The following is a 72,089-nucleotide window of genomic DNA, read 5'->3' as shown; positions in this document are numbered from 1 at the left end:
GGAAAATGTTTTGTGGACTAATGAAACTAAGGTTGAATTGTTTGGGAAGAACATGCAGCAATACGTATGGCATAAAACGTGTGCACTGCATACCAACATGAAAACATTCTCACAGCATTGAAGAATGGTGAAGAGAGTATCATGATTTTGGGGTGCTTTGCTGCTTTGGGGCCTGGACCACTTGCCATCATCAAGGGAAATATGAATTCCCAAGTTTATCAAGATATCCTACAGGATAATGTCAGGGTGGCTTTGCAGCAGCTGAATCTCAGTAGAAGTTGGGTGATGCAGCAGGACAATGACCCTTAACATTGAAGTAAATCGAGTACAGAATGGCTTCAAAAAAAGAAAATCCACTTTTTGGAGTGGCCCAGTCAGAGCCCAGACCTTAACCCAATTGAGAAGCTGTGGAATGCCCTAAAGAGAGTCATTCACACCAGACGTCCAAAGCATATGGCTGAGCCGAAGCCGTTCTGTAAGGAAAAATGGTCCAAAATTCCTACTGAATGTTGTGCAGGTCTAATCCGCAGCTACGGGAAATGCATGATTGAGGTTATTACTGCCAAAGGAGCATCGACCAGTTATGAAATCCAAGGGTTCACTTACCTTTTCCACAGCACTGAGAATGTTTAAAGGGATGCATTCATTAAAGACATTACATTTTATAATTGTTTGTGTGTTGTTAGCTTAAGCACATTGTATTTGTCTATACTTGTGACTTTGGTGAAGATGAGATCACATTTTATGACCAATTAATGCAGAAAACCAGCTAATTCCATAGGGTTCACATACTTGTTCTTGCAACTGTATGTGTATGTTTAACGTACGAATACCTATGCAAATGAACGATATCAAACTGGTTTAACGAACATGTGCATTTGTATTTGGATATTGTGGACAACAGTAGGTGGCTTTTTTTACCGCATGTGGTGACAGACAGCAGAGCTAGCTGGAACAGAATCTAATTGCTGTGTCTGAGACACGCATTGATACAGAAACCATGTCGAGTGTAGCCAACCATGTCCCATTTCAACATAGCATGTAAGAGGAATCAATCAGCCAGGAGCAATGCCATTACACACGTGCAGAAGGGCACTTGTGTGCAGGCGCCTCAGATCTACCTCCCAGCAGATGGAACGACTGTTAGTTTACTTTATTTTAACCTCACGTGTCCTAATTGCTTTTTGCATTTCAGATTCAGAATCTCATTCCCATACCCATCTGTCTTCCATTAAACTGAGAGAGAGAGAGAGAGAGAGAGAGAGAGAGAAAGAAAAAGAGAGAGAAAGAAAGAGAAAGAGAGATACCCAGCTAAGGGGAAGGGTGGAGAACATTTATTGTATCTTGTATTCACTTTATGCACCAGAGAAACTAGCGCGCATCCATCTTGAACATTTTGTCTCTGAACTTCCGGTCTAGCGGTTGCTATATTGCCATCTATGGTATTGATGTCAAAGTAAAATGAGCTAGCGAAGTGGATTACAAGATATAGAGTTGTCAAAAGTCATCATGGGTATTTTATTCTTTATTCTTTAACTTCATTCATAAATACACAAGATCCTACCTTCACATTGTGGATGGACTGATATGCCTCTCTGCTCATGAAACTCAAATAGACAACACAAAGTCATTAAAAATATCTCTGTACGACACCTCTGACCATCTTCTTGTGTCATTTACCCATCGTGTTATAGTTAAGGTGAGCAGAGTGTTTAACCAGGATGAGGGAAGGGGTGCTACTATACAGTATTTATATACACACATACATGTAAAAGTGTATGTTTTATTTTATACTCCATTTACAAAAAATTGTATCACATTTAAGCCTCTTAAAAATGTAGGGTGACAAATTAATTTTAAAAAGTACAATTGTAATTTTCTTTGTAACATTATGAACTTGTGTAATAATATGAGCTGTCAGTGTTGGAAATTTCATGTCAACAACACATTAGCATACATTATAACAAGTTGTAACATAAAGAAATAAGCAGAATTGCACATATAACAATTAAACGCTTGCTTCATGAACAAGTTCAGTGTGTCATAGCTGTCTGAATGACAGAAAAAACACCTCACTAGCATTTTCACATAGTAAAGGGGTGATGTAGACTCACACTATCAACTCTTGGTGGAAAATACTTTCTGTGCTCCCACACGTAATCCATTTTGATCAATTCTTCTCAGTAGCTTCAATACAAAAGAAGTTAGAAGACAAAATTCGGAAGAGTGGAGTGCGGAAAAGGGAATAAGTTGAATATTGTATAGCTAATCAATGCGCATCTGTATAAGTCTAAGTTTTTTTTAGAGTTTCACGTCTATAGAGTGTTTTGCAACATTATCTAAAAAAATCACGTAACCATACCTACATTTGTTAAAAAAAAAAAAAAGAAAATGTACGTGGCTCGTTGTACTTATTGCTGCACTTTGCTGGTGTAATGAACACTAGAGGTGCTGCAACGACTTTTATTCACTTTTACACAAACCACGAGTAAAAAAACAGATTATCCTTTCATTAACATTTACTTTTTGCCCTGACATCACAACACTACTATAGCGCAATACATTTTAACATTTGTATTACATAACCAACTACAAGCCAATTCACAAGCTTATTTGTGTGCGATCAAATTGTGCGGTAGCTCACATGATAGATAGCTGCACTTGCAATGCAAAAGTGAAAAGTCGACACGTGAGTGGAAAAGGTCATCAAAGCACCATAAAATAAAGTAAATGCTTTAGCAATTGCGTTTTACATGACACGTTTGCTTTTTATGACACTGAAGGTTAGGCTTAAGGTTTAGGGTAGGGAGGTTGATTTTGATGAGTTACAGCTCGAAAGAGCATTAACCTTCAAAACCTCATCTGTTTTTCATCTCACATTTGCTTGTCATGATACTGTCGGTTAAGTTTAGGTGTAGGGTTAGGTTTTGTTTTGTCGATTTAAAACTCAATTACCACTACCCTTTAAAAACTCATCTGTTTGGGAGAAAAATTCTCTCTCTTTAAGTGTCACATAGTGAATATTTAACTTCAAAACTGCCATAATATGTGTTAGACACCACAAAATATAATTTAGCAAAAATGTTGCCACAGTGACACAATTTTCATGAGATCTGGCTGGCATTTTGAGGCTTTATGTAACATACAGTACATGAGTAGGCTACTCCACAGCAATCCACACCTAAGATGCACTTAAAAACTTAAACAAATCTTAAAATTTACATAAAACAAACTCACAGCTTCACACACGTGCAGTACCTTTCCAAATCAAAGACAGTATGCAAGGGCCTACACATACACACTTTGGTCAAATTGCAGCATTCTGCAATCAGATGACAGCTGAAATGTATAACTGACCCGTGTCCCAGGCAACTGATTTCCTATCTGTGCTAGTTTTAATGTTTCTTGTATAACTCTGCGGTCTCTTTCTTCTCACATAATAAAATAATTTCAAGTTAACTCAAGATCTCATGTCCATTTACTGGTGAGAAGCCATGTAATAGGCATAATAAATGTACACTCAGGTGGTCATTATTGCAAAATAAATTCTTGTATCACCCTGAATGGGTTTATTCAGTGATAATGGTTAGCAACCTGTACATTATCCCTTACATAGGCAATACCCCTCCCTAATAATGAACTTCAAAGCAATACAGTATCATGTTGGCCACAAAATCAAGCAGAACCACTTTCAATAATAAAAAATAAAAAAACTCTGTAAAACTAATCTCCCATACTTATAAATAAAACAGTCACACACACACACATACACGCGTATTCTGTACCCTATACACCCAGTCTGAACCAAAAGCCCTGACACAGTGCCTATAGTGTACCCACACAGCTTAGAGTTAATACATCTCTTAGATTTCATCTCACTGCCCCAAATAAACACATACAACTCCTGAATTCTGCACTTTAAACAAGCATCTACTGCAACTGACCCCTCTCACACATATGCCACCTTAAACACATCTATACACTGTGCTGTAGTGACATTGTCATACGCCCCTATATTCACTCCAAAAGGAAGAATCCCCTACCTTCACTCTTGTGCAGTCCCGATTCAACAGTCGGTCATGCACGCCTCCTCTCTCAGAGTTCCTTTTCACACCTGAAGAGCGTCACTTTCCTCCTCTGTCCTTGTATAAACAAAGCAAGGTGTCAACATGACCCAGGAAGGTTAGAGGAAGCCTCTGTCTTTCTTGTCGTCTCTCTGTCGTGGTGTAAGTGACTATCCTGACCTCAGATAGGAATCCTCTGTTGCAGCAGTATCAGCAGCAGTCGACCGGCTCACCAGCTCAATGAGGGTGACTAGAGGACTACTGCAGAAACAGCAGCATCAGGCTCTCTAACACACACACACACACACACACACACACACACACACACACACACACACACACACTACTCCTGCCTTCACTCCACTCTACCTTATTCTGCCGAATAGCAGCACCCCTCATCTTTTTTTTTTTTTTCCTAATGGACCCTTTTCACCTTTCCGGGTTTGAAACGTGGAAGTTAACTATAGCAGGTTAAATGTCTATAGTTCCCATTTGTTCCAAAAGCTAAACAAATAATATCCACTATTACTTTTCAATGACTTTTCAAAAGTAATTTGTTTTTTACTGTCATTCCCTCAGCAGCCATTTTTGAAACCCCATTGCAGTTTGATTAGTTTTTTTTTTTTTTTTTTTTTTACCATTGCCAGGCTAACATGACACTGCATTTATATAATTGTACGCGGAATAACTTAAACACTGAAATACAAACATTTTTTGCTAGATTTATGCTGCTAAATAAAGGCGGACAAGTGAACATTTCAAAATCTGTGTAAAAGGGTCCCCTGTTTACAGCGATTTCTCCATTTAGTCTCATCCATTCTGACTTGTTTCAGTAGTATCCCTGATGAATGGGGTTTCCTCCTCCTGGGTTTTTCAGAAATGTAGCTTGTCTGTAATATATTAATTCACTACGAGACAAACACATATCAAAAACATCAACGCCTACTTTTACACCAACGCACCCTTGGCCACGCCCACTGGTGCATCAGTTCGTAAACAGAGAGAGAAGTACAAACAAGGCCTACTGTGGCCTCACTATTCCTGAACACCAAAGGGGACACATCTGGACTATTTTCAATTATTTTTGTATATAAACATGCACAGACAGATGTCTTTGCCGCTTTTAAAAGATGCAGTGTCAAGTTACAACTCTTAAGAGGAAAATCCTATCTCTGTCATTCAGCTGCTGCCTCTTGCTGTTTTAAGTACAAACGCATCACGGACACGTTCTTTCGCTTATCTGCCCTATTTTTAATTGTTGGTGTATAAAAACATGTGCTGGATGGATGTCTTTGACTGTTTTAGATGTGTTTCCGGCAATGTGCATTTCAGTGCAGGATGATACTGGAAATTGGATACGTGCTTTGGACTATGTATGTGCATCATTTGGATGTGTCTTCAGCATATTTCAGCGTGGATTGTATGTTTTTTTCACCTTATATCATTGTGGATGGCTTGTGAACCAGCCATAAAACGATTCAAGCTTTGCAAAGGAACTGTTACTGAAGGAGGGGGCAGTTAAAAACACTTGGACCTGATGCAAAACAGTAAGTAAACAGTTACACTCACGAATATTTCAAATGTGATAATGTCTACACCGCGCGTCGATACAAACTTTTTAAAGTGTTTATTTGTGTTGTTGGCAGTAATAGCGCCAGTGTGTGCAGCACAAAATAGAACGGGACATCTGTTTATTGTCGCAACAGACACTTCCATGGTAGACAGCATCATTGATTATAATGAGTTCTATTGCTTTTGACGTGGCGTGACTCTCACGTCTGGTGTAGACAGGGTGTGAGTGTTAAAAGTTGTGCTTGAGATGAACAGTTTAATATATTCAGATGCATTGTGTTGGATGTGCATTATGTGTAAACCCTGCAATGTTGTTTTATAATGTTGTGGAGCTTGTTCATTCTCTTCAGATTTCAGATCTCTTCAGATTAGTTCACCCAAAAATGAAAATTCTCTCATTATTCACTTAACCTGATGTAGAGGCCTGCACTCCCGCAGGACCCGACGCAACAGAGTGCGGCGCTGGACAAGTTTTGCTTGGTGAGTGCGGGGGCGGGTAGTAAGACACTCATTTGTGTGCGGGTTGCGAGAGAATAAAATTATTCGTGGGACTCCTGCAAAATAGAAATATCTAAAAATAAATGAATTGTTATTCATCTATTGCACAAGAGCACCAACAACAACTAAAAAAAGGATTTACAAGCTCATTCGTAACTCTTTCTGGCACGCTCCATATTTAAGACATTGGAGACAGAAATTTTAATGTAAGTACATCATATTTAAAGACACCTAAAATAAAGTCAGACCTTACTTAATATAAACCTTATTTTAATCTTCAAAATGCAACATGTTTAATATAAACACATACATTTATGTAATCTTGATGTACTACAAATAAGCTCACAAATACTTTCCAATTCTTTTTCAATTATTATTTAATTTTAAAAGAAATATACAAAACAGCATCTGGGACTTCACATATACTGGACTTAACTAAGTTGCTTTTGTCAATGTTAGCACATTGCAGATGACAAGACCTATAGTTATATTTAACTGAGAATAATATTGATAATATCAGCTATCATCCTATGTTAAAAGAGCTACTTTAACAGAAGACATTAAAAAATACAATACATATAACTTAATTAATTCACGAAGTTAGCTGTAGTTTTATATCTTTGCAGTTGGTAGGCTACTGTCTTCAGCCTAAATAACTGCTATGGACTAAACCTGAGTAGTCTACCTGGGTCAGATAAACATTCAGGTGTGGACTGCAGCTGCCTCAAGCCTGAGTAAGTTTTTACTGATGCTTCATCCTCTTTTTCAGCTGATGATGGCTGTGGTGTTTGTGTTTGCTTTTTAAAAAACTGTCCCATGCTAACCCATGCATACCTTTACCTGCAGGATTTTGTGGGCAGGAGCGGTACAAAACGTGAAAGTTGGGGGCAGGGGCAGGAGCGGGAGAAGGTAAGATAAGATATATTTTTTGAGGGATCAGGTGGGAGCGGGACAGAATACCCTCTACTCTGAAGCCATCCCAAATGTGTGTGACTGTCTTTCTTCAGCAGAACACAAATGAAGATTTTTAGAAGACGATAGAGCTCTGTCAGGTCCTTATAATTAAAGTACGTGGGTGCCAGCACTCTGACGATCCAAAAGTCACATTTAGCAGATGTAACAAATCAGAAATAAATTGAATACATTTCAGGTAAAAGTCGTTTACACAGACCTTTTATAGGCATAAATGCATCCAATAATTGATTCTAACAACAGCATGCCTATATATTAAATACAAATTCAAAACAAACAAAAAACTCAAGAATTAACGGCACTGGCTGATTGAAGTTTTACAAATTCATATTTCAATTTGAGTTGGACATGATGAAAGTCATAATTTGCACATCAGTAAGAATAAATCTGTAACCGCTCTTACAGATGTCCTGTTTAAGTGTTTTTGATTCATTAAAAAGAGCTAGCTCATAAAGATAATTTGTTCGGGAACCGCACTACACTGGTCACGCTTTATGTTTTTAATTCACTAAAAAGAACCAGCTCATAGGAGTCATTTGTTTAGAAATCAGACTACACTGATCAGTTTTGCGCTGTAGATTCAGTAAAAAGGTAGCGCATTGGGAGCCGTTTACAGAACCGAAAGTCATGAAAATCACACGGTTCCAGTATAATTTATTTTTTTTACTGGTTCTGAATAAGGCTATGTCCACATGAATCCGGATACATTTCAAAAGGGTGTTTTCGTAACGATCTCTATCCACATTGTTGTTTTCAAGTGTTGCCTAATAGTTGCTTGTCCACACTAAAACTTATGAAAACTGTTAATTCTCCTTACTGCGCATCCGAAAAATTGCTGTTCCATGTATGGTCTAAAATGCAATTGTCCTCGTGTTCCGTCACCAGACAGAAATTCCGAGTAAACTTTCCGTCACCTTTGAAGGAATGCAATGTTAAGGTTGATCAAAGTAATATTCATCTTTAACAATGCTATCAAAGTGAATGGCAGGCACAACAGTCAGGAGTCTGGATTGGACTCGTTGACAACAACAACACCACTACAACATCGACCACCATCTTGATTGTTTTGGGTTGAAATTATCACATGTCTGTGACTGTGCGTCACCTGACAACAAACACGTCATCATTTTCAAATATCTTCGTTTTTCCTGTCCACACTACAATGCATGAACGGCGTTTTTAAATGTATCCAGAGAGCGTTTTCAAAAACGTTGTCTCAGTGTGGAAGGAAGGCCAAAACGTAGAGAAAAATATGTGTTTTTAAACTAAAACGTATTAGTGTGGACGTGACCTAAGGATCCCAACCCTAAGTGATCTGCCCCTTGCTACAACTGGATACTGTAATGGAAAATCTACTACCCAATAGTAGTACTACAAATACTTCGCAACCTGCAGCAATTAATTTCAAGGATAAAGCTGAAATAAGTTATCCTACATTTGCCAATACAGTATGCATTTAGCTTCAATTAATTGTTTTTAAATATATAACAGCAGTACTTCAATCTTGTGTATGTGTGTGACAAGGTCTCTGACTTTGTCGAGTTCTTTAGAAATTAGGAAGCAGCAGCTGGTTGAACACTCCAAAAGACCAAAGTCTTTTTTTATTTCTCACACTTTTCAGTGTCTCACATAAACTCAAATACTGCTTTTCAGCAACAAACTGATCACACACATAAACACACTGCAGCATGCAACTCTCTCTCTCCTTCCGGCGGCCTGGATTGCCCTTTTTATCCCTCTCCACTCTCACTGCAAACACAAAACAGCTGTTAGAGGTAATTTTTCACAGGTGTCAATCCTTACCGTTCTGTCTCTCCCAGTCTCAATCTCTGAGTCACTCGGCCACACCCCCATCACCACAACATGATATTTTCTCTCAAACTGTCTCATGTTACATGATTGACAGGTCTTAAAACAGCCCCCCTTGACTCAAATCAGCACAGAAAAAAGTATGCGCACACATTTAATTAAAGCAAAATTATCTTGAACTCCAACAGCTCACACAACATGTTTATTTTTAGCATCAGGAATAACACTTTCTGCAATAAATGTATTATACAATAGATTAGGTGCAAAAATAGAGGCTTGTGAACACATTGATCGGGGATAGGGTGCTTTGAGGTGAATGCTAGCACAAAATTGTAAGTGCTGTACTATGAACTAATTTTGTTAGATTAAACTGTTTATTCAAACCAAAGAGCAGGAGGCAAGTGGTGGCAGAGTGCAAAATTAGCAGTAAGCTCATCAACACGTGAAGGAATCTGTGAATAAATGACTTTAAGCAAGCAAGCGAGCAAAGGCAAAATGTTTGGTTTCGGACGACAGATTTTCCCACTCTGAGTTGAAGTTAATTAGACCTATCGAGCTGGAACATTAGCCTGATTAAACGATTGCTGATTTAGGGACATTTAACCAAGGCAAGTAAGAGAGGCATGCATCTGCATCCTGCCAAAACAAATCGCTCAAGCGCCACAATGTCCGGTGCTTCATTAGCAGAGTATGATGAGCACGTTCAACTTGAGATTGTGGGGAGGGGTGCAGGCTGGCTGCTCACGTACGCCCAGGCTCAGAGGTAATTACATTTCCATTCAGAGTGCGCTTTCACAGATTCCATTTCGCTTATCAAATATGTCCAAAGCTGATCACAGATTAGATTTGGATTCATAAAATCTCATTAATTACAGAAGGCAAGTCGAATGCTGGGGTAATTGAAAATGGCTTCGTAAGGTGCGTATATGTGTGTGACCGTGTACATCATATAATTGAGGAATGGGAGACCAGCAACACACAAATGTCTTGTGGTCTTGTTTTTGTTTCCCAACTTTGTTTACCTGGACCAGTTACTAGGGTTAAGTAAAGTAGCAAAACTATTACTGTAGCTTCATATTTCAGTAGCATGACAGTAACTGTTTTTAAAACAAAGTAGCTTTTCCAGTAACAAGCAACTTTTTCCAACAAGTAGCTGTTAAATATTACCAAATGCTTCATTGCTGTTTTCAGTATCACATTGTTGGTGCACACAGCTTCACTGCCGAGCAAGCTGAGCCTTGTGTTGTAATCTCACTAGGGCAACTACTGCAGTAAACTCAAGTGGCCTGATCCCCCTTTACGTCTTGAGATACCGGCGTTTTGTTCTATTATTTAACGCAAGAACATGTTTAGTCTGAACAGCACCTAACACAGCTATCTTTAGAATCATTGAGGACCATTTTATCTCTACAAACTGTGAAATCCTTAGCATACATATTCCGCTTGATTGAAGTTTAATGTAGTTTGTCATGACATACTCCTTCCCGGACTCTCTGCTATTTATATTACTGCCACAGCTCTCTGCTGCTTTACTTCCTGCATCGCTGACAGACAATTTATCATCTCTCCAGAAACACAAATCCTCCAGTGCTCCCCTCACTCAAGGTGTCCCCCTGCATTAGACCTCTCCTTTTCATAATCAACATGCATCCCCTCGGTCAAATCATTTGTCATCACATCAGCCGTTATGCTGATGATATGCAAATGTACATTACCCAAAAGTCTAAATCCAACTCAGATTGAGCTTGATGGAGTTTTTGTCAACACTCCTGTTCAGAAATTTGGTTTCACATTTGACCCATTTATTACTTTTGAAGAGCAAATTATCTCTTCTTAAAGCATTCTTCGATATAGCAACATTGTGAATCTTTGTGTTCCTGTAGCTCAACTGGTAGAGCAATTGTCAAGATGCCAATGCCAATGTCTGCCGAATGCATAAATGTAAATAAAATCTGACAAAACAATTAAAACCTCAGAGAATGTGTGAATTTCCATTTACAGCTGATCAGCTTAGAAATAAAGTGGTGAAAATAAAGAATGACTAAGTTCAGCCATGAAACGCTGAATCGCACAGGCTGATAGGTTCTTTGAACTTATCTGTTAGCCAGTCAGCTCACTCAAATGTGGTATCTCAAGCCAATTGGCTCACATGATGTAAGATGATAGGTCCTTTGATGTGTAAACGGATAGCCAATCAACTTGCATACTGTCATTGCTAACATTTAATTTTGCTCAGTTTGCAAGTCATTTTCATTGCAGTGCACTGCAAGAGTTTTCTATTAAAATGCTATTTGCTCAGGTGGTTGCTGGGGCTTTTCTTCTAACAGCTTGCACGGTAAGCTCTGTTTTGGCCATGACACATAGCAGCACATCTTTATCAAGGTAAGCCATAGCCAAATCAGGCACTGACAAACGTCGCTATCTTAGGTAATTAGTTTAAATAAATCCACACATAGCTAGGCTAACTCACTAGTTATTAAGCTCTGGGCTTTTCATGTCCAGGTACACGTTATGAGTCATGTCACTAGCCGTTTAAACATTTTGGACAAGCAGGCTCAGGCACACATAGAGATTTAGTTAATTATCCTTATGGCATTCGGCCAAGCAGGCCAAGACAAACCTAGTTTTTAAAATCCACTTATTATATGGTAAAACAGTTGTTTAGTCTTTCCTTAATGTGATGGGCACAGACATAAAGGGTAAAAGAGTCTAAAATGAGTAAAATCCCAGATGAGGGTTTACTGAGTAACCAAAATCCCAATAATAACAAGAGATTATTTTGGATTTGGGGCATAACAAGCCCAAATACACCAGGGACTCTTATTTTGAAACACACAAGAAACACAAAACATGCACCCTTACAATCATCTACAATGTATAAGAATAGAAATACTATAAAGTAAACATTGTCATTTGGGCTAATAAATACTGTACTGTTTGGAGCAGCATTTCAGCCCACTCATCTCATGGTGCTTCAAGAGAAACAGTGTTCAATGCCAGAACACTGAGTAACAATGGTATCAAGATGGCGCCACGGATGGCAGCCTCAGTATAGAGCTCTCCAATTCTTTTGTTGTTTTTGTTTGCTTGTCTTGTGTTTAGTAATTTTTTTCCAATCAGTTTTAGCAGGGTTGAACTGCTGAACATACGGCAGCACATACCAGATAATCTTTTCCCGGTTTTTGACTATTGAGACATTTTCCTGGACATTTTAGTTGGAGGCGAAGCTGTGTTGTTCAAACGCGCTATGAGACGCAAATGAGAGAAGTGAGCCGGCGCACTGGTCAAGCTCCGTCAGCGTGGCCTTCGAAAAGCGCTGCAGAGTATTTATCTAGTGAATCTCCGCTTTCTTCCTAACAAAATGGACAAACTACATCTCATCTGTACAAACAAGGACTTTTCAAACTCTGCTGCCTTGTGCTTCACAGAAACCTGGCAAAGTGAAGTCATGCTGTTCAGCGTGTTACATCTGCCGGGCTTCCAGCTGTTCAGAGCGGATTGCACTGCGGAGTTAACAGGAAAAACAAGAGGCAGTGGAACATGCTTTTACATCAATGAAAGTTGGAGTACAGATATAACAACATTAAAGAAGATGTGCTGTCCTAATTTGGAAGTGCTCTTTATCAACTGTAAGCCTTTCTACTTGCCACGGGAGCTTTCCTCATTTATTCTGGTGAGTGTTTATATTCCTCCACAAGTGTGTGTGAGTGCAGCACTGCAACAGCTGGCTGATCAGATCATAGACACGGAACAACAATACCCAGACTCACTTATTATTATTCTCTGTGATTTTAACTAAGCCAACCTCACCCGTGAACTGCCAAAATACAGACAGCACATTACATACCCCACCAGAGACAGAAATATACTGGATCACTGCTACGCAACATTAAAGGATGCATTTTGCTCTGTCCCTAGAGCAGCTTTGGGACTCTCTGATCACTGTCTGGTTCATCTTCTTCCAACCTACAGGCAGAAAATTAAATCAGCTAAAGCTGTAGTAAGGACTGTAAAGTGATGGACCAATGAAGCAGAGTTGGAACTAAAAGCCTGCTTTGACTGCACTGATTGGAGTGTGTTTGAAGCTGCAGACACCAATCCAGATGAGCCCACAGATATTGTGACATACTATATCAGTTTCTGTGAGGATATGTGCATTCCTACAAGGACTTATTTAACGTTCAACAATGACAAACCATGGTTTACAGCAAAACTCAGGCAGCTTTGTCAGGCCAAAGAGGATGCTTACAGAAGTGAGGATAAAATATTGTACAATCAGGCCAGAAACACACTGACAAGAGATTAGAGTGGCTAAAACAAGTTTTCAGCTAATGGCCCTGCATCAGTGCGGAGAGGCCTGAAAGACATTACTAACTACAATACACCATCCCTAACACTATAGGGAATCAACAACTGGCTGACGACCTGAATGTGTTTTGCAGTAGATTTGAAAAACCCAGTCTCACACCCCATACCCGCTCTGACCTTCACCTCACACAAACATCAACACCTCCTGCAACCATCCTCCTCCCCCCTCCTGCTACTCAACCTGCACTTAAGATCTGTGAAGATGATGTGTGCCGGGTTCTCCAGAAATAAGAGACAGGGAAAGCAAAGGGCCCAGATGGTGTTTCACCCACTTGTCTAAAATCCTGTGCTGACCAGCTTGCCCCCATCTTCATACAGATCTTCAACAGATCACTGTAACAGTGTGAAGTTCCCTGCTGCTTCAAACATTCCACCATCATCCCTGTCCCAAAAAAACCCAAATCACAGGACTTAATGACTACAGACCCATGGCTCTTGTGTCTGTGGTCATGAAGTCATTTGAGAGACTGGTGTTGGCCCACCTGAAGGACATCACTGGACCCTTTCTGGATCCCCTTCAATTTACTTATCATGCAAACAGGTCTGTGGATGATACAGTCCACATGGGATTGCATCATATACTGCAACATCTGGACAGACCAGGGACACATGCAAGGATCCTTTTTGTGGACTTCAGTTCGGCATTCAACACCATCATCCCAGCTATTTTCCGGACTAAATGAAACCAAATCTCTATTCTCACCTCTATCTGTCAGTAGATCACCAGCTTTCTGACAGATAGGCAGCAGTAAGTGAGACTGGGGAAATTCACTTCCAGCACCTGTAAGATGAGCACTGGTGCCCCCCTGGGATGTGTGCTCTTCCCACTACTCTTCTCCCTGTACACAAATGAATGCACCGCCAAGGACCCCTCTGTCAAGCTCCTGAAGTTTGCAGACAACACTACTGTCATCGGCCTCATCCAGGATGACGATGAGTCTGCATACAGAAGGGAGGTTAAACAGATGGCTGTCAGGTGCAGTCAAAACAACCTGGAGCTGAACACGCTCAAAACAGTGGAGATGATAGTGACTTTAGGAGGAACACCCCAACATTGACCCTGCTCACCATTCTGAACAGCACTGTGGCAGCAGTGGAGTCATTCAGGTTCCTGGGCTCTACCATCTTACAGGGCCTGAAGTGGGAGACCCACATTGACTCCATTGTGAAAAAGGTTGTACTTCCTTCGCCAGTTGAGGAAGTTCAACCTGCCACAGGAGCTGCTGATACAGTTCTACTCAGCAGTTATTGAGTCTGTCCTCTGCACTTCAATAACTGTCTGGTTTGGTTCAGCTACGAAATGGGACATCAGAAGACTACTTATATTTTCTATTTGCTTTTTATTTTTATTCTATTTTGTTGTTGTATTGTTGCATTGTTTGTGCACTGGAAGCTTCTGTCACCAAGACAAATTCCTTGTATGTGTAAGCATACTTAGCAATAAAGCTCATTCTGATTCTGATCAAAAGTAGATTATCATTCATCAATAGCAGCTCAACAGTGGTCACTTGTTAATTGTCCGGTATTCCAGTATTATAAAATACTTTTTTCCTTTTCTCTAGTGATACTGTCATTAATAATCAACATCAACTCAGCAATCAATAAAGGTTAAATAAATAAATGTTGAATAAATTCTGTGCTTCATGTGTCTTTTTATATATTTGGTATTAATAATCGTGATTAACTATACATGTCCACTGGCGCATGGTGAGCGAAACTGAGCAGTTGTTTTCAATTCATATCTATGGGAGTCGAGCGCCATGCTCACGAGGGGGATTGTGGGATCGACAGTGTTGTGAGTGGCTGAGGGCATCGAAAATGTTGAGAAATGCACCACTTTATGCATTTACTTTGGTACAGACGCGAAGAGACAGGGACAGACCGAAAGGGAGGACCTTGTACTGGTATGCTCATCCCTCGAAGGCAAACCAAAGAAAGGGTCTGTGTCGAGCAAGGATCAATACGTGAAAATACGCGTCCTTCAGGTCGATGGCCATGAACCAATCCTGATGTCGTACAGACATCAGAATGCGGTTCTGCGTCAAAATCTTGAAAGAAAGGCTCCGTTCAAGGCACACAGATCCAGGATTGGGCGTAACCCCCCCCCCAGCCAGAACGGTGGCGACCTCCGCCCGAAGGACCGAGGCATCCTCGCCTCGCACAGTGGTGGAGAGGACACCACTGAACCTGGGCAGCCATCTGGCAAACTGGATCACGTAGCCAAGCCAGATCATCCTGATGAGCCATCGTGACTGGCTGGAAAGTGCTAACCAGGCTTCCAGCCTTTGCGCTAACGGCACTAGGGGGACGATTGGATTTATCACACCCGGGGTGGGTGGTTCGCAGCAGAGCAGATGCCCCACCAGGAGGATCGTCCAGGGGAGGCGTGCTGCTCCGCAAGCCCGCAATGGTGACCGGTGGCTGGGGCGGGCGAGCGGCCCCAAGAACCACCATACTTACCTGTTTGCGAGGGCCAGAGGGGCTGAGCATTGGAGAATGATCCAGGGAATGAGGAAACTGCTCTTTTATTGACAACTGGGTGTCGGAGCCCAGAAGGCATCCGGCGATGTTGGGATATCCACCTCTTGGGGAGGCCCTGGCGAGAGGCAGACAGGGTGCGGGACTTCAGAGGCCTATAGGTGGCCGAGCCACGCCATGGCAGGATGTGTTTGATGACCTCCGTCTGCTTCTTCACCGTCAAGAACTGGTGGGCGAAATCCTTGACAGTGTCACCAAAGAAAGATGGGTGCATCGAGAAAGTGGACTTTCACGGAGTCATGCAAATCCGCAAGGCTGAGCCACAGGTGCTGCTCTTGGACCACCAAGGTGGACATCGTCCGGCCCAGGGAGCGCGACTTTCATCGCCCGTAGAGCAAGGTCGGTCGTGGTACGCAGTTCCTGCATAAGCCCTGGGTCGGTCCTACCCTTGTGCAGATCTTTGAGCGCCTTGGCCTGGTGGACCTGCAGAATGGCCATGGCGTGCATGGCGGAAGCAGCCTGACCCACGGCATTGTAAGCCTTCGCCACAAGTGATGCAGAAAACTTACGCCTCGGAAGGGAGCCTTGGTCGGTTCCTCCAGGTGGCTGCGCCCTGCGGGCATGAATGCACCAGAATGGTGCGCTCTACCTGGGGAAGCTCAACATATCCCCTAGCTGCTCCACCGTCGAAGGCAGTTAGGGTGGACAAGCCGGCGAATCATGTACGGGCAGAGAAAGTTGCCTTCCACGACTTCGCGAGCTCCTCGTGCACTTCCGGGAAGAAGGGCACTGGGGCGGGGCATGGCCGTGAGTCACGCTCTGAGCCCAGAAACCAATCATCTAGCCGCGAACGCTCAGGGCAGAGCGGAGGGTTCCACTCCAGCCCGATGTTCGCAGTAGCCCGGGCAAGCACAGCTGCCAACTCAACGTATGCCTCTACAAGAACGGGAGCTCAGAAGATTCGTCCGCTTCTAAAAGCAGAAGCCCACCCTCTGATGCTGCAACCGATAACTCATCCTCATCGTGAGCCCCAAATGAGATATTAAATCCACTCTGAGGCGGGCCGCTGCACTCTACCCGGCAGAATGAGCGTGCTGGGGGCTGGGAGGTCCGCGGGTATTGAGCCAGCGGAAACGCTCCAATATCCACATCCAGATCGCCCACGGCGCTCGCCGACGCAGCCGCCTGAGTTTCAACACAGGACGGACCGGGTCGGGAAGCAGCCGCAGTGGCTCTCTGCTTCACAAAGAAGGAAGAGAGCCTTGACCGCAACGTTCTTATGGGCATGTTCTCACAGTGAGAACATGACCCCTCCACGAAAGCTGCCTCGGTGTGCTGGTGACCTAAGCACTCGAGACAGATCTCATGGCCATCCGGTGGGGAGAGATAACAGTCGCACCCAATAGCACAAAGGTGAAAAGACATCTTTAAAAAGACGCCAATCGTTTGTGCGAGCTCTTTTGGAGAAAATATACTCTTTTGGAATATACTCTTTAAACACCTGTGGACTCAGCCGCCAAAGCACCCAGGGGAAGCACAACACTCGACCGTGCGAGCTGATATACACCGTAAACTCCAGCAGCAAGGAATAAGGTGACGGGACGAACACACACACACATGCGCTTGGCTCCGAAGAACAAGTCTGAATGAATGGTGCATGCCATCTACTTTTATACCCGTATGTCCGGGGCGGAGAGTGGCATGCAAATTCCACTTGCCAATTTTCATTGGCCTTTTCTGAATAAAGCAAAGGTGATTGGGGCTCTCAAGAGTGAACCCCTAGTGTCACTACATCGACACAACTTCGAATGAGTGACAGACAGGGAACATATATTATACTATTGCTCGTGTATGGAAAACAATGATAGACAAAACACGCTCGCTTGAAAATAGCAAACACGCCCCAAAGCGTGTTGTGAGTGTCATTAAGCGGATTTTTCCACACCAGTGGACACGGTCCATTAGTTGGTGTCCAAGAGTGATGGAGACTTGGCCCCCCTACAATCCTCTGTTTGTAAATATTTACCAAATTAAGCTTTGTATAGCCTTTATATTCACCAGATAAAGAGTTTTGGCCACAAAGGAGGAAATAAAAAAAATCTATATATCATCGCTGACCAATGAAAATCTCCTTTGGCAATTTTGACTTTTTACCATTGACGGAATGCGCCGAATGACCTCTTCCTACTGTTTGAATTGTGCATCGAAATGACCAATAAAAAGATGTTTAATCAGGCTATCTGTTTAACTCCACTGGCCTTGAGAAGTCTCCATCAAAACTGCATACAGTATGTCCCACCCTTATGTTTTGAAGAGCGTCAACTATAGTGTCTGCTGATCTATAACATCACCATCAAGGTAAAGTGTTTCCTCTTGTTTTTTGAAAACAGTGTTAAAATATGTACCACTATGAAAGGAGTCAAAAAGCATAGATTTGTGTAAATAACACTATTGTTTTTTAGTTTGAAGTGTAGTGAAGAGATTGCTTTCATCACGCTGGCTCTGTGATTTCCCTGACAACAAAACCATTCATGGACGCACAATGTCAGGTGGCTTTAAAAAGTAGACTATACCAGCCACATGCGGTTGCCAGATTACCATTTTAGCAAAATCGCAAATGAAAGCAAACTCTGAAAAAGCATTAGAAACCGAACTGTCTTCTCAACAACTGGACTAGAAACCCTAGTCATTAAACTGGTTTGGATCTAAAATAGTAAGTGAAAGCTCAGATTATATCCAAAAATAAATTCTCCAGCAATTGATAACCTACCAACTGAGTTCTAGCTCAAAACCAACAAAAACATGTAGTTGATCAGTATTCACCAGTAATTACCTATGTAAATACACAGTAACATGAACACTGTAAAATAAAGTGTGACCAACTTTACATTAGTGTTCATATTTCATTGTAATTAGAATTTCTGAGTAATACTAATTAATAACATTGTACTTATTTTGTATCGCTGCTTGTAATTACACATTGCAGTTGCTAAAGCTATTGTAATTAATTATGTAACATGATCATTGACCCTGTAATGTAACCACATATTTCATACTGTATAGCATTTGTGTTCCTACTGAGTACTATAGCCATTTGTTTATGTATAATATGGGATAGAGGGTCTGTGTTTATGTGTGTATAGGTCAGTAGCACACATTTTTAGGAATGAGCCTGTCATGGCAATGCGGCTGAGGGTTTTTGGAGGTTAAACGGAGTCAGCCATTTCTGCTGATGAGGGGCAAACTGAATGCCTGCAGCTTCCCTCAAACACAGAACATGGGTAAAAGAAAAAGAGAGTAGAACAAATACTTGCCTTTTACTAGGAGCTACAGGCAATGTTTTGCTCAGCAAATGTAATTGCATTTGCTGGAGAATTCAGCTCTAGAATCACAATGATTCTGACGATATCTCACACAAATGTGGAATGGTTACACTCAAAACTGATCTCAAAATGCATCTTTATTGCAGCTCTTACTGTACAATATACCGGAACATCAACATGTTCACGCAAGCATTCATATGAAAAGTGTGATTCTAGCACGTTCGCTTGTGCTACATTGTCCGTACGTCGGACTTATGAATCTAAAATGCTGAAATTTAAAAGTTCAAAGAATGAATAGGTTTATTGTATTATTTTTTTTTTAGAATTATTACAGTAGGCCTAAATACAAAATTAACAATTGTTACTTCAAGGATCTATTTCTACTTGATCCCTTTAAAAAAAGTACTTTTTTAGTGTAATCTAATTTTTCAGGTAAATTAAGGCTAATCAGATTAAATTAAACGTTTGAATGAAACAAAACCAGTTAATTTAGATGTTAACACATGAAGAACATTTTTAGGTAGACTACCTCACAAAACATATTTACAGTACATGTTTAACACCATCACATTTATTTAACACAGTTTCACTTTTATTTCATATTTTTTGAGCTTTAGTGATAATAAAATTCAGCTAAACAAATAGTGCAAATTGTTTTATACTTTTATTAGGGGTGTAACGATCCATTGATCTGGATTGATGCATCGATTAAATAACCAACGATGCGATGTAATTGATGCAACGTGTAAACAGTGATGTATATTTTTTTAAAGATGCACGTTTATTTTTACATTCTCATGCCAGCCATGTCCATATGCATTTCCGTCAAACGATGCAGCAACCTTATGATTTACATTTCGCTTTATAAGCACTAAATATGCTTCTCATGTGGGACACGGAGGGGCGTGGAGTAATTGAAGCCTGAAGTTGTGCTGTGCTCTATCTGTGATTGCCCGTCAACAGGGCTGCGAGCTCCGGTGATAGGATAGCGCAGAGCCGATCACATGTGCGATTAAATGGGGCTTCCTTCGATATCGTGGCACATTTGAATTCTACATGAGTATTTTCTATTTTAAAGTACTATGGAGCAATTCAACCTTGTCAAACAGGTAAAGAGCCGCGATATTCTAAACAGCGCTGATGAGTGAAAAAGAAACACCTGCCCTGCACCAGCATCAATTACAAGACTTTTCACATCTTCACATCAACACCCTTACTAACATTTATCACAGTAAACTGTAACAGAATTTTTCAGTACAACTGTCGAAGTTGTAGCCAAGTAAAAAACATGGACAGCACATACTCTCCTATGTAAGTATGTAACTATGTTGGATCAAAAGATCTGTTTGACTGTTGTAAAGATTACAAATTGTCACTGTAGTGTTAACCTCATTCCACAAGGCAATGAGCTGATATCAAACTATTGCATGTGTGACTTTGTTTTGTTTTTTAACTGTTTAAGCTCTGACCCTACACACTGACATCAAGGGTTGATAATTCAACTTGGAGACAAGGGCCGAGAAGGGCTTCAAGCAGGGAGTTGTGGAAGGCAAGGTTATGACATGGCGTGGAACCAACTCAGACTTAACCGGGACATGGTGTGGAGCAGACTCAGACTTGACTGGAACATAGCATGGAGCAGACTCAAACTTGACTGGAACATGACATGGAACACACTCAGACTTGACTGGAACATAGCGTGAAGCAGAATCAGACTTGACTGGAACATGGAGTGGAGCAGGCTGAGGCATTGCTGTGACATGGCATGGAGCAGGCTGGTGGGTGGCTGTGACATGGCATGGAGCAGACTCAGACGTGGCTGTGACATGGCATGGAGCAGACTCAGACGTGGCTGTGACATGGCATGGAGCAGACTCAGACGTGGCTGTGACATGGTGTGGAGCAGACTCAGACGTGGCTGTGACACGGTGTAGAGCAGATTCAGACGTGGCTGTGACATGGCGTGGAGCAGACTCAGACCTGACTGTGACATGGCGTGGAGTAGACTCAGACCTGGCTGTGACATGGCGTGAGGAGGACTCAGGCGTGGAAGGCTCGGAAGCCGGGATTGGGACAGAGAGAGGAGGATCCTCAGAAGCGAGAATTTCCTGGGTTAACCTCATGTACTCTCTCCAAGTGTGGTCTCCCGCAAATCCCTCCACCGGTGAGCTAATAGTCCAATCCAGTAGATCGACTTAAGATGAGAGTCCACAAATCCCAAGAAGTTGGCAATGGCGTTGAAACAAAGGGAGTATTCCCTTATGGGCAAATCCTCCTGGCTCAACTGGACGAACATTGCCGCTAGATCCATTTGTGTGGTCAGTTGTTCTGTAACATATGAAAGGAAGTCACGAGAGCTAGATCTAGGTGCGGCAAAACAGTTCTTTAATAAAATAAACAAATACAGAGTAATGGTGAAAACACAGGAACAAAGTAAACAACCACAATGGGAGAACACAGGAGCAAAGGAAACAACCACGATGGGAACAGGTATACACAGGAGGTCAAAACACATAACAACTGACAAGGAATGAGTAAACAACAGGGCATTAAATACAAAAAGACTAATGAGTTAATGAAACAGGCGAGGGCAATCAAGGACAACTGGCAGTGATGAGGACAGGGAATTATGGGAAATGTAGTCCGGGAGGAACAGATGACAGGGGAGAAACACACAGGCAAACAACAGTGAATCATGACAGTCATGTACTTGGTGTCATTTTCTGGTGGCCATATGTTATTACAGTGATTGATCACTTGACACTTTGCCCAAATATGGAAGACTATCACCACTGGTTGGAGCAAAGTTGCTTGTATTATATTCTTTGAGAGCTTTCCAACAAAATATGACACATGGCTATTTGATCAGTTTGATGTTTTTTACAATAATTATTGTACAGTGTATGTACGATTACAATAATATGTACAGTGGAATTTTTTTTATAAATTCAAATCAATCAAATCAAATCAAATCACTTTATTGTCACACAGCCATATACACAAGTGCAATGGTGTGTGAAATTCTTGGGTGCAGTTCCGATCAACATAGCAGTCGTGACAGTGATGAGACATATACCAATTTACAATAACATCAAATTAACACAACACAATTTAAACATCTGTTATACATAATTAAACTCAACTTAAAACATCAAATTAACACAACACAATTTAAACATCTGTTATACATAATTACACTCAACTTAAAACATCAAATTAACACAACACAATTTAAACATCTGTTATACATAATTACACAACTTAAAACATCAAATTAACACAACACAATTTAAACATCTGTTATACACATAATTACACTCAACAATATACAAATAATAACATACACTGTACAGTATACAATATGCTGTTTTTTTTTTTTTTTTTTTTTTTACTATATAGATACTATATAGATTCACATTATTCAATAAAAATTAAAATATATATAAAAAAAAGTATATATATATATATATATATATATATATATATATATATATATATATATATATATATATATAGAATGTACAGTATTGTACTGTATTGACATTCAGGCTGTCGGTTGATAGTCAGTTGTTAAGAGAGACATAATATAATAACAGTAATATAATTTATGACAGTCCGGTGTGAGATAAAAGAGTAATAAAGTGCAGTGCTGATGTATTTGATTGTGAGAGATCAAGAGTTCAAAGTCTGATTGCTTGGGGGAAGAAGCTATCATGGAGTCGGCTGGTGCGGGTCCTGATGCTGCGATACCGCCTACCTGATGGTAGCAGTGAGAACAGCCCATGGCTCGGGTGGCTGGATTCTCTGATGATCCCCGCCTTGTATATATTTCCTGGAGGGAGGGAAGCTCACCTCCGATGATGTGTCTGGCAGTTCGCACCACCCTTTGCAGTGCTTTGCGGTTGTGGGCGGTGCTATTGCCGTACCAGGCGGAGATACAGCCAGTTAGGATGCTCTCCACAGTGCAGGTGTAGAACCGTGTGAGGATGTGGCGGTTCATTCCAAACTTCCTCAGCCGTCTCAGGAAGAAGAGGCGCTGATGAGCCTTCTTCACAACGACTTCAGTGTGGACGGACCATGTGAGTTCCTCAGTGATGTGGACACCCAGGAACTTGAAGCTGCTGACTCTCTCCACTGGTGCTCCATTGATGGTGATTGGACTGTGTTCTCTGTCTTTTCTTCTGAAGTCCACCACAAGCTCCTTTGTCTTACTGACGTTGAGGGAGAGGTTGTGCTCCTGACACCAGTGTGTCAGAGTGTGCACCTCCTCTCTGTAGGCTGTTTCATCATTGTCAGTGATCAGACCTACCACCGTCGTGTCATCAGCAAACTTAATGATGGCATTGGAGTTATGTGTTGCCACACAGTCATGTGTGTACAGGGAATACAGTAGTGGGCTGAGAACACAGCCCTGCGGGGCTCCAGTGTTGAGGGTCAGTGATGAGGAGATGTTGCTGCCTATTCTAACCACCTGGCGTCTGCTTGACAGGAAGTCCAGGATCCAGCTGCACAGCGAGCTGTTTAAGCCCAGAGCCCGGAGTTTCTCATCTAGCTTGGAGGGCACTATGGTGTTAAATGCTGAGCTGTAGTCTACAAACAACATTCTCACATAAGTGTTCTTTTTTTCCAGGTGGGAGAGAGCAGTGTGTATTGTAGATGCAATGGCATCATCAGTGGAACGGTTGTTGCGGTAAGCAAACTGCAGCGGGTCAAGATTGAGTGGTAATACAGAGCAGATGTAATCTCTGATTAGTCTCTCAAAACATTTGCTGATGATGGGGGTCAGAGCAACAGGACGCCAGTCATTTAAACAAGTTATTTTCGATTGTTTTGGAACAGGCACAATGGTGGATGTTTTAAAGCATGTGGGGACTACAGACAAAGAGAGGGAAAGGTTCAAAATGTCCGTAAAAACACCAGCCAGCTGGTTCGCACACGCTCTGATGACGCGGCCCGGAATGCCGTCTGGACCCGCGGCTTTGCGGATATTCACCCGTCAGAAGGATCGGGTTACATCCGCTACAGAGACGGAGAGTGAACTAACCTCTGTAGCTTCGGCCGTGAGCGCTCTCTCCGCGAGGGCGGTGTTATTTCCCTCGAAACGAGCATAAAAAGTATTTAGCTCATCCGGTAGGGAGGCAGCGGTGTTCATGGCGGAGTTTTTATTCCCTTTAAAGTCCGTGATGATGTTAATTCCCTGCCACATGCTTCTAGAGTTGGTGGTGTTAAACTGTCCTTCAATCTTGCTCCTGTACTGGCGTTTTGCTGTTTTGATAGTTTTTCGGAGGGCATAACTGGCTTGTTTATGCTCCTCCGCGTTCCCGGAATTAAAAGCGGAGGTCCGCACATTAAGTGCCGCGTGAACATCGCTATTGATCCACGGCTTCTGATTCGGATAGATTCGCACAGTTCTGGTCGGAATCACTTCCTCTACGCACGTTCTGATGAAACACATTACACTATCAGCGTAAAGCTCGATGTCGTCATCAGAGGCTGACCGGAACATCTCCCAGTCCGTGCGATCAAAACAGTCTTGTAGCGTAGAGTCTGATTGGTCCGACCAGCACTGGATCGTTCTGAGGGTGGGTGCTTCCTGTTTCAATTTCTGCCTGTAAGCGGGCAGAAGCAGAATGGAAGAGTGGTCCGATTTGCCAAATGGTGGGCGGGGGAGGGATTTGTAGCCATCCCGGAACGGAGAGTAGCAATGGTCCAAAACCCGGTCCCCTCGTGTGTTGAAACTAATGTGCTGGTGATATTTTGGTGCAACTGATTTTAAACTGGCTTTATTAAAGCCCCCGGTCATAATGAACGCGGCCTCAGGGTGCGCGGTTTCCTGCTCACTTATACTCCCATACAGTTCCTTGAGTGCCCGGTCTGTGTCGGCTTGTGGTGGGATGTACACAGCAGTGATAATGACCGCTGTGAATTCCCTCGGTAGCCAGAATGGTCGACACAGAAGCATAAGAAATTCCAGATCAGGAGAACAGAAAGACTTGATGGAATGTACGTTCCTCTGATCACACCAGGATTTGTTGATCATAAAACATACACCACCTCCTCTAGTTTTACCTGAGAGGTCTTTCGCTCTGTCCGCTCGGAGCATGGAGAACCCCGCGGGTTCAATGGCTGAGTCTGGAATCTCTGCAGACATCCAAGTTTCCGTAAGGCAGATAATGCAGCAGTCCCTCGTCTCTCGTTGGAAAGAGATCCGCGCTTTCAGCTCGCAGAGCTTGTTATCCAGAGACTGAACATTTGCCAGTAGAATAGTGGGTAGCGGGGGTCGATTTGCGCAGCGTCTTACTCTGATGAGAATGCCGGCTCTGTTTCCCCTTTTCCTCTTGCGTTTCCGCGGCCGTGCTGCCCAGACAAAGGGCTCCGCTTGCGTGTTTGTAAACAGCGGGTCGGCATTGAGGAATGTGAAGTCCGGTTTACGGTGTGAGATCGCTGAACCAATGTCCAAAAGTGTTTGTCTGTCATAGACAATAAGGCAGACAACATCCAAGACAAAAAACATAAGAATTGTAAACAAAACAAACAAACCATTGCTATGTTGTGTCGGAGCTCGCAACACTCGCAACGCAGCAGCCATACTCAGCGCCATCTTGAGTCCGTCATTGAGTTCTAAATTATCAAAATGGAACATTTCTGATTTGTCTGCAAATTTCAAAACACTTGTTCAGTTTTGGTCATAATGCCTACATGCATTGTAAAGTGCAAGACTGTAGTTATTAATATTTTGCTAATTCTTTTTTTTTTTCTCGGCGGCCTGCCGGTGGGAAAATGTAGAAAATGTTACCAAACAATTTGGGCAAATGATCTTAAAAAAGGGTGACTTTAGCTGAAAGGTGAGTAGTTTGCCTCCCTGAATGATAAATTGGAGTCCTGCTATGGGATTGTGTGGAATTGTCTTAAACTTGTTCACCTACAGCAATGTCTTCGGAAAGGTCTCGGAAATTCCTGTTCCCTTCTGTCGGTCAAAGAATTTGTAATGATTTGTACAGTACATCTCTAACGATGTACATATGTAAATGCATTTATGTTTTAGATGTTGTTGATATTGTATGTTTCAGTGGCTATTCATATAAACAAAAACATACATGTTCTAAGGTTTAGAGGGTTTTTAGTTTTTTTTTGTCAGGCAAAATCTTGCACGAATGTAAGCAACCCTTATACTATTAATTTCAATTCCTCTGAGGCGTGAAAGTACATCACAAATACACATAAAAAAAATATATACACACACATCCCCGCATGCATACAGCGTGTACACACAGACAACTCATCTGTGGAGGTTAAAGGGTCACCACGGCTCCCCTTCCAAAGATGGATGGGCTTTTCAAAGATGAGACTCACCATCCTTCATCTCTCTCTTCCTTCCATCCCTCTCTCTTTCCTCAGCCATCCCTCCATCCAAAAGGTAAATCAATATACATTACACTACTCTATAATGCTGGTCTGTTCCCCTCTCTCTGGCAGAAGACACATAAATTAGACTGTAGGCCAGAAAGTGGAGAGGTGGGGGGAGAAGCAGCTAATCAGAGAATGAGACATAGAGAGATCAGCCTGGAGGAGAGACCAACTATGTTCATAACAAATATAGACCACCTGCATCCATAACCATTACACACAAACAGCTGGAGCGAATATGACAATATCAAATTGCCTGTCTGATATATAGTGTAGACACCTGAATATTGAGCAGAACACAGTCTGGTTGGTGCTCTACAGTATATACATTACTGCAGCATCACACAACCTGTCTGTCTACTGTAAAATACATGTTACTGCAGCAACACACAGCCTGTCTATCTTCCACAATACACACATTACAATAGCAGTACATAACCGATTTGTCTTCTGTACAAAACATATGTTACTATAGCAACATACAGCATGTCTGTCTGCTGTACAACATATACTGAGTATGTTATTGCAAAATTCGGTTTGTCTTTTGTACAACACATATGTAACTGCAGCAGTACACAATCTGTCTGCCTGCAGTATGATGCATCAGCAATAAGCACACTATCTGTCAGCCATACAATACAGTACATACACTATATTGCCAAAAGTATTCGCTCATCTGCCTTTAGACGCATATGAACTTAAGCGACATCCCATTCTTAATCCATAGGGTTTAATATGACGTCGGCCCACCCTTTGCAGCTATAACAGCTTCAACTCTTCTGGGAAGGCTTTCCACAAGGTTTAGGAGTGTGTTTATGGGAATTTTTGACCATTCTTCCAGAAGCGCATTTGTGAGGTCAGACACTGATGTTGGACGAGAAGGCCTGGCTCACAGTCTTCGCTCTAATTCATCCCAAAGGTGCTCTATCGGGTTGAGGTCAGGACTCTGTGCAGGCCAGTCAAGTTCTTCCACACCAAACTCATCCATGTCTTTATGGACCTTGCTTTGTGCACTGGTGCGCAGTCATGTTGGAACAGGAAGGGGCCATCCCCAAACTGTTCCCACAAAGTTTAGAGCATGGAATTGTCCAAAATCTCTTGGTATGCTGAAGCATTCAGAGTTCCTTTCACTGGAACTAAGGGGCCAAGCCCAGCTCCTGAAAAACAACCCCACACCATAATCCCTCCTCCACCAAACTTCACAGTTGGCACAATGCAGTCAGACAAGTACCGTTCTCCTGGCAACCGCCAAACCCAGACTCGTCCATCAGATTGCCAGATGGAGAAGCGTGATTCGTCACTCCAGAGAACGCGTCTCCACTGCTCTAGAGTCCAGTGGCAGCGTGCTTTACACCACTGCATCCGACGCACTTGGTGATGTATGGCTTGGATGCAGCTGCTCGGCCATGGAAACCCATTCCATGAAGCTCTCTATGCACTGTTCTTGAGCTAATCTGAAGGCCACATGAACTTTGGAGGTCTGTAGCGATTGACTCTGCAGAAAGTTGGCGACCTCTGCGCACTATGCGCCTCAGCATCCGCTGACCCCGCTCTGTCATTTTACGTGGCCTACCACTTCGTGGCTGAGTTGCTGTCATTCCCAATCGCTTCCACTTTGTTATAATACCACTGACAGTTGACTGTGGAATATTTAGTAGCGAGGAAATTTCACGACTGGACTTGTTGCACAGGTGGCATCCTATCACAGTACCACGCTGGAATTCACTGAGCTCCTGAGAGCGGCCCATTCTTTCACAAATGTTTGTAGAAGCAGTCTGCATGCCTAGGTGCTTCATTTTATACACCTGTGGCCATGGAAGTGATTGGAACACTGAATTCAATTATTTGGATGGGTGAGCGAATACTTTTGGTAATATAGTGTATATAAATAAGGAAGTACACAGCCTGTCTTTCTGCATCACAATACACTTGTTCAAGTTGTACTGTAAATATATCAAGATTATAGATGTAGTCTGTGGTTTTGCTCATACTCTGCAAAAAGAATTTCCCCCCATTTCAAGCAAAAAAATAAACAAATCATCAGCTATGCCAACGGAACTGCAAAATAATTAATTTTCAAACAGGTTTACCAAACACTCCCACAATCTCCCACTGGTCGGACAAACCAAAACAATGTCATGAGTATTCGTAGGTATTTTTACGTAAATTTGGTTCTAGCACACATACATTTATTAACGATTTCATTGGTACAGAAACTTACAATACTGAAGTATTGGCAGCATATAAAACGTAAATCATTTTACATATTAACAACTTTAAAGTAGGGCTGTTGATTTAACACGTTATTTTAGTGTGATTACTTATATAAAAAAATTTACGCAATTAGCCTAATCATGCCCAGGGATGCATACGTAAATTCCATAATAAAGGTACAGATTTTCCTACCACATGAGCAATTCAAGCTTGAAAACATCTTTTTTTACGAGCCGCGTCAACAAACCTCACAAGCAGCGCAGCCACAGAATGAGAACCGCTCACTGAGGAAGCACAACAGAATACAGGAAGCTTGAGACACAATATTCAAAGCTCCCACTACTTTTAACTTGACAAAGCACCTAAAAATGCTGCGTTTATGATGCTGAATACCAGTGAGACGCTCCAAACATGTCTGTCTGAGGCACAGACTTGTACATAGAGCGACAATTAAAAATAGTGTAGACGGAACGCAAGAATGCATACTGAGAACTGGAAACATCAACGAACTCAAGGCAAAACTGATTGATGTACTGTAGGCTTGTTCAATGATATGAGAATAAATTAAACAATTTATTGATTTCTTAAGCCACTTTTTGTGTCATCTAATCAATGCTTTATTCATCTGCCACAATAAAGCCATTTATTTAAAACTGAATTTCAATCCATATTATTTATTTTAGGCCCTACGTATTATATAAATATTTGAATTGTTATGCATTTATATGAATTACCTTCATTTGGGGGCCTTTCACAACAAATAATGATGCATGTGATTAATTTTAAATAATTTGATTAATTAATTGGCATGTTATGTAATTAATTCAATTAAAAAAATGTAGCGATTGACAATCCTAATTTAAAGACATACAAATGTTTATAAATTCTTATTAAATCCATAAATATTTGAGTCATGGAATTAATCAGTTGATTTTATTGCATTTTTATGGTTCAATGCCATCACATCTATTTAATGTATTTGACACATTTACCTAAATTATAATGGCTTAATTTTGTTCTGTGTAATTTCTGGTGCCGTATTCAACTCATATTTTGAGTGATGTATCTATTTAATGCAATTCTGTATGACGACTGGTGATCAAAGGAAGATTTTCAGCCATTAAAAACATAAATTCCCCACTCTACCTCACATAAAGCTCTTGTATGCCATCAGAGAGCACTTCAATGTAGCACATCTTCATTTGGCCTGCTTTTGTTCCTACTGCTTTTTGCTCATTTTTCATTTTTGGGAAAAAAATTATATGCTTGGGTTATATATATATATATATATATATATATATATATATATATATATATATATATATATATATATATATACAGGTGCATCTCAATAAATTAGAATGTCGTGGAAAAGTTCATTTATTTCAGTAATTCAACTCAAATTGTGAAACTCGTGTATTAAACAAATTCAATGCACACAGACTGAAGTAGTTTAAGTCTTTGGTTCTTTTAATTGTGATGATTTTAGCTCACATTTAACAAAAACCCACCAATTCACTATCTCAAAAAATTAGAATATGGTGACATGCCAATCAGCTAATCAACTCAAAACACCTGCAAAGGTTTCCTGAGCCTTCAAAATGGTCTCTCAGGTTGGTTCACTAGGCTACACAATCATGGGGAAGACTGCTGATCTGACAGTTGTCCAGAAGACAATCATTGACACCCTTCACAAGGAGGGTAAGCCACAAACATTCATTGCCAAAGAAGCTGGCTGTTCACAGAGTGCTGTATCCAAGCATGTTAACAGAAAGTTGAGTGGAAGGAAAAAGTGTGGAAGAAAAAGATGCACAACCAACCGAGAGAACCGCAGCCTTATGATTGTCAAGCAAAATCGATTCAAGAATTTGGGTGAACTTCACAAGGAATGGACTGAGGCTGGGGTCAAGGCATCAAGAGCCACCACACACAGACATGTCAAGGAATTTGGCTACAGTTGTCGTATTCCTCTTGTTAAGCCACTCCTGAACCACAGACAACGTCAGAGGCGTCTTACCTGGGCTAAGGAGAAGAAGAACTGGACTGTTGCCCAGTGTTCCAAAGTCCTCTTTTCAGATGAGAGCAAGTTTTGTATTTCATTTGGAAACCAAGGTCCTCGAGTCTGGAGGAAGGGTGGAGAAGCTCATAGCCCAAGTTGCTTGAAGTCCAGTGTTAAGTTTCCACAGTCAGTGATGATTTGGGGTGCAATGTCATCTGCTGGTGTAGGTCCATTGTGTTTTTTGAAAACCAAAGTCACTGCACCTGTTTACCAAGAAATTTTGGAGCACTTCATGCTTCCTTCTGCTGACCAGCTTTTTAAAGATGCTGATTTCATTTTCCAGCAGGATTTGGCACCTGCCCACACTGCCAAAAGCACCAAAAGTTGGTTAAATGACCATGGTGTTGGTGTGCTTGACTGGCCAGTAAACTCACCAGACCTGAACCCCATTGAGAATCTATGGGGTATTGTCAAGAGGAAAATGAGAAACAAGAGACCAAAAAATGCAGATGAGCTGAAGGCCACTGTCAAAGAATCCTGGGCTTCCATACCACCTCAGCAGTGCCACAAACTGATCACCTCCGTGCCACGCCGAATTGAGGCAGTAATTAAAGCAAAAGGAGCCCCTACCAAGTATTGAGTACAAATACAGTAAATGAACATACTTTCCAGAAGGCCAACAATTCACTAAAAATGTTTTTTTTATTGGTCTTATGATGTATTCTAATTTTTTGAGATAGTGAATTGGTGGGTTTTTGTTAAATGTGAGCTAAAATCATCACAGTTAAAAGAACCAAAGACTTAAACTACTTCAGTCTGTGTGCATTGAATTTGTTTAATACACGAGTTTCACAATTTGAGTTGAATTACTGAAATAAATGAACTTTTCCACGACATTCTAATTTATTGAGATGCACCTGTGTATATATATATATATATATATATTAAGACATGGTTAGGTTAGGGGAAGGGATAGATTATCGGCTCAAATATACAGTATATGTACAGTTTATACAGCATATATATATATATATACACACACACACACACACACACACACACACACACACATACACACACACACACACACACACACACACATATATATATATATATATATATATATAGAATACACGCTGTAAAATGTAATTTGTAACGTATTTCGTTAAATTACTCAAGGTCAGTAATGTATTCTAAATACTTTGGATTACTTCTTCAATTCTGGTAGATTTTTTCACTTGTTTTGACTATAAAAACTCTGCCAGTACAGTAAGACAAAATACACATGTTAAAAATACATTCTCAAATTGATCTTATTTTAAGGATTTTTAGATATTTTTACAGGAAAACAATACAAAAATTATTATCAAGAATACGATTTTTGCCCTAATATCAAAGGTCTACGTGAATTTTCTTAATAAAAAAATATGATCGTGCCTGGTAACATGTGCATGCAAATTGCTAGAAATAGCATTTTAGCTTAGCATAAATCTGACAATTTACACAAGGTTTATTTCTATTTCTTGTGCTCCAAACTTACTTCAAACTTACTTCTCTGACTGCTCCTATGAATGTAACACTTTATAAGAAAGTGTTTCACCGCTGTTCAAATGCACTTTGGATCACATCATTTAAATGTATTGTGACGTAATGTGTGATGGGTGGTTGAATTTGTGCAGGGGATTTCCATTTCCCAGGATGCTCAGCATAGGGCTGGAATGTGGTAAAGTAAGCAGTTAAGTGTTAAATAAGATGTGTTTAGGAAGAAATTCAGTAAATAGGGATATCTTTTATGTTCTGTTATGCTGGAGTTGAAAAAAGGTGTTTTTATTTCAGCAGGGGGGGGGGGGGGCTAGCTTGTTGAATGGTAACATTTTTCTTTGAGTTGTGTAAAACAAAGTGCTGTTCTTGAATCAGAAAACATGCAGCGCTCAGTCTCCTCTTCATTTCTACATCCTCCTGCACGCTATGCTACAGTATAAGTGTTTTCCATCTGAAAGGATTAAAAATTAAATGAAACAAATGACAATAAAATGCAAAGTAAACTTTTCAGTAATCATAATACTTTTAGAATTGAACTGTATTCTAAACACCAATGATTAAAATTTTAACTGTAGTGGAATACGGTTACTTATATTTTGTATTTTAAATACATATTCCCATTACTTGTATTTTGCTACTCCCCAACCCTGTATATATACACACACACAAACACACACAGATATATATATAAATTAGTATATGGTAAGTAAAATTATTGTCACTGTACATTTAACTGCCTGTTACGTTTTTGAGAAGTGGTTTGATTTAGGGGTAGGGGTTGGGTTAAGAAATCAAAAATTTACAAATATATTTATAAAACAAAGGATTCGTAAATATTTGTATGTGTCCAAAGCTGTAAATGTGTAAAAACATTTACGTTTTATATGCTGTCAATACATCCATATTGTACAGTACATTTCAGCATCTATACAAAGGTACAAAAATGTAAGTGTGAATGTTACATACGAATTCCTGTGAATAATAATGAGATCAGGAAGCAAAAACGTCATGGTTACTGGTGTAACCTCCGTTCCCTGATGGAGGGAACGAGACGTTGGTGTCGATGTAGTGACACTAGGGGTCACTCTTGGGAGCCCGAGACACCTCTGGTCTTTGATAAAAGGCCAATGAAAATTGGCGAGTGGTATTTGCATGCCACTCCCCCGAACATACGGGTATAAAAGGAGCTGGTATGCAACCACTCATTTAGGTTTTACGCTGAGGAGCCGATATAAGGTCCGGCCATTTCAGCGGGTAGTTCAGCGTTGTGGCAGGAGGGACCAACATCTCGTTCCCTCCATCAGGGAATGGAGGTTACACCAGTAACTATGACGTTCCCTATCTGTCACTCACTCGACGTTGGTGTCGATGTAGTGACACTAGGGGTCCCTATACAAAACGCCACAAGGCTGAACTGTTACGTGAACTGGCGGTGTGTGGTGGGAAGACTTGCTGTGTGCCTCATAGCCAGCACACCAGGTCGACACGTAACCAACCCCAACACAGTTATGAGTGTCGAACGGCCCTTTTTGGGGACAAGTCGACTACCCAGAGATAGACAGGCTTAACCCAGTCGTGACCTCTTTCCCCTTCTCTTTTTCCACTCCCTAAAAAAGAAGGGGGATTATCCGACTGGGCCGCCAGGTCTAGTCGGGGGTGTCCCTCCCAAGGGGAGGACACCGCGGAGACCACACCTCGCCCCAAGAGAGGGGGGATATTTAAGTGGAAGAATACATCACATGGTCTTTCCAACCATGTGGAGAGCCTTCAAGGTAGATCCTGCCCAATGGGGGAGGAGTTACTACAACATGGAGACTGGGGCAGAGAGGCTCTGCCCAAGGAAGACGCAGTTTGACAGCAGGGAAATGAATTAACGGAAGATATAGATCGCATGGTGTTAGCCTTACAGGGAACCGCCACATGCAGAGCACCTACCCCAGAACCGGGCTCTTAGTTAGCACGTGTAATGGGCCGGCAGCGAGTCTCTCCGTAAACTCGATTGCCACAGGGCTCGGAGGAAGTCAACCAGGTAACAACTTTTGTGAACACTACTGGGAATTAACAGCGCATGTCTTCAGCTCAAAAGGAGATGGAAGGCGCTATGTGCAAGCGATACACCCGGCCGGCTATCCCGGGCTTATCCGCTTGTGTTGCGTGCCACTACCTGGGACGAAACCGGTTCCACCCGGAGGTTGTAGAACCTTGCAAAGGTGTTGGGTGTTGCCCAGCCTGCTGCTCTGCAAATGTCTGTTAGAGAGGCACCTCTGGCCAGGGCCCAAGAAGCCGCTACACCACGGGTAGAATGGGCTTGTAGCCCTACCGGGGGCAGCATGTTTTGGGCGAGATATGCCATAGTTATGGCGTCAATGAGCCAGTGGTCGATCCTCTGCTTGGAGACAGCGCTTCCTTTCCGCTGTGCACCAAAGCAGACAAAGAGCTGCTCAGAGAGTCTAAAGCTCTGCGTGCGATCCAAATAGATGCGTAAAGCGCGCACCGGACACAGTAACGACAGGGCTGGGTCTGCCTCCTCCTGGGGCAGCGCTTGCAGGTTCACCACCTGGTCCCTAAAAGGAGTGGTGGGAACCTTGGGCACATAGCCCGGTCGGGGTCTCAGGATCACGTGAGAATAGCCCGGACCGAACTCCAGGCACGTTTCGCTGACAGAGAACGCTTGCAGGTCACCTACCCTCTTGATGGAAGTGAGTGCAGTCAGGAGGGCAGTCTTCAAGGAGAGTGCCTTAAGCTCGGCTGACTGCAAAGCTCAAAGGGGGCTCTCTGTAGACCCTGAAAAACTACAGAGGTCCGATGAGGGAACGAGGCGCGGCCTGGAGGGATTCAGCCTCCTGGCACCTCTTAGGAACCTGATGATCAGATCATGCTTCCCTAAGGACTTACCGTCGACTGTGTCGTGGTGTGCTGCTATGGCAGCAACGTACACCTTCAAGGTGGAAGGGGACAGCCTCCCTTCCAACCTCTCTTGCAGGAAGGAAAGCACTGATCTGACTGCGCATCTCTCGGGGTCTTCCCGACGGGAAGAACACCACTTAGCGAACAGACGCCACTTAAAGGCATACAGGTGCCTCGTAGAGGGAGCCCTAGCCTGAGTGAACGTGTCTACCATCGCAGGTGGGAGACAGCTTAGGTCTTCCGCGTCCCATCCAGGGGCCAGACATGGAGATTCCAGAGGTCTGGGCGCGGGTGCCGGATGGTGTCCCTTCCCTGATAAATTTGCCCGGGGGGAGCTGTCGCGAGGAGCATGAGGTCCGAGGCGGGCCAGTAGGGTGCTTACCAGGACGACCTTCTCCTCATCCTCCCTGACCTTGCACAGGGTCTGTGCGAGCAGGCTCACTGGGGGAAAACGCATATTTGCGAATGCCAGGGGACCAGCTGTGTGCCAGTGCGTCTATGCTGAGGAAGGCCTCGGTCAGGGCATACCAGAGTGGGCAGTGGGGAGGATTCTTGGGAGGCGAACAGGTGCACCTGTACCTGTCGAATCGACTCCAAAATCAGCTGGACCACCTGAAGGTGGAGTCTCCACTCTCCCTTGAGGGTAACCTGTTGTGACGGCGTGTCCGCCGAAGTGTTGAGGTTGCCCGGGATGTGAGTGGCTTGCAGCGACTTGAGGTGCTGCTGACTCCGTTGGAGGAGACGGCGGGCGAGTTGTGACATACAGCGGGAGCGCAGACCACCTTGGCGGTTGACATATGCTACCACTGCCATGCTGTCTGTCCGAACTAGCACGTGCTTGCCCTGGATCAACGGCCGGAACCTCCGCAGGGCGAGCAGAATTGCCAGTAACTCGAGGCAGTTGATGTGCCAACGCAGCCGCGGACCCGTCCAGAGGCCGGCGGCTGCGTGCCTGTTGCCAACAGTGCCCCAGCCTGTTTTGGAGGCGTCTGTCGTGACCACGACGCGCCTGGAGACCAGTTCTAGGGGAACACCTGCTCATAGAAACGAGAGGTCGGTCCAAGGGCTGAAAAGACGGTGACAGACCGACGTAATGGCCACGCAGTGTGTCCCGTGGCGCCATGCCCGTCTCGGGACTCGAGTCTGGAGCCAGTGCTGAAGAGGCCTCATATGCATCAACCCGAGCGGGGTGGCCACCGCCGAGGATGCCATATGCCCCAGGAGCCTCTGAAAATGTTTCAGTGGAACCGCTGTTTTCTGTTTGAATGCCTTCAAACAGGCCAGCACCGACTGGGCGCGCTCGTTCGTAAGGTGCGCCATCAAGGAGACTGAGTCCAACTCCAAACCGAGAAAAGAGATGCTCTGAACCGGGAGGAGCTTGCTCTTTTCCCAGTTGACCCGAAGCCCTAGTCGGCTGAGGTGTGAGAGCACCAGGTCCCTGTGTGCGCATAACACGTCTCGAGAGTGAGCTAAGATTAGCCAGTCGTCGAGATAGTTGAGAATGTGAATGCCCACCTCCCTTAACGGGACAAGGGCAGCCTCTGCGATCTTCGTAAAGACGCGAGGAGACAGGGACAGGCCGAAAGGGAGGACTTGTACTGATACGCCTGACCCTCGAATGCGAACCGCAGGAAGGGTTTGTGTCGAGGAAGGATCGAGACGTGAAAGTACGCATCCTTCGGGTCTACCGCCGCGAACCAATCTTGATGCCGGACGCTCGCTAGAATGTGTCTTTGCGTCAGCATTTTGAACGGGAGTCTGTGTAAAGCCCGGTTCAGTACTCGCAGGTCCAGATTGGAAATGGGGGCAGCAAGGAATCGTGTCTTGTCGGCCTCACCCATCTCGACCAGGTTGAGCCAAAGGTGGCGCTCCTGGACCACTAGTGTGGCCATCGTCCGCCCGAGAGACCGTGCCATGACCTCCGTCGCTCGGAGAGTGAGATCGGTCACCGAGCGCAGTACCTGCATCAATCCTGGAGCGGAACTACCCTCGTGCAGTTCCTTTAGCGCCTTGGCGGACTTGCAGGAGAGCCATGGCGTGCAGGGCGGAGGCGGCTTGTCCAGCGGCACCGTAGGCCTTGGCCGTCAGAGATGACATAAACCTACAGGCCTTGGACGGGGCTTTGCCGAATAGTGAGAGCGGGGAAGCTGAAAAGAATGGGACCGGGCAGTAAAAAGTGCCTCCCGCAACCTTGTCAGCTCTTCATGCACTTCCGGGAAGAAAGGAACGGGGCGGGGCGTGGCTTTGAGCAGCACCACGAGCCCAGGAACCAATCACCGAGCCGCGAGGGTTCAGGGAAGAGCGGTGAAATCCACTCTAACCGACGCTCGCGGCTGCCCAGGAAAGCATGTCGTCATCTCCGCATCAGCCTGTGACTGGGCGATCGACCCCGAAGGGAGGAGCCCAGCTGAGGCTTCCGACTGGATGAGCCCGCTCTCTGATGCTGTGCTCGAGAGCTCATCACTTTCACGGGCTCCGAATAAGAGGTCGAACTCGCCGTGAGACGAGCCGGCAGACTCACCCAGAAGCCCGATAGGGGCAGACGAGCGTGCTGGGGAATGGGAGGTCTGCGGGGCGATACCCGGCGGAGGCGGTCCCATTGGGGTCCCCAAATCGCCCCCAGTGCTAGCCGCGCTGGCCTCAAACCCGTGGGTAAAAGGACCGAGGCGGGAGCCTCTGGGGTGGCTTTCTTACGAAGGCGAGCCGCGACCGCAACGTTGCCATGGACATATTCTCGCAATGAGAACATGACCATCCACGAACGCGGTCTCCGCGTGAGCAGTGCCCAGACATGAAAGACAGTGATCGTGACCGTTAGAAGGCAAGAGATTACGAGCACAACCAGGAATAACACACAATCGGAAACGCATCTTTAAAAAGACGTTGGCACTCCAGCGGCGGTCTTCCACCCTGAGCGCCCAGCTGTGGCACAAATCCACCCCGATTTGACAGGAGGCTCCAGCCGTTGATTCAGGGCAAGCATGTGTTGGTCTGAACCGAGGGGGAGAACCGCCGCTGAGGATGCCATATGCCCCAGGAGCCTCTGAAATTGTTTCACTGGTGCCGCTACCTTCTGCCTGAAGGTCTTCAGGCAGGTCAGCACTGACTGAGCATGTTCGGTCGTAAGACGGGCCCTGAGAGTGACCTAGTCCAACTCCATACCGAGAAAAAAGATGCTCTGCACAGGGGAGAGCTTGCTCTTCTCCCAGTTGACCTGAAGCCCGAGTCAATTGAGGTGCTGAAGCACAAGGTCCCTGTGTGCACACAATAGATCTCACAGGTGAGCTAGGATTAGCCAGTCATTGAGATAATTGAGAATGCAAATTCCCTTCTCCCTCAGCAGGGCCAGGGCAGCCTCTGCGACCTTGGTATAGATGTGAGGAGACAGGGACAGACCAAAGGGGAGGACCTTGTACTGGTATGCTTGTCCCTCGAAGGCAAACCGAGGAAGGATCGATATGTGAATGTACGCGTCCTTCAGGTCAATGGCCGCGAACCAATCCTGATGTCGTACTAATGCCAGGAACATCCTGAATGGAAGCCTTTGTAAGGCCTTGTTCAGGGCACGCAGGTCCAAGATTTGGCGCGACCTTCCCCCTCTCTTGGGCATGATAAAATAAGGGCTGTAGAAGCTCTTGCACAACTCGGTTATGGGGATGGGCTCTATTGCTCCCTTCGCCAGAAGGGTGGCAACTTCCGCCCAGAGGATGAAGGCACCCTTGCCCTGCACCATAATGGAGAGGATGCCACTGAACCGGGTGGGCATTTGGCGAACTGGATCGCGTAGCCAAGGCGAATTGTCCTGATGAGCCACCGTGAGGGGCAGGAGAGCTCTAACCAGGTCTCCAGTCTCCGTGACAGTGGTACCAGGGGGACGACTGGACTTGCCGTGCCATGGCAGGGTGATTCGCGGCAAGGCAGAGCAAGTGCCCCACCTGGAAGACAGCCCAGGGGGGACGTGCTGCTCCGCAAGCCCACCACGGTGGCTGGTGACTGGGGCGGGCGAGCAGCCCCAGAGACCAGCACACTTACCTGTTCACCGGCTGTCTCTCGACAGAGAACGAGGGAACGGGAAGTACTTGCGTTCGCCTGATTGACCAGAAAGACTTCCAGCGCCTGGCCGTTGCGAGTGCGCTGGCCCAGGGAATTAGGAAACTGCTCTTTTATTGACCATGTGGGTGCAGAGTTATACTCACAATGCACTGGCCCAGGGGCGATGATGGGGCTGGAGAGATTCCTTGGGCCAGACCAGTCAGGAGTAGTTGCCTCATCCCTGGTAGTCGCCTGGGGTTCTTGGGGGCCAGCTGACAGGCAGGTGGAGCCGGCTTCCCATGGGAGGATCTTTTTCTCTGAGGCCGGCACCGCAGGGGAATGGCTCTGGCAAGAAGCAGACGGGGTGCGGGACCTCGGTGGCCTGAAGGCGGCCGGGTCACATTGCGGCAGGATGTGTTTAATTGCCTCGGTCTGCTTCCTCACTGTCGAGAACTGATGGGCGAAATCCTCGACAATGTCTCCAAAAAGCCCCCCTTGGGAGATGGGCGCATCAAGAAAGCGGACTTTCTCGGCGTCTCGCATCGCCGCATGGTTGAGCCACAGATGCCGCTCTCGGACCACAAGTGTGGACATCGTCCAGCCCAGGGCGTGCGCTGAGACGTGTGACCGTCACACTCAAGGCGAGGTCAGTCTTAGTGCCTTTAAAGTGTACTCAGTTTATGATTTAATCCTACATAAGGTGTGTCACCTCTTTTCGATGAACTTTTGCCAATTTCATCATCTTCAGCTGACATCTGACTCCACTGAAAGACTTTCTTGTGACACTCTACAGTCCAGCTCAGTAGGTGGCGGTAATGCACCAAAAGCTGGATTGCAAACCGCCAATAAACATCACAAGAAGAAGAAACAATTTCTTGCCCATGACAGTGCTATGGATCATGAAAAAACATTTAACTAAATCAGTGGTTCTCAACCCTGTTCCTGGAGCCCCCTAACACTGCACATTTTGAATAGCTCCCTTTTCTGACACAACCAATTCAGGTCTTGAAGTCTCCAGTAACGAGCTGATGAGTTGAATAAGGTGTTTTTGATTAGGGAGATATCCAAAATGTGTAGTGTTGGGGGGATTCTGGTTTAGAACCACTGTACTAAATAGTATATACACAGTAATGGTGTTGATGTCAGAGTTGTTGTTGTGTTCAGTTGATAGCTGTATTGCATTGTCAGTGCTGCCTTGTTGGATACACAATGATATCATATTAGCGGGAAAGCTAGCTGCTAGCCAGCGGCTACCGAGCCTCATTGCAGATTTCCTGACAGCAGGGCTGCCTGCTAATACATCCTAACAGGCTGATTTCATGACTGGGATTCAGTTAGGTACTGTAGTTGTGTGAATAACTTTGCCAAACTTCTTGCGTTTTTAGCAAGACGTACCTGATCCAATTGTCTAGAAGTACAACATCGGCTAAATATAAAAAATGACTCAAAAGTGTATCATCGATGTCAGATTTTTTTTTCTATTTTTTTCTGATAAATATAGTTTTATCGCCCAGCACTACTTGGATGTAGCAAAAACACATATTTTCTTTCAATGCAGCATGAAAAGGTGGAATGTGCACCCTTGCGCTATTTCACAAACTCAGTTTAGGCGTATCGAGAAGTAAAAGGAGCCCTCGATGGCTTTAATGTGTTTTAAACTAGGGTCCAGCCTCTGTTTAAGAGGAGGCCATTGAAGAGGGTATGCACACAAGACAACAAAAGTGGGGTTGCTGCGCTGCCAGACAATTGCAGTGGAATTAGACTTGACAACCATCACTCTCAACACATCAAAGGATAGCGACTACAAGAGGAATGGTGGGGGGGGTTGGACCTTATTACATGGAATGGTGATGAGGTTTGTGTATATTTATGATTTGAAGGGTCTCTCCATTCTGGGATCAAAACAGAGTTATGAGCAAAGCAGTTGTTTTTCAGGTGGTTCTAATGGCTAAGTAAACTTATTGTACAAATATTAAGGCCCTAAAATCTTCTAATGTGTGTGTGTGTGTGTGTGTGTGTGTGTGTGTGTGTGTGTGTAAGAGAAAGAAGGATAGAGAGAAAGTCTGTCATAAATCAATCATGCCTTTCTTTGGTAAATATTTGCGTGTGCTAATTGAGATCATTAGTGTTTTCAATGGGGCACAAAGGCATTTGAACATAGTGCAGAGAAACTAGATAAGTACACAGCTACTACCTTAATTGGCTATCATTTATTAAGCCTGAATAGTCAGTGTTTTAATAAATACACTGAAACAGTGATGGGGTATGTAGGGTAACTGTGGGCCATGTGTGTACTGATCCCAACAGGGGAGTGAGGAAATAGAATATGTACTAACATGATGTCCACATTACCATCAGTGTTGAAGACCAGAGAGATGTTTGGGAGCACAAGAGAGAGTTAATAGGAAAATTAAAACAAATCACTTATTAAAACCTTACTGTAAGGGGATTCGGTGGAAAGGAGGAGGCGAGAACCGGCTTAATAATATAAATAATAATTTAATAAACAACTTAAACAAACACACAACCAAAAACCACACAGTACAGCTGCCTGCAATTCTCTCTCTCTCTCGAACTGTCGTCCCCGGCCACCTTTATCCCTCGTGCACCCCATCAGGCTGATTGGGGACCGGGTGTGTCTCATTCCAGCCCGGCCCCGCCCTCCTCGGCTCTACACTCCTCCCGGCGTTGCCTCAGGCCGGGGAGCCCCCGGCATGACGTACATCCCCCACCCTTCCTCTCCGGGGGGGGGGGGCGTGCCTTACGCCCTGACTGCCGGCGGGTCATCCCCGCCTTCCTCGACCTGGGAGGAGACAGGAGGGGAAAAACAACAAAACAAAATGGCGAGGGAAAGGCCAACACGGAGCGACAGAGAGAGAGAGAGGAGAGAGAGAAAAAGAAACTCACCGGTTCTCTGATGCGCCGTCGCGTGGTCCTCGATCACTACTCCACCCTCTCAGGCGGACTGCAGCCGCTCCTCCCCGGGCGGACCGGAGTCAGACCTCCGACCCCCAGCGGACAGAACGCCCCTCCGCGTTCCCGGCGTCCCGTGGGGACACTCCTCCGCCCCTGGCAGCGGCCCTACCATTCCAGGTGGTCGGGGAGTCGCTTCCCTCCTCCCCCCGCGGACGGTGGTCTTCTCTCGACCCCTCCGCATTCCCGGGGGACGGCAGGGCACTCCTCCGCCCCCGGCAGTGGCTCCCTCGCTCCAGGCGGTCGGGGAGTCCCATCCCCACTCACCTCGCGGACGGCGGCCGTTCCCCGCGTCCGGGTGGTTGGGCTACTCCGTCCCCCGTCGGACGGCAGCGGTGCTCCCCTGGGTGGACGGCAGTGTCGAGGACTCTGCGACGGGAATCCCTCCTCCTTCCCGGGTTTCGGCACCAGTGTAAGGGGGTTCGGTGGAAAGGAGGAGGCGAGAACCGGCTTAATAATATAAATAATAATTTAATAAACAACTTAAACAAACACACAACTAAAAACCACACAGTACAGCTGCCTGCAATTCTCTCTCTCTCAAACTGTCGTCCCCAGCCGCCTTTATCCCTCGCACACCCCATCAGGCTGATTGGGGACCGGGTGTGTCTCATTCCAGCCCGGCCCCGCCCTCCTCGGCTCTACACTTACTTTCAACAACTTCTTTCTTTCTTTTCCTATGAGCCAAGACTGCATCTACAATGCAGGTTATTGTGATAAATCATTCGTCAATTAATAAATTCTACCTTGGAGCTGTATCTGAGGGGTAATTATGAAACGTTCAGCAGCCCATCATGCATCATGTAATCAATGTCATTGGCCAAGAGGTAGTACACATGCGGTGGAGAGAGAGATGATCAGATAAATCTACTATCCCCAGGAAGGTTAAGTCAGTGTCTTTGCATTTCATTATATTCATACCAGACTTTTTCATTTAATTTCATTTCATTTTCATGTGTGCACACGTTTTGTTTTTACTTTTACTTTAAGCCTACAAATTTCTTCTGGAAAAACAAAACAAAAACATAACTCTTAAAACATATTGGGGTAAATTCAAAACTCTATTTACTCATTACCCACAATCCAGTTTAATCAGATGCTACCTGCTTTTGTAAGAAATAAATATGAAGCTTATAATTTTATAAAAGAACTTACATTAATTCTTCTGTTAAAACTCATGTATTATTTGAGCTGTAAAGTTTTTTAAAGTGTCATTTTTAAAGTCACTTTTGCATTTGTTGACATTGCATCGTCATGGGAATGAAGTTGTAAAATTGGCTTTAACTTTACACAGAAAAGTTTGGTAAGCATTTTTATCACATTGAAATCATGTTAACACATACATTGTTTATGTCTTGTGGCTTTATTTTTGAAACAGTGAGTATTTTAACGTTTACAGATTGGCCCCATTAACTTCCATTGTAAGTGCTTCACTGTAACCCATATTTTTTCTTGAGGGACGAGTGGAAATTAATTTTTGTGGTGATCAACATTTCAGTAGTTCGTAAGTTAATGTAAACTTGTGTTGAAGCAGTAAACGTATTTGGCTTGCTGTCCGTATACTGGAGGGCTCGGAGCTCGAGACTCGACCCCCGGACTTTACTTATTTAGATAATGGATCTAGAGAATAGGTGGAGATGGGGTGGAGGTGGGATGTCAGGAGTGTTGTCACAGGAAGCAGGTAAGCAGTGGCTTATATACTCCTGCTCGTGGGCTGTGATTTGTCAGATTAAAATGAACATGCTCCTCCCAAACCTCTGTTAATTAACTCCATTATGACACAAATGCTGTCGATTAAGCTTAACTTGTATTGAACCCGGAATATTCCTTTAAAGTTGCGACCAAATTTGTGTCCTATCAAAGTATATACTGCTTTTGTTGAAAAACGTACTTCAAAAAAGTATGTACTTTAGGTATGCAGGTGAGCAGTATGAATACATTTCCTGACATACAGGAATTTGGGCATTGTCCCATTAACCCAATATATAATTTGCTATTTATTTAACAGATATAATAATTTGCACAACCAAAATGTCATGGTTACTTGTGTAACCTCCGTTCCCTGATGTAGGGAACGAGACGTTGTGTCGATGTAGTGACACTAGGGGTCACTCTTGGGAGCCCGAGACACCTCTGGTCTTTGATAAAAGGCCAATGAAAATTGGCGAGTGGTATTTGCATGCCACTCCCCCGGACATACTGCGCTCGAGAGCTCATCACTTTCGCGGGCTCCGAATAAGAGGTCAAACTCGCCGTGAGACGAGCCGGCGGACTCATCCGGAAGCCCAACTGGGGCAGACGAGCGTGCTGGGGAATGGGAGGTCTGCAGGGGGATACCCGGTGGAGGCGGTCCCATTGGGGTCCCCAAATTGCCCCCAATGCTAGCTGCACTGGCCTCATACCCACGGGTAAAAGGACCGAGGCGGGGAGCCTCTGGGGTGGCTTGCTTTCTTACGAAGGCGAGCCGCAACCGCATCGTTGCCATGGACATGTCCTCGCAATGAGAACATGACCATCCACGAACACTGTCTCCGCGTGAGCAGTGCCCAGACACGAAAGACAGTGATCATGACCATCAGAAGGCGAGAGATAACGAGCGCAACCAGGAATAACACACAATCGGAAAGACATCTTTAAAAAGACGCTTCTTTAAAAAGACGTTCCATGTGTGCCGCTCTTTTAGAGAAATATACTCTTTTAGAGAAATATACTTTTATTTCTGCCGAAGTGCCCAGGGTCATTCTCTGCATTGCACCAGTGCAGAGGGGGGAGAAGCCGCTGAAATGCCCTGTCAGATCCAGCAGAGGTGAATGAACAGTCGTGGGAATTCAGCTCAGTGAGCATGACTGTTCAGCTCCGAAGAGAAAATTTGAATTAGTGGTTGCATATCAGCTCCTTTTATACCCATATGTCCGGGGGAGTGGCACGCAAATACCACTCGCCAATTTTCATTGGCCTTTTATCAAAGACCAGAGGTGTCTCGGGCTCCCAAGAGTGACCCCTAGTGTCACTACATCGACACAACGTCGAGTGAGTGACAGATAGGGAACTGAAGTAAACTTTAAAGTAAAAGATCGATCTTGGGATTTTAAGAATCAATATCTGGATTGTTCAAATTAAGATCACAAAAAATTGGAAAATCAATATTTTTTACCAAGCCCTAACATATAATATATAAACTGTAACAAGACGGTAATTCACAGAAACTTTACTATAAAACTTCTTATTTGTCATGACAAATGACATGTATGTAATGAAAATTAAACACTATTTTCAAGTCACATGAAAAGCCACAGCCAGCAAAGACATCCAAAGATAAGGTTTCACAAAAATTACCAGAATGACATTTTAGTGGTGAATACATTAGAAAAATTTAAATTCACTATTTACTCACCCTCATGCCATCCCAGATGTTTATGACTTTCTTCTGCTGAACACAAATGAAGATTTTTAGAAGAATATCTCAGCTTTTTAGGTTGATACAATGCAAATGAATGGGTACCAAAATTTTGAAGCTCCAAAGGGACATAAAGGCAGCATAAAAGCAGTCCATAAGACTCCAGTAGTTAAGTCCATGTCTTCAGAAGCGATATAATAGGTGAAGGGGAGAAACAGATCAATATTTAAGTCCTTTTCTACCATAAATCTGCACTTTCACATTCTTTTTCTTTTGTTTTTGGCGATTTGCATTCTTTGTGCACATCGCGAACTACTGGGCAGGGAGGAGAATTTATAGTAAAAAAGACTTATTGATCTGTTTCTTGCTCACACTTATACTGCTTCTGAAGATATAGATTTAACCACTGGAGTCTTATGGATTACTTTTATGCTGCCTTTATGTGTATTTTGGAGCTTCAAAATTTTGGCACCCATTCACTAGCATTTTGAGGACCAACAGAGCTGAGATTTTCTTCTAAATGTCTTCGCTTTATGTTCAGCTGAAGAAAGTAAATCATTCACATCTTGGATGGCATGAGGGTGAGTAAATGAGAGAATTTTCATTTTTGGGTGAGCAATCCCTTTAAGCACTGGTCAAATCAGTGCATAATTCAATGTACGGTTACAAAACAAAGTTTATGAGCCCTTTGGAAAAACAAAAACCTCTATTTAATTTGCATAAATGTTCTATAAATGTGATCTGATCTTCGGAGGCAGTTACATAATGACAAATGGATGGCACAGTAATTATCACATAATTAGTGTCCTCCGCAGTCATTACCATACTACTTTGATAAATGCATGGAAGTTGATTTCAGAATCAACAGTTCCATGATCATACCACACCATCCATCTTAATACTTTAAGGTTTAAACATTCACTGTCAAAATTACATACATATTTCTTCTCACCAAACAATCCCAAAAAGTTTATAAATGACTTTGGAGGAGCTTGTATGCAGTTGGTTTGTGCTTTGCTGTCGGAATTCACACCTTCAATTCCATGCTGTTTTGCTGTGTATTATCAGGAGAAATGCATTTACTTGATACCTTAAGATCTGTCCCCTTTAAAAATATGTGTTGTACTGCAATGTGACAGTGAAAAATGAGGCTCATGCTATGTGTATGCTAGACTATTTGGCTGCTCTGTAAACTCCAGCACTGAAATAAAGCCGAGGCTGTGCTAACTGACACATTTTTAGTTCTTATGTCAGGAACAAGAGAATTTACTCTGGGGTAACTATAACTTACTTAGAACTTATTTCAGACTGGAGGAACAAACTGTAATATGTTTTGGTTCAAAACACTTATATTCTTAAAAAAAAAAAACTGAACACAAAACTATAAGGCTATATACTGAGTTTCCACAACAACAAACGTCCTGGTTACTTTCGTAACCTCCGTTCCCTGATGGAGGGAACGAGAAATTGTGTCGATGTAGTGACACTAGGGGTCACTCTAGGGAGCCCCAAACACCTCTGCTTTTTTTGAAAAAAGGCCAATGAGAATTGGCGAGTGGAATTTTCACGCCAATCCCCCGGACATACAGGTATAAAAGGAGCTGGTATGCAACCACTCATTCAGGTTTTGTGCTGAGGAGCCGAGACCAGGTCCAGGCCATTTCAGAGGGTAGTTCAGCGTTGTGGCAAGAGGGACACAACGTCTCGTTCCCTCCATCAGGGAAAGGAGGTTATGAAAGTAACCAGGATGTTCCCTATCTGTCACTCACTCGACGTTGTGTTGATGTAGTAACACTAGGGGTCCCTATAAAAAATGGCACAACTAGCTGAACTGTGTTACGTGAACTGGCGGTGTGTGACAGGCAGACTGCTGTGTGCCTCGTAGCCAGCGCACCAGGCCGTCACGTAACCTCCCCCAATACTCTTATGAGCGTCGAATGGTCCGTTAGGAACCGTTAAGTGTCTGCGTCGGGGGGTGTCCCTCCCAAGGGGAAAACACAGCGGAGACCACACCCCGCCCAAAGTGGGGGGGATATTCTAAGTGGAATACGTCACATGGTCTTACTGAGTCTTGTCAGAAGTATGTCATGTGGAGAGGTCCCATGGTAGGTCCTATCCGAAAGGGGGAGGAGTTTTTACAGAGCATGGCGACCGGGGGCAGAGGGGCCTCTGCCCAAGGAATATGCAGTTTGCCATCAGGGAAACAATTTTGTGGAACATATCACATGGGGTCGCCTTCGAGAACCAGCACATGTGGAGCACCTACCTCAGTTCAGGGGCTCATTAGTGCATGTAATGGGCCAGTCAGCAAGTTTCTCCGCAAACTCAACTGCAAGAGGGCTAAGGAGGAAAGTCATCCAGGGATCACAGTCTGTGAACACGACTGGGAGTCAAGAGCACACGTTTTCACCTCAAGGGAGGGGAAAGGCACTATGCGCAAGTGGTACACCCGGCCAGTTTGTCCTGGAACGTGCCTGCCAATACACGGGATGAGACCGTCTCAACCCGGAGATTGTAGAACCTCGCAAAGGTGTTGGGTGTTGCCCAGCCCGCTGCTCTGCAGATGTCTGCCAAAGAGGCGCCACTGGCCAGGGCCTAGGAGGCCGCAACACTCCTGGTGGAGTGGGCTCGTAACCCCATAGGGGGTGGCACATCCTGAGCCTGATATGCCATCGCGATGGCGTCAATGACCCAGTGGGCGATCCTCTGTTTGGAGACAGCGCTTCCTTTCCGCTGTCCACCAAAGCAAACAAAGAGCTGCTCAGAGCTTCTAAGGCTCTGCCTGTGATCCAAATAGATGCGTAAAGCTTCTGAAGAACGCCTGCAGGTCCCCTACCCTTTTGATGGAAGTGAGCGCAGTCAGGAGGGCAGTCTTCAAAGAGAGTACCTTAAGCTCAGCTGACTCCAAGGGCTCAAAGGGAGCTCCATGTAGACCCCGAAGGACTACAGAGAGGTTCCACGAGGGGGTGAGGCATGGTCTGGAGGGATTCAACCTCCTAGCGCCTCTCAGGAACCTGATGATCAAGTCGTGCTTCCCCAAATACTTACCATCTACTGCATCATGATATGCCGAAATAGTGGCTACATACACCTTCAGGGTGGAGGGGGACAGCCATCCCTCCAGCCTCTCCTGCAGGAAGGAAAGCACTGATCCGAGTGTGCAACTCTGGGGGTCTTCACGTCGGGAAAACACCACTTAGCGAACAGACACCACTTAAAGGCATACAGGTGCCTCGTAGAGGGAGCCCTAGCCTGAGTGAACGTGTCTACCATCGCAGGTGGGAGACAGCTTAGGTCTTCCGCGTTGTGAGGAGCGTGAGATCCGAGAACCATGTCTGGGTGGGCCAGTAGGGTGCTACTAGGACGACCTGCTCCTCATCCTCCCTGAACTTGCACAGGGTCTGTGCAAGTAGGTTCACTGGGGGAAAAACGTATGTGCGTAGTCCAGGGGGCCAGCTGTGTGCCAGCGCATCTATACCGAGGGGTGCCTCGGTCAGGGCATACCAAAGCAGGCAGTGGGAGGATTCCCGGGAAGCAAACAGGTCTACCTTTGCTCGACCGAATGGACTCCAAATCAGCTGTACCACCTGAGGGTGGAGTCTCCACTCTCCCCTGAGAGAAACCTGACGTGACAGCATGTCCGCTGCAGTGTTGAGGTCGCCCGGAATGTGAGTGGCTCATAGCGACTTGAGGTGCTGCTGACTCCAGAGGAGGAGACCGCCTTGGTGGTTGATGTACGCTACCATCGCTGTGTTGTCCATCCGGACCAACACGTGCTTGCCCTGGATCAACAGCCAAAACCTCCGCAGGGCGGGCAGAACTGCCAACAACTCTAGGCTTGCCAATTGCATACGTGTGCCCGTTGCATACGGTGTCCCAGCCATCTTGGAGGCATCTGTTGTAACCACGATGCGTCTGGAGACCTGCTCTAGGGGAACCCCTGCCCGTAGAAATGCAAGGTCGGTCCAAGGGCTGAAGAGGTGGCGACAGATCGGCGTGATGGCCTCGTGATGTGTCCCACGGCGCCACGCCATTCAGACTCAGGTCTGAAGTCAGTGCCACCGCTGTTCTCTGTCTGAACACCTTCAGACAGTTCAGCACCAACTGTGCGTGCTCGTTCGTGAGGCGCGCTGTCATCAAGACATCAATTTGGAGTCCAACTCCAAACCGAGAAAAGAGATGCTCTGAACTGGGAAGAGTTTGCTCTTTTCCCAGTTGACCCGAAGCCCCATTCGGCTGAGGTGCCGGAGCACGAGGTCCCTGTGTGCGCACAGCAACTCTCGAGAGTGAGCTAGGATTAGCCAGTCATTGAGATAGTTGAGGATGCGGATGCCCACTTCCCTAAGCGGGGTAAGGGCTGCCTCTGCGACCTTCGTGAAGACACAAGGGGACAAGGACAGGCCGAAGGGGAGGACCTTGTGCTGGTACACCTGGCTTCGAAGGCAAACCACAGGAAGGGTCTGTTTCGAGATAAGACCAAGACGTGGAAGTACGTGTCCTTCAGGTCTACCGCCGCGAACCAATCTTGATGCCGGACGCTCACTAGAATGCGTTTTTGCATCAGCATCTTGAACGGGAGTCTGTGCAAAGCCCGGTTCAGTAATCGCAGGTCCAACCCACCGCCTTTCTTCGGTACGATGAAGTAAGGGCAACCGCATCGTTGCCATGGACATGTCCTCGCAATGAGAACATGACCATCCACGAACACTGTCTCCGCGTGAGCAGTGCCCAGACACAAAAGACAGTGATCATGACCGTCAGAAGGCGAGAGATAACGAGCGCAACCAGGAATAACACACAATCGGAAAGGCATCTTTAAAAAGACGCTTCTTTAAAAAGACGTTCCGTGTGTGCCGCTCTTTTAGAGAAATATACTCTTTTATAGAAATATACTTTTATTTCTGCCGAAGCGCCCAGGGTCATTCTCTGCATTGCATCAGTGCAGAGGGGGGAGAAGCCGCTGAAATGCCCTGTCAGATCCAGCAGAGGTGAATGAACAGTCGTGGGAATTCAGCTCAGTGAGCATGACTGTTCAGCTCCGAAGAGAAAATCTGAATGAATGGTTGCATACCAGCTCCTTTTATACCCGTATGTCCGGGGGAATGGCATGCAAATTCCACTCACCAATTCTCATTGACCTTTTCTCAAAAAAAGCAGAGGTGTTTGTGGCTCCCAAGAGTGACCCCTAGTGTCACTACATCGACACAATGTCGAGTGAGTGACGGATAGGGAACCAGAATTATACCATGATACTTTGCTCTTGGCTGGATCAAGGCAAGATAAATAAGATCATATGCTATAAATATGTGTAGTGCTGATTGTTACTGGATCTCATCATTGGAATATATAAGCAGCATGGCAGCTATTCAGGCTACTTGATGTGTTACTAATAACTAAGCTTGTTTGTACTAGTTTGTACTTCAGTTTTGGGTGAACTTTCCATTTATGATAAAGAAATATGTTGGAAAAAGTGTAAGAGGAGAAATGTACACTGATTCTGTAGTACAAACAAGCTCAGTTATTAGTGTAACACATCAAATTGCCTGAATAGCTGCCATGCTGCTTATATATTCCAATGACGTTACTTATTTAAGCTTTTCATCTTCCTCCCCCTTCTCCTTTCCTCACTAAACCAATAACTCAATGCACAGTAAAAGGTTTAAGGCACAATCTTTCCATAAATCAATCTTAAGCATTTTACCATGTACTGGCCTTAGAGGAGCTAGATAACTGTAGACTTACACTGCCATTCTCTGGGCTTTATTATTCCCAGAAAACTACTTCAGCCTGTATGTGTGGGTGACTTTCAATCTGGAACATACCTAGCATTATTACAGCTGATTAAAGCCGGACATTGACCAAAAAAGAGAGACAACTGTTTGAAGAGTGAGCTGAAATATTGATTTTGAATTACATTTATTGTACTTCTTACACAGACCTCTCATTACAACGTTACAAAAGTTTACACTTTTCAGAAAATCAGCCTGTCAATGGCTTCCTTTTAGTGTAGTTGCCTCAGCATATTAAACTAGAATAGGACAAAATATTTCAATGGAATGTTTAGAGTTCAATACAAATTATTTTTGGCAAAATGTTGATTACCACAATAATGTCGATTATTAAAAAAAATGGTAACGGTTATGGTAAAGCACTTACAATGGAAGTGTAAGTCCAGTCCATTTATACTAAAATTAGGACTGTCAACCGCTTAATTTTTTTTTTTTTTTTTTTTTTATCAAATCAATTACATATGCCGATCAATGAATCAAATTAATCGCAATTAATCGCAATTAATCGCATAACATGTTTCCTGAGAAAGCGCTCAAATTACAATAATTCAATATACTGTATAATGAGTAATTATTAAAAGTTATATTTAAATAACTATAAAAATTATATATACTATAAAAATTATATTTCAGATCATTAAAATGCAATGCATTATTGTGGCAGACAAGTAAAGCACTGATAAGACAATACAAAAAGTGGCTTTAGAAGGCAATATCTTGCGTATATCTATACTATTAAACAAAAGCTTATTATTGTCCTAAATTCCACAGCAATCGAATTTGTCTATCTGTCCAAGAAATAGATTTATTATAAGGGCTTGTCTAAAGATGCATCAATGTACACGTGTCAGATGGACGCTTTTGGAGTGTCTCACTTTGGTTGCGCCATGTGATACAAAAAGTGTTTGTAGGACGTTGTGTAAAGTTAAATGTAGTCTTGAAGCTTTAAAAAACATGTCTCGAGATGCTTGCGTTCGGAGTTGTACCCCATCAAGTTGTGTTTTGAATGCAAAAACACTCATTTTTCACTCTTGGTATTTGTGGTTTGTTGTCTGTACAGCTGCGCGTTGCCTAGACAGCTAGAGTTGTGCTTACTGCCACCTGCTGACTGTGACTCGTAAAAACATGAAGGTGGTACGTCAAGCTTGAACTACTTCGGTGGTAGGAATATTTGTTATTACGGTCTGGGGCATGATTAGTTGCTTACATTTTTTTAATGTGTTTCATAATTTAGTTAAATCACACGGAATAAACACGTTAATTCATTAACCCGTTATTTTTCTTAATCCACTGGCTAAATAGTTTTTTCTTGTTTTTCCTTTTATGAATTGCTGCTAGGTCCGACTGTATCATTAGGTTGTTCATCTCATGAGTGTTACTATGTGAAGGGGGTCTTGAGGTACAAACAGCACAGTCTTGCCCCTAATCACTGATTGGCGTGTGTGTGCAGTGGATTTTGCTCTGTTGCCATGAGTGATTGATTGATTCGATTTTGTTTGTATGTGATTTCCTCAGATGTAACATGTCCGCAATATTTCTATTAAATGTTCTTTATTTTAGTCGTGCTTGCCAAGCGAGCATAATTATTCATAATTACATTTTGGGGGGAAATGCATAGATAAAATGCAAAAAAAATGCATAGACAAAGTATTCTTCCTGCACATGTTCTGTGTTAGTTCTATTTCAGCTTAGAACATGCATCATTCCGAAAAGAATCCAAGACAAGTCAGTTCACCGCAGACTGTTTGTCATATATAAATCATGTGAGCCTAGTTGCAACACCAGCCATCGCTGAGCTTAAACCCAGGGATACAATCGGCAGTAAAATCAGTGCCGAGAACTGGCAGCACCAGAGACACCCTGGTGTTCGTGTTCTGGTGTCCTGTGTTTGTCTAGGCATGAATCCTTTGCTGGAGCAGCTAGAGCTCTGGGCAGATGGTTTATGCCCAACATTCAGCCACCGCTTTAGCATAACTTTCCCCAACACACACTCACTCCATCATCATATTCTCAGAGTTATAGATAGAAAGAAAATGAAAACACCAGGAGACTAAAATCTGACACTGGGTCGGTATTTGGTCTTATTGCCAATTGGCAGGAATGGGTTAATGACATGACGCAATTTTTTTACAAACTTTTTTGGCCAGATCTATTAAGTATATATATATATATATATATATATATATATATATATATATATATATATATATATATATATATATATATATATAAAAACATTAATAATGCTATTCACAAAAAAAAAAAAAAAAAAAAAAAAAACGGTATATGTAAATAGACATATAAATAGACGTACACATTATATGTGTTTACATGACTTTAGTGTGATATCAAATTGCTTACCAACCTTATCTGTGTAAAGTTACAGTATGTTCAGTATTACAACTTTGCTGTAATTACGTTACGTAATTACAGCAAAGTTGTAATACTGAACATACTGTAACTTTACACAGATAAGGTTGGTAAGCAACCGTTTAATCTTGGAAAATGGAAAAACCCTTTAATCTTGTATGAACATAGAAATGCTGGTGAATCCCTCATATCACACTTAAATCATGTTAACCTGTTCTGTACACTGATGAGACAAAACATAATGACTACTCACAAGTGAAGCGAATAACGCTGATCACCTCCTAACAAGGCCACATGTCAAGGTCTGGGTAGATTAGATGGTAAGCAAAGTGTTGAATGCAGGAGAAATGGTCAGGAGTAAAGACCTGGGCGACTTTGACAAGGGACACATTTTTATGGCCAGACAACTATGTCAGAGTGTCTCTGAAAAGGCAAGGCTTGTGGGGTGCTCCTGGACAGCAGTGGTGAGTACCTACCGACAGTGGACCGAGGAGGGACAAACCACCAACAGGGTGTTGGGCACCCAAGGCTCATCGATGCGCGAGGCAACAAAGGCTATCCCTTCTGGTCCAAACCGACAGAAGGTCACAGAAAATTTTAATGATGGTTACAGGAGGAATGTGTCACAACACACAGTGCATTGCACACTGCTGCGTATGGGGTTGCGTAGCCGCAGACTGGTCAGAGTGCACATGATGACCCCTGTGCACCGTCGAAAGCATCTACAATGGGCAAACAAGCATTGGAACTGGACCTTGGAGCAGTGGGAGAAGGTAGCCTTGTCCGATGAGTCCCGTTTTCTTTTACATCACGTGGACGGCCGTGTATGTGTGCGCCGTTTACCTGGGGAAGTGATGGCACCAAGATGCATTGTGGAAAGACGACAAGCTGGTGGAGGGAGTGTTTTTTTTCCGGCCATTTATTTGAGAGGTCAAGTAAGGTGACCTGAATGATGCACACTTCTACATGAAATTAGGGTTTTATTTATTTGCTAGTTTACTTATGTGCCTAAACAAAGAATAATATCAGGCAAAATTATCATCATCATCTGTAAGAACACCCCCACTAACCTCAAAAAGGCTTATGACAGCTGGTAAGAGCTTGGAATGACAGATGTTGAGGATCAAGGCAAAACCTCCATTGGCATTTACCAATCATAATTGTAGCCCTCACCATACATCCTCAAATTTAATGAACAATCTCTATAAAAGATCCCTGCAAACACACACTTAAACATGTCACACTCATTCACACACACACAGCCATCATGCCCTATGCACTTACACACACACAAGCTATAAATATCAGCTCCAATTATGATTATGACATTTAGTGGGGGAAGTCACTCAGTGGCAGAAGTACATTATAAATGACTGGACAGCACTGGCCACTCACAGGCTGCCATAAACACAAGACAAATGTCAAGCTGCCAGCAGAGATTGCCTGAGAGTAGTGCAGATACTCAGATAATAGAGAACACACTTTTGCTATCCTCTTCTGCCCTGAATACCTCAAGAGGGGCAGGAAGGCAGAAAGTAAAGGCTGTTCTTGAAAATCTATGTGGCATTGCACATTCTACATTTGTACTACAGACCCTAGGACTGAAAAAGAGGGAGATTAGAAATTCCCTGCATGTAGTTTGAGACCAAAGATGGAGGGAATAGGCTTGGCAGAGGGAAAGAGAAACATTTAGTCATTCTAAAAGAAATATATCAGCAGTTTTAGTGCTATATAGACTTGACACAAGAGCAGAGACTATAGGGAAAAGAAGTGAGCCTAAAACACTGTACACACATGCAGCAACTTCCAGCGACAAAGCGACCTCATCTCATTCATTATCAATGAGAGCTGAAGACTTCCGGTGACACGAGCAACAGCGACTTCTGGCAAGTAGATGTGGGCGTGGCGAGCGACACAACAAATTTGAGAAAAGTTTAACTTGATGCAAATGAGGAGCAACTTTCGGGAGCAACAACCAATAAGAGTGAAGACTGTGTCAGTGGAGCTCACGTCATCTGTCTCCTTAGAGATTGAGTGCAGGCAAGACAGAGGAGAAGTTAAAGTTTTTGTGAGCAATTTCACTGTTCTATATGATTCGTCAGTAACCACATACATGGATATAATAAAAAATGATGCGTGGAAAAGAAATTGTCGACACTGATTGGGTTTGATTCGTACATTGATAGTTTGTTCGTCTTATTAATGACATGATGCAGTGAGCACTGCTGCAGTTCATATAAAAACACTCTCCTCTGCAAAATGTGCATTTTTAGGGACAAGAAAATGGATTCCTTGTTAAATTAGAATTAAATCAGAGCTAGCTAAATGCCTCATCTGTGATCACATTTTCTATAGACATGGCCAGACGTGCAGTCCACCAATAACGTTAGAGCGACAGCATTAGGAACGCCCACTAGCGATGTCACAGTACAAAGACTAGCGACATCAAGCGATAAAGTCGCTGCATGTGTGTATGACTCTGACCAGACATGGAGCTAAAATGAATCTCAGGACACAGACAGCACCACACTTTCAGTGCACTTTCAGTGTAGACAGATGTATTGATTATAATGGGAGCGATTTTGTTGTGTTGCATCTAGCCCAGTCGAAACTGTTTGAATAGCGAAATTGTATATTTAAAAAAGTAAACAAAAACATCATTAAAATTAAACACTGAAACATAGTAAAATAACCATGAACTACCTACAATATGCAAAATTATTAACATGACATAGGCTAAATACGAAAACTGACAATTTTCTAAGTGCATAAACAACAGCAGAAGTGTAACAGCCAAACACACGAAACAAACTATTAACTATAAACTGCCCATTTTTTCAGCAGTCTTGGTTCCGGAAGTTTTTTTTTTATTCTCTGTTGGGGCATGCTTTCACCTCTGTTGGGACCATGGCCCACTCCGGTGGCTCCATCGCATGAAGGATACCAATGCACGGATCACCCGTTGGTATCTGTCTCTCCAGCCTTTTTAGTTCAAGGTGGTCCACAGGCCAGGGGTGCAGATGGCTGAGATGGGATTGCAGATTTCCTCTCCAGAAGTGGGGGGGGAGGGGGGCAGTAAGTGACAGGCCGGATGGCTCCTTGGACTGAGTCAGGCGATGGAGGTATGTGGTGATGGGGGTGTGACCGAGCGACGTCTGTGGAGAGCGAGGCCGAGAGAGTGAATGCGGTAAGGGTTGGCACCTGTGGGAAATCACCTCTAACAGCTGTTTTGTTTTTGCAATGAGAGAAGAGAGTGATTTAAAAGGTGATCCAGACCACCGGAGGGGAGAGAGAGAGCAGAGCCTGTGTGTGTGGGCATCATTTGCATGTACAAAAAAACATTAGAGTGAGTGGAAATAAAGATAACTTTGAGTTTGATTCGTCGTCTCCCACTTCCTCCTTGAGAAAGTGAAAGAACCTTGTCACATAAACTATTGATGTAGATTTGTTGATTATAAGTATAAATGCAATATATTTAAATTACAGAATATTGCATAATATTCCTAAACATACAAATATTGTGTAGAGAGACCGGCTTGATTGTGTCATTGTGTCATCGAAGTGGGTGGTTTCCACACAGCTCTTTTGCCATAGTTTCTTTGCTGCGACTTTCTGATTGGTGGATATTTCCCCCTAAATATCATGGGTAGTTTAGTTTTTCATCACGAATTTCACTATTAACCTCGTGTGACCCCATGTCCACATTCGTGGACATTGTATTTTGGCTTCGCTATACTCAACGCATAATTTAAATTCATTTAAACTGACTGAATACTGTTCACAAGACTCAAAACTGTAATTTAAGGGTTAAGCTTATGGCACACCAAGTCACATGATACAACAACATGACATACATTTTCGTGAAGCGCTTCTATGGGCGCAAAAGTGCCTCTGGTAAGAAACCTCTAAGTTTTTTCATTGAAACCTGTTTGGTTGTAAAGAGTAGCATCTCTATTTTCGTTTGATATGCGGCTTTAAAAAAATGCATTTATTTTTTGCGCATCAGAGTGCTGATAAACGTGTTGTCTACATACATGGATTTTGGGACATTATTCCCTCAAAAGATGAAAAAACATTTTAGCTATTTTGAATAACTTTCAACATTAACACATCTGTGGGTCATTTTGGTTCATTTTAATATACATTTTTTTTTTTTTTTTTATCACTGTACAATACATTTCTATTCATTAACATTAGTAAATGCATTCCAATATTCACTGTGCATTTTCTCATTAAGAATCAATGGGTTCATCCAAAAGTTGAAAATGTTGCTTTCAGAGGCTTTATATGGAGATAGGATGAAGCATGAAGATGAAGCGAACTGTTCTGAGACCAGTGCAGACAAACAGCACACTCGAGGTTAAGTCATTCACTAAAAAGGGAGCAAGGGATCATGCTATATCTCTCTTTGCAGCTAAGTGCATTCACTCATAAAATCCAACCAAAAGTTCAGTTTCAGGCTGCAGATGATGTTTGGACCACTCAACATGTTTGGCAGACATGGAACAAAGGTAATCAGTACATAGATTCAGAATTTATAATGTATAATTTTATTATTTAACATGGTTGTCAGTGATTGGATGATGCTGGCCATTACTTTGAATCAGAATTAATTATGCTAATTTCTGATGTAATGTTTGTGACATCTCAAAAAAATTTATAGCCAACACTTATGGAAAATAAAATAAATATTTTATAAACAAAAATAAAAATCAGACATTCTATAGCTTGGTATTATATAAAATAGCACAACTTAGTCCCGCTGTCCACATATGTTGCCATCAATTTTTATGAAAACTACTGCCTCTAGAATTTGTTCTTTTTTTTTTCTTTTCTTTTTGCTTGTTTATTAGGTGCAAATAGTTACAAATCAAAAAGGGAAATGAAAAATGCACGCAGCAGTCCCACTCGGGTCTCAGGAGGTTTTAAACAAGATTTTTTAAATATTAAGTTGAAATAACACTGACTGATGGCTTCAGCAGAAGCATGTACCATTGATTAACAACATTAAAGCTCACGGTAGGTCTGTCTTAAGGTATCGGTAATAGACAGTTCCCCTATTAAATAAATACAATTTTTAATTCCGGAACTGGACTGTTGCACTCTATAACAAAAGATATGGAAAGTGTTTTCTACATTTAAATGTTGATAAGCCTATATATTTTGCTACCCAAACAATCCACTATTATATAGTTAGTTGCATTTAATTAACATTTAGCACTGTTTTTCCCTGCTGTTCACAACCCTATCAAAACATAAAACTTGATGAGGACATTGTCCCGCTCCCTGGCATCTGATGTTATTGGTCCTGGGGCCGGTTGCATAAACATAGCCATTAACTTAAGACTGCCTCTAACAATTAGCTTGACAAGCTAAAGACGCCATAGAAAGCCTGTTGCATAAAATTAGCTCACAGTTGTCTTTAAGACAGTGTAATTTGCATTGCATTGTGGGAAAAGACATTGAAGAGCTTTAAAAAAAATGGCCGACAGTGGACGCTCAATACAGTTTTCATTCGCTGAAAACATTTGCTTATTAGAGGACTACAGTGCTTCAAAATTGATTCTAATGAACAAATTTAGTGATGTTAACCTAAATAATAAAAAAGACATGACATTTTGTTTCCATCGTTGAAGTCAAAGTCTTCTACAATGTCTCAACTCAAGCCCCTTTCAGCACTCAACTGAAGCCCTCACTGGCTCAGCTGACAGTTATTTTCCATGGTAACATGGAATGTAAACAAAAGTTAGACTGGGGGTGTACTGTCTTACATTTTGGTCTTAAATTAGACTGATTTAAGTTTTTATGCAACTGACTGAAAAAATTAAGACCAACATTTTAGATGACTAACTATGACTAGTCTAAAACAGTTTTGTGCAACCGGCCCCTGGTCTAGAGCAGGTCTACTGGGACAGTGAGGTGCCATTTTTTTCTGGCTCAGAAATGCATTTTCTTCAGAGGAAATGTGTGAAATGAGGCCAGATTGGGCAGTGGACAAAGAGTGTGTCAATTCCATTTCAGAAGATGAACAGATATTCCACTTTCAGTATATAGTTCAATACCCAGAAACATCTTTTAAAAAATTGAGTTATTCCTCTGCTAAGACCGACCTAAATTGGCAATGATCTTAGACCTAAACAACAGCAATTCTTATCTCTAAAATCAAAAGAAGTATTAAGCATTTTTCTCTGACTGTCATCTATCTTACATCTATAAACTCTTCAAAACGGTACATTTTCTTCCTGCTTTAATCCCAGTGACCACACTGTAACCATGCACCATGTTGCCATGTCGACCGTCAATCCCACTGTTTAGACAATGAGAGGAAGGCCATGTGTCTGACAGCCATGTGTTTTTTATTCTCAAGAAATAAGCAAAGAGAAAAACCAAGTCAGTTTACAGCAGACTGGGGAAATTTGAGAGTTTAAGAATTGGATTCCTTGCAGTTCATGAGATGGAATTGAATACTTAAAGCAGTTATGACATTTCTATTGTATGATTTTAATTCCATTTTAATTTTAATTGCTTAAATTTAGCATATTTTTGCCATCTTTTTGCTACCTCAATTCAAATTTATTTCAAACTCAAAAAATGTTATTGGAATTTTTGAAGGCATTCTCAATTCACTTTTGAATTGTACACAATCCTGGTTCACTTAAGCCCAGGCATATACTGTACACTCCTCACAAAGCAGTGATGCACTGATTACTTTTTAAAGGGAGGATTAAACTGAGCTAATATATTTACAACAATGTAGCTGTTTTCTGTGATTTAACAGCTCTGTGTGTTTAACAAGTGTGTGTGGGTGTGTATGTTTGGTTTTGTACACCGATGCTGTGTTTGTTCAGTTTTTATGTGGTTGCTGTGCACTCTATGGTCCCTGCCTCTGCTGAAGGTAAAAAAAAAAAACAACATGCAGCGGGGAAGCTCTTAACCTCCTGAACAATACATCTAAGAACTCTGCCCTTTAGATTTGTTCAATTACAGCATCTATGCATGAGTGTGCGACTGAGTAAGACAGAGTACCTCTGTCCAAAGTATACTTCAACAGTAACAGTGTTTATAATACTGCACCAATGGCCATAAGACTACAAGAGAGTAAAATGTGCGAGATGTGTGTGACGAGGAGGAGGGCGTGGCCGGGCCGTGATGGAGCATGGCCGGCACTGAATCAGCTGATCAGTGGGAGATTGAGATAAGGGGAGGCCGGAGACGCCGGTTTGAGAGAGAGTTACGCACGCGGCCGTGTTGCATGTGTGTCTGTGTTTGTCTGTTTTAAGTTAAGTTTCTGATTAAACTTTATGTTGACTGTTCAGCTGGTTCCCGCCTCCTCCTTGCGCGTCCATGAACTGTTACAATGTGGTTGTGTAAATTAGTTTTACATTATATATGTCACATTAATTTGTATTTATTTTTTTACTTTTAGTGTCCCTAAGAAGTATTTACTTTTGGGTATTTAAGTTACGCTTAAAGTCATTGCATTAGAAATAAAATATCAAAGCAAGTGTCATCTGCAAATAAATGAGTATTTTCTCAGCACTAAATTCCCATTTCTGAGACATTTTTACAATGACTTTTAAGCAAATGGTGTCAAGGTGATTTTTAGTTAAATGTATGAAGTCAGTTCTCTTTGAGTTCACACAGGTGTCCTAGCAGAGTAAATATACTGTAGATGTAGTTCATCATCTTAACTATGTTTGACTAACATTTGACAACCAGAAAGTCTAAATATTTTTGTCTTAATTTTGAACAGTATATCTGTTGTTGTTTTTTCATTTAAAAACATGTGTGAAACACTTATATATATATATAAATATATAAATGCTATTAATTTGATATATTGTTACATAGCGCAAAGACACAAACATTTTTAAGTGTGACCAAAAAGTAAGCGTCCAAATCATTTTTGGAACCGCTTTATGTCTTACAAAATGCAGAAATGAAGTGGCTTATTTTAAATCCTTAGTTTGATACAGATGGCTCCCTTCTGCCTCCAACTGACATGACAATAAATATAATGAAAAGCCATATTCCTCCCTTCAGCTTACCTTTAACATCAAAAGAGGGATTTTAGCATTTCTGCTCCTGTTTTACTGCAGGAGCACAGATGAACCTGATCCGTGCCCTAGGACCTGAGAGGAAGGAGAGATGAAAGGAAAGGAGTTTGCACGTAGCTTGTCTGCTGTGTTTACGTATGTATTAGTCATAAAGCATTTCTAAACCAGCAGGGGCACCTTTGTTTATGTCAGCAGTGACATCAGCAGGAGACTGCTACAAGGCATCTTTGGTTTCATCATTAATCAGCTGTTTGATGCAAACAAATACAAAGGATTATGTTGGAAGTATCGGCTATATCCCAATTCATATATATATATATATATATTCCCAAATCATTTCTATATAGTATGCAAGACTAGGATTAGTGGATCCCAAATCTAAAAGATTTTTCTAGAGCAAATAGTTTTCCTAAAAAATATATGTCCATATGTGGAAAGCGGGACTAAGTTGTGGAATTTTAAATAATACCAAGCTATAAAAATTCAGATTTATTTATCAATTGTTTAATATTTTTCCAGGAGCGCTGGTTATTCGTGTTTTTGAGACATTACAGACATTACATAAAAAATTTGCATACATTTTTTTACCCCCTTTTCTCCCCAATTTGGCATGCCCAATTCCCAATGCGCTCAAGGTCCTCGTGGTGGCCTAGTGACTCACCTCAATACGGGTGGCAGAGGACGAATCTCAGTTGCCTCCGCGACTGAGACCGTCAGTCCGCGCGTCTTATCACATGGCTTGTTGAGCGCATTTCCACGCACACTTACCACATGCCCCACCGAGAGCGACAACATTATAGCGACCATGAGGAGGTTAACCCAACGTGACTCTACCCGCCCTAGCAACCGGGCCAATTGGTTGCTTAGGAAGCCTGACTGGAGTCACTCAGCACACCCTGGATACGAAGTTGCGACAGGCTCCCCTGTGGCAGTGTCAATGTGTGCAAGACAGAGAGACAGAGAAAGACTAGAGGCTGTAGTTTATTGTCTGTCTGGCATAGCCTCCTCCAGCTCTTTATGTTGCTGAGCTTCAGGGGCAGGCACAGCTTGCTCCTCCCCCGGTGGACAGTAGTGGGTCCTCCGGCCCCAGGCAGACGGTCACGCTCCTCCCCCTCTTTTCTCTCTTTTTTTTCTATGGGGGGTAACAGATCCTCGGCGGCCAGCAGTGACGTCTCCATCCCCGGGCGGACAGCCGCGGCTGCTCCTTGGTTGGCTGGTAGTGGCGAGACTCCATGACAGCGCATCCCTCCTCCTTCCTGGGTTTCGGCACCAATATAACAAGGTTAAAATGGGAAAGGAGGAGACGTGAACCGGCTGAACACAAACGCACACACTGCATCTGCATCTGGCTCTCTCTCTCCCGAACTGCCGCATTCCGCTGCATTTATCACTCTCCTCGGCTGATTAGCCCGACTGGGGGCTGGGCGTGCATAGTCACGGCCCGTCCCCGCCCTCCTCCACGTCACAAAAAAGTAGTTTTGTTTGCGTTTCTCCCAAAGACAAACTCCGCTGTGGTCGGCGCCATGTTGTTTTGTCACATGACTCCTTACATCGAAATTTTAACCCTTTACTGACAGCACAGTGTCTCCTGAACTGAGATCAGTCAGTTTAAATTTATTTAAATTATGCATTGCATATAGTGATGCTCACACACACACACACACACACACACACACATACACACACACACACACTCTCTCTCTCTCTCTCTCTCTCTCTCTCTCTCTCTCTCTCTGTTCTCGCTGTTTCTCTTTTTTAAAATGTGTTAATTTGTATGTACAGTATGTGTAAAAAATGACAGAAAAAAGGACTCCATGCATTACAATGGCATCCTATGTACAGTTGTATTACCCAGCCACATCTACATCACTGTTTAACACATAGAAACATTCATATCTCCTCTCCCTTAACAACCCCCCCCCCCCCACCCCCACCACCTTTATTTGCCTTTACATTGCTCTCTCTCTTCTGCCCTACAGCAGTTCCATATTCCTCTGCTCACCTGAGTGCCCTCTTTCAATCCAAATTGGCACCCGTCTGCTGAGCTACTGAGCGGGCCGAATGCACAGCAGGAGAGAGGGGCTAAATCACCAAAGCATCAAGGACCCACACAGGCTCCCCTGTGGCAATGTCGACATGCGCAAGACAGAGAGACAGAGAAAGACAGGGAGCTAGAGGCTGTAATTTATTGTCTGTCTGGCATGGCCTCCTCCGTGGGGCTTCTTTGAGAGCAGACACTTAGCCTCGTCCAGCTCTTTATGTTGCTGAGCTTCAGGGGAAGGCACGACAGCTAAAGCAGTGGTTGAAGCTAGACTGCCTTTCCCAACGCACCCTCCATTCAGCAGGGTTTTGTGTTTGTGCTGAGATGCTGCAGGCTAACAAACACACTAGTGTGCCAACATAATCACACAGGAAGCTGGATCATGTGTTGAAACCAGGAAGAAATTGCATTTGCAAAATCAGTGACAAGCTCGAGTCGGAGGTTGCATTTTTCCCTCTAACATTATATTTTCACTCCACAGAAGGTAAGGTTTAGGTTTGGTGTTTGTAGTGGGAGATACAGCTTATAAAATATACATTCCTCTTCACTGTATCACAACGCAGCTGAAAACAACTCACTTTTGCCGCCCCTCTGAGGACATTTCATCCAGCAACATTGAGCAACAAAGTGACACAATTCCATTTATTTTCAATGAGAGTAGAGCGACTTCCAGAGACATGAGCGACAGTGACCGTTGGCGACAGAGGTCACTGTGGCAAGCGACGAGACAATTTTGAGAAAAGTTGAACTTTATGCAACTGTGAAATGAAACTGGGGGGGGGGGGGGGGCTATTTTAAAGGCTAAAATACTGGGGACTCATATTTTGAAATTTAAGCACTTCCCTGTTTCTAGCTGCTTGGAGAAAATACAACAGTGCCACATTTTCACTTTGAAGGATGCACCGCATGCATTTATGTAATTAGATCATATTCTTTTGAAGTTTGATAATCACATTAGGTCATATCACGATTCCTGTCTTTCCGCCCACAAATTTAAGACCTCTTTAAATGATAATTAAGACTTTTGTTGAATCTTGTAAGATGTTTAAGACTCTTTAAGGATCCGCGGGAACCCTGCATTCATTAGAATGGCCATGTATGCAGGGCTCCAGAATACTACTAAATGGTTGCATTTTGTGACCATTTTCCCTGACGGTGGCACTAAGTTCTATTACATGTCTCACTGGTGCGACTACAATGTTGGCCAACTCTCCCTCTTTCTCTCTCTCAATTTATGCGCTGCTGTTTTCTATTAAGCAATATCAAATGCGGAACGAAACAGTGCTATCTGCTACCTGGACCAATTATCAGCATGGCCCAATGGACAGAGCAGCGCAATCACAGAACAAGTACATTCACTCGCAGGGCGTGTATAATTACAGCGCTGCAAGAATCAGTGAGAAGAAAGTTCCAGAGTTCGGAAAAGGTGCGTTTACTTACTGAACCAGTCTTGAGCTCTCGATGCACACCACTGATCATCACAGCGCTGCCTGCGAGAACCAGTGAAGCTCGGCGCGAGTTGCAGAAAAGATTTGAATTCGGCACAGAATTCTCAGGTGCAAACCTCTATGAAACCCTTGGTGAGTAAAGTAGTTTAAAACCACATTAAACAGCCTGACATTCATAACAGATATAAATAAGACTTTTCGGAGGTCTGGGTAGCTCAGCGAGTAAAGACATTGACTACTACCCCTGGAGTTGTGAGTTCGAATCCAGGGTGTGCTAAGTGACTACAGCCAGGTCACCAAATTGGCCCGGTTGCTAGGGAGGGTAGAGTCACATGGGGTAACCTCCTCGTGGTCGCTCTCAGTGGGGCGCATGGTGAGTTGTGCATGGATGCCGCGGAGAATAGCGTAAAGCCTCAACATGTGGTAATATGCTCAACAAGCCACATGATAAGATGTGCGGATTGACGGTCTCAGACGTGGAGGCAACTGAGATTCGTCCTCCGCCACCCGGATTGAGGCAAGTTACTACGCCACCACGAGGACTTCGAGTGCATTGGGAATTGGGCATTCCAAATTGGGGAGAAAATAAAAAAAATAAGAAAAGACTTTTCACACAACAGTGCCCTTAGAGAATTACCATACTATTTACTATAGTAACACTAACTGTATTAGCTAGTATTTTAGGCAGAAATAGATTCATAAATAATATTATCATTTATAATGGGCTACATTAGGGGGTGAGGAATCATTTTTTTTTTTTTTTTTTTTGACAACTATGGCAGTTTATAAATGTTTATGTTTTTATTTAATAGTTTTTAAAAGTGTTTAGAGAACTGTTCATTACAAAAATGCCATAGTTTGTTTTATAAAAATCATGTTACACCTAACCATGGTAGTGAAGATGTGCTTTGATTTACCTGAGGTTACCATGGTCTTGTTAACCACTGTTAAAACTATAAAAATCAAAAAACTATGGTAAATTTTCATAAGGGCAAATGCAAAATATAATCAAGGGCTTTAAAGCCTGGACCTTTGAGAATTATGGACAAAGTTAGTATTCCTTCTGTGTAAAAATCTGTTCTCTTCAAATGCTCTATGACTGTAGAAAAATTGGTTTTGTGTGCCTTCAAATTTCCAAGAATCAACAAAAACCTGATGAAAGGAGTCCCAATTTAGTCGCACTGTCATAATAATTTAGACCTATATAAATTAGGTGTTAACTTTTGACTTTTTATCAATGTTATAGATACCCTCTTGTTGTTAATACCAGTAAATTTACATCTGCATCCTAACTCAAAATCAATGCCTTACTGTCGAATGAGCATTTCAGTAGGGCAAAATATTCAATATTATTGGAAAATTGGACTTATCATTGGACTTATATGAGTAATATTACTTTTATTATTAGTTTCTGTCTTTAAACTTTTCATTTTATAGGCCGCAGACCCCCACCCCCCACCGGTGCTACCAAATGTGGTGCTGGCGCCTCCAACTCAAGAACTTGGTGGCACCGGTGCCACTGCTCTCAAATATTAGTCTGGAGCCCTGGTATGTGTGATTTTGTGCTTGCAGCAATTCAAAAAATATCAGCCCTGAATCTAGGCATGATCAGCCTATCGCTGATCACAGATTTAAGACAAAGATTGGCTGATTTACATCAGCGGCCGATCGATCGGTGCACCCCTACTTTTGCTACATATATCAATTCACAGATCAGAGTTACTAGAGTCAAGTACAAATCTTGAATTTACAATAGGTGTGCAGCAGAAGTCATAAATGATTTGAAAATTCTGAAAAGGTTTGCGTTCCTGATCTCCTGTTTTTGCATATGAGTGGAAGTGAATAGAACACAAAATCTAGTGTGGCGTCCATTTAAGCCCAAAGTACACTTTTTGTTTTCCACATGCGGGTACATCTCACACACAGTCTGCATGATGCAATTTTTTTTTATCAGATTCAGCACCGTACCCACAGACTGTCCTGCGTGCAGTGTAGGTTTTCTAGGCAAGTGGACAGTCCGCATCTTTGCACGTCATCTGCGGATACTCTTGCTGTTGACAGTGCTAAAAGAGTCTCAAAGCAGTCGTAGTGCGCATGTGCCAAACCTGTCCGAATGGGCTTGCAGTCAAAAAACTATTCACAGTTTTCCTGACCAACCACTGGGTGGTGCCATGATGATTCTAATAGCCTGTTTTCTAGTTCTGGTCTCCATAAGAAACTACCAATAGGAGCACACCACATGGAGAACAACAGCTGTTTTAAATGTTATCTGGTGTAAAAATGAGTTCAGGCACAACCTGTGCAGTTGTTGGATCTCATAACAACTCAAAGTAGTTATTGATATCCAGTGTTGGGTGTAATGCGTTACAAAGTACATTTGCAGAATGGCGTCTTGAAAAAGACGTCGCTAAGCAAACGGCTTTTTATGTTCTTCATGTACTGTACACAATAAAACACAAACACAATACAGTAGCGTTACAGATGCGCAAGTGATAAAGGATACTCAATTTGTCCGAGCACAAGCAGGGAGGTAGAAATAATCCACTTGCTGTAAAGTTGTGTAAACACACACATGCTGCACATGTACACACACAAACAGACATACATGCACACAATACTATGGAAAAAGACATGCATGATGCAACACACAAGCAAACCTGTATATGCACACCAAAAAGAAACAACAAGCATTCAAATACACAATGGTTTTGCTATCAAAGCTGTCTGAAAATGGGTTTTCAGAAATGTTTTCAGTTCATTAGTATTCTTTTTCTGTTTTTCACACCAAAACAAACACAGGTAAACAAGCATACGGTACAAATACATGCCACACACAGCTAAGAAGGTTGTAGATAGCGGACACACACACACATACATGATGATACTACTACAGCATATATGAGATAAGAAAGTTAAGTTGCATTTTTAGAAATGCATTGGATCTCTTTAGCCAAGTTGCTGTCTTGTCGTATTGCTGTATTTTTGTTATTGTTTCCAGTCAATATTAAAGTACTACAAGAGCTATTAGTGTCACATTTGTTTTTGTTGCAGGTTTGATTGGTTTTAGAAATTAACTTCAAAGTAAAGTAATTAGTAATCTGATTACTTTCCACATGAAGTAATTAGTAATCAGTTGTGGGTTACTTTTTTGAAAGTAACTTACCCAACACTATTGATATCAACGTAACTAACCTTGGTTCAAAGCTTCACGTCATCCACCCGCTCCTTAAACTGACAAGTGAGGCACTGCTAAAAAATGGACATCGCGACTCTCTAAAGTACTAATGTAATTTTTGTGAAGTTATGTGCTTTTGTTTTGACAATTTAAAAAAATTTAATTAGCTAAACATAATATTATCTACATGCGCCGATGCGAGTGAAAACACTGGAGAGAGGAAAACGAAAACAGGTGTCCATTATGAATCGTGGAACATTTCCTGCATTCAGGAAAAACAAAGTTTACCCTATCCTTTAGTCTTACAATCAGACATTAACCTGTCACATAAATGTACACCTATCGATTTTGATTAACTGGAAAACAGGATTATGAAGGCTAGTTCTAATGTTACTAGTGAGTTTAGATAGGAGTTAGTCATGAATAATGGGCTGCTTAAAAATTAACAGTCAAGTAGCCATTGACAAAAGGCCATACTGTAGTTTATTCATCTCCACCACCCACAGAGAAGGTCTCAAACTAAATGAGGCCCAGAGGCTTCACATTATCCCACATCTTAAACAACAAAAGCAACAGTGGGACTGCAACTAGCCAACAGGAAATAAAATCTGCCAGCTCTGTGGAGTACCTGGACTTAATGAGAGAGAAAGAGACAGTACTGGTAATCTAAATGTAGTGTGGTCTCGCTGATATGAATTTGAACTGCAGAATTATTATGCATTACATAAAAAATATAATACATGCACATGTATGATGAGATTTGAAATGATGATAATGGAACAGCTTGTTTTCTCACTCTGAAAACAAACATATTACAGGGAGCTTATACTGTAGATTAGTATATTGCACATATGACTAAATCACAGATGTAATGTTAAAGCTTAAAAATATTCGAAAACACATACAAACACATTAAATAAATTCCTTACTATCTCATCCCTGATTGGAAACCATAAGCAACTAGGACTGTCAGCAGGGCTGAGAAACTAAATTCGAATTTTTCACTGAAACATTACCATATTCTGGAATTTTAAAGACATTATTTCAGGTGTGTGTGTGGGGGGGGGGGGGTGCTTCTGGCTGGCAAAACTAACTACTAGTTCTAGTTCAGTAATTAGAACTTAGAAATTTGTCTAGATGGATGTTTATCTGTTATCAATTTGGCGAAGTTGTTTACCTGATATAATGCTTGGATATGTTTTCTGGTAGGGTTGTTGAAGTTTATATTGCTTGTCATGCTTTTATGAATCGAACATTACTTGTGTGTTAACTGATAGTGATGTATATGTTGTCCGGTTAAGTTACTGTGACATGTTTAATATGTATTACTTCTGAAATTGACTTATTGTAGTTGTTATATTGCATATTTATGCATATTATTTTAACATTTAATAAAGTATATTTTATCCCCATCATTATTCAATCCTCGTTTTATGTTTTTAGTTTACTTGTTATTGTGTGCATTGCATAGACATGCTGTTGTAGTAACTGAGGCTGGAAAATATACAGTAGTATAAAAATAATAAAGTCTTCTATTGAACTCGTATCAGCCATATCACGAGTTTAACCTCTTACATTGAAAACTGTAGTACAATTAAAACATTAATAGTAGATAAAACACTTGAATAATCATATTAAGATATACTGGTGGTGGCTGATGAGAGTCCCCTGTTCTCTACTTAAAAGTGCTTTGAGTATAGTGTCAGAAAAGTGATTTAAGTGTAAAATTAAATCAGATATGTCAATAAGATTGTTGTTTATCTTCATCAAAGCAATTCATATTTCTGTTTCAAAAGTTTAATCGTATAACATAATATCAACATGAAAATAGCATGTTATGACTCCGGCTCCAGTCATGATCACACACAGGCAATGTCAAGATAAGCTCAAATTGGGATCCACCAGAAGAGCAGTGCCAGAACACCACTGACGTAATGTATTCTTCCGCAAATTGCTTTCAACCACAGATGCCACTAGAGAGCACAACGTTACATAGTGCAGCTTTAACAAATGTGTGTAAAATAATAAAGTCTAAGATTTACTCCGTTTATATTCTCAAATATTAAGTAAAAAAAGTAAAACGAGAAAAGAAATGCTTAAATGTTACACAGTAGCCTATACCTGTGCCATAGTACTACCACAGACTCAAGCTTCATAATGTCGGCTGTACCACAGTGTTTTTCATTAAATACAGTTTTTTATACATACCTAATGCTTATGCAGCGAGATGCTGATAACAGTCATAATCAAGACACAACTGCCAAAAACCTCCACCTCTAGGGGCCGTTCAATCCGACCATGTCCGTCTTTATGCAAGCATGCGTTAGACAGATTTCTTTGACCATTGAGTCGTGTCTCGCTGTTTTTTCAGCGCCTCATGCAGTAACAATGCATTTTTTAGACTATATGTTAATTTTATAGGAAATTCAACCTTTAAAACGCATCTTGAGACACCCGTGTTCCGTTTTATTCGTTGCACTGCATCTGTGTTGGCCAAATAATGTAAGTAATCATCAGTGCTGGGCATACATTCGAAATTCAAACATTCATTTTAGCATTCAAATGTGTATTTTTATCTTAAATTTAACGAATATTCGTATTTAGAATTTTAAGTGGGCAGCCTTATAAGCAACTCAAGCATTTATGAGCCACAGGGCTGATTCAAACCTCCTTTGCCTTGGGAAAACTGGACACAGTGGTCAAATGACATTTAGACAATAACAGTTTGATCAGCACCTCTGCTGTCACCCCTTGTGACATCATCTTGTGTCCACATGTCCTCCCAATGTCCTCCTCCTTGTTAGAATGCCACAGCAGGGTGACATTTTCCTCGTTAAGGGCCTAACGAGGTCGACACCTCATTAAAGGTTATCTGTTAATTACCATAACAGCTCATTGCAGCGAGCGGACTGGGGGTGGGAGGGGGAAAGTCGGCATTCTTATCACATCAAATCTTAACCTTTTCAACGCACTCCCAATCACTGCTCCCATTCACCCTACTCACACACAACAAACACTAGACGCCTGCTCACACGGGGGATTGCTCCAGCATAAATGCCAGCATGGGTGTGTTCAATTTAAGCCGCTGCGATGAGATCAGGGTCCTAGAAAGGCCTAAGCACTTGGGAATCCTCTATAATAAAATAAACACCTCTGGTCAGGCTGATGTCACCTCAAAACTTGGCCAAACATTTTAGGAGCAAACTGCTCAACTCTTCCCCACAGCCTAACCATTCAAAGATAAACTGGAGAGCCCATCAAATGTCACTTGTTCAACATAACCTACTAAGTAATAGATCAAACAGTGGCTGTAAGATCAAATGTATTTGGATCAGTGTTTTCAAATCCAGAGCTGTAGACCTAGAGAACTGGATCTTGTCTTAAGTAGCCATGGCTTCTGACTTGCAGCACAAAGTCAGGTCTTCATTGCAGTTTAATCTGACAAAGAACCTTTCACTTAGACATGAAGAGAGCGCCTGACTGACATTTAAAATGACCAACCAAAGTTTGTGTTGTTTTTGTGTGTCATTAAGAGTGCTTATTTTAAATAGATTACTTTACATCACAATAGAGCGGCGTGAAAATATTCTAATAATTAAAATATTCAAATAATGTTGTGGCAGTCTCTGTGAATGGTTTTAAAGGAAATGCCTG

This window comes from Myxocyprinus asiaticus, chromosome 19 (genome assembly GCF_019703515.2).
Source record: "Myxocyprinus asiaticus isolate MX2 ecotype Aquarium Trade chromosome 19, UBuf_Myxa_2, whole genome shotgun sequence".
In the NCBI taxonomy this organism is placed as follows: Eukaryota; Metazoa; Chordata; class Actinopteri; order Cypriniformes; family Catostomidae; genus Myxocyprinus; species Myxocyprinus asiaticus.
Note: the sequence above shows the minus strand (reverse complement) of the source record.